Here is a 72,089-nt window from a genome sequence, read left to right as displayed (position 1 = left end):
TCTCCATACATTTCGAGACTAAATGCTTGATCCCATAATGGTTTAACCACTTCCTGTATCTGTAATTCCATTTTCCTCCTCTGTAACATGCTCACGGCATAGACGCTGCCATTATGGTTGGGCTATTATGAAGTTTATGAGGATTCATTGAGCTAATTTATGAAAAGACTTTTGCAACAGCTCTAGAAAATGCTTAATAAATAATAGTATTAAAATGGCAATGATGATGAACTGACTGAAATTAAACAAAAAATCTAACAAAAGCCAGCGCACAATCTGTTACTAGTTATAGTAACAATTCATTTAATCAGAAAATACTCTTGAAGTTTTAGGATATGCCAAGATCTCTGCAAGAGAAAAACAATGATGGTAAAAAGAAGTCCCTGTCCCTGCTTTCTTGAAATGTATTGTCTGGTGAGAGAAATAAATACTAATCAAGTAGTCACTTTGAGATGAGTGATGTGAATAAAAGGTTAAAATCTAATGCAGAACAAAGGAACTTAACATCACTGGGGAGAAGACAGTTGCAGAAAGAGAACTGAATGTGTGAAGGCTCATCTTAATGGTGAGAGAAGCCCCGCGTGGCTGGAGTGAGCAGAGTCAAGGACACCTATGTGTGATGAGGTCACCACGCATGGCAAGGCCACCATGCATGGACCCCAGACTCCTTGCTGGGGAGCTTGCATCCTCCCATCCACTCTGAGTAAACAATTGAGTGAAACGACTGGTTTGACCATTTTCAGGAATAGTTAATAATTTCCCTATAGCTCGGTTTAATTAATCAGTACATTTTTGTTCCTGTTGCCCAGTAACACATCAGGAATCACAGAGGGAGAGTGATTTGGCCAAAAACCAAAACTAAACAAGACAAAACTTTAACAGAATATTTGATAGTTGAACATCCCTCCTGATGTTCCCCCATGAAAACATCTGTTTCATTTGTTCGCATCTGCTGGAACTTCAGGGTCTGCAAACAGTGCTTCCACCAGAGGAGCAGCACCCCAAAATGCAACACCACCCCCCTTTCACCTTAGGAAAATCTTCCACTGTCCTCCCAGGACAACTGTATTCGCTTCTATCCTCATGAGCCACGCAGAAAAAGGAAATGGACGTTTCTTTTGGGGATGATGTGGAAAGCACTGTGAGTTTGCACAGAAACACACACACACACACATACACACACATTTCTACCAAGTGAAATGAAAGAAGGTTAAGAACCATGACATGGATTAAAAAAACAAGCAGTAAAACATGTGCAAATCTGTAAATGTGAGTGTTGTAAAGTGGAGGCAGTGATATGGCTACAAATTAGAAGTCAGAGGTTATAGTATCAAATATCAGATTTCCATGATACTATCTGCTCCATGCTGTCTCCCTCAGTGAGGACATGTGACGACTAGGGGATCAACAGGAAGAGCTGCCAAAGGGACATCAACCAGAGGGTCAGAGAGTGGCTGATGCCATATGCTTTGAGAAGGCATATCTATTTTCATTTCTTCAAATCTTTTAGGAGGATGAGAAAATGACATTTAAAACTACTTTGGAGAACCTAATTTATTCCCAAAGGAAAAATATGATAACAGATGAAATGATGGAACTTGTGTAGAAAGTAGTCCTGGCAAATCACCTGGGTGGCTCAGTTGGTTAAACGTCTGCCTTTGGCTCAGGTCATAATCTCAGGGTCCTGGGATGGAGTTCCACATCTGGTTCCCTGCTCAGCCAGGAGACAGCTTTTCCCTCCGCTCCTCCCCCCTCCTCATGCTTTCTTTCAAACAAACAAACAAACAAACAAATAAATAAATAATTTTTAAAAATAAAAAAAGAGACCCCTGATTGTTGACAATACAGTAGAGTCCTGGTGAAAAGAAACAGGTGCTAGGTAGTTGGAGAAGCAAACCACACTCCGGGGGTAGGACAGAGCAGGAGCTGTTACAGTGGTAATGTCGGGGGTGGGAGGTGCAGGATCGGGGTGTCTGGATGGAGAGGATCCCATAGAAGCTACACAGAAGCAGGGGAGGTGACATTGCTGCAGGTTTTCCAAGATCAGTTCTGGAGGTCCTCTCTGCAGCATAGTGTCTATAGATAGTTATACTTGATTGCATACTGGGAAATTTCTAAGAGGGTAGATCTTATGTTGTGCTCTTTTCACACACACACACATGAAAAATAATAATAAAGTGGGTAAGGAAACTTTGGGAGGTAATGGATATTTCTACAGCTGTGATGGGGTTGATGGTTTCATGAATGGATATGTATCCTTAAATTCTTGAGTTTTATGCCTTAAGTAAGTCCAACCTTTTGTCCCTCAAATTTATCTGAATACAATGGTTAAGAAAAGAAGAAGAAGAAGAAGGAGGAGGAGGAGGAGGAGGAGCAAGAGGAGGAGGAGGAGGAGGAGGAGGAGGAGGAGAAGAAGGAGAAGGAGAAAGCATGGTGATTTAAAAAAAAAGAACAATGCAGTCTGGTATAAAAGAAGAATGCCTGTGTGGTATGGGAAATACTATGTAGTAGCAGTAAACAATTACCAAAAGATGGTTAAATGAAGAGTTGCCAACAGGTGGAGATGGGAAATTCTAGAAGGCAAGGAGGTGGTTTGGAAGTGAGGGGTTTGGTCAATCCTCAAACACCTGGGCTAAGACTATAGGCAGGCCAACTGTCCCAAAATAAGGGTCTGCAACAACAGCTTGGAGTCAGGCAGGGCACTTCCAGGGGAAGCTTGTGGGACTTGAAGCTTATACAATTTGGGGATCCAATTTAAGAAAAACAGTACAAAATTGAACACGCAAAGTTAAATACACAAGTGACTTCATTTAGAATGAGAAAACCACAATGCATTACGTAACTGGAAAAGTTGGTAGTTCACCAGTTTTACAAAATACAGAAAAATAATGCAATTTCACAATGGAACTTAACTCAACTCTATGACTGCAAAAGCAAACTGCCTGATACATCTCTAAAATGCTTGCTTTTTATGTTTAGACTACATATTACTTGATCACCTTTCATGTTACAATGATTTTGTTATATTATTATTATTATTATTATTATATTATTTTTATAGAGTGGAGAGATAATTCAGTCTTTCCTCTAATATGTCTGAATTTTTAAAGTAAACTTTCTTTATTAAAACAGCTTTAGATTTGCAAAAAAATTGTGAAGACAGTCTAGATCCCATACACATCATACCCAGTTGCCCCTCTTACTAGCCTCTGACTTTAATATGGTACATTTGCTACAATTAATGAAGGGATATTGATATATTATTGTTAACTGAAGTCAGTATGATACTCAGATGTCTTTAGTTTTTGCCAAGTATTTTTTTCTGTTCCAGGATCTCATCCAGGACACCACATTGCCCTTGGTGGTCAGGTCTCCTTAGGTTCCTCTTGGCTGTGAGTGTCTCAGACTTTCTTTGTGTTTAAAGACCAGTTTTGAAGGGGACTGGTAAGGGGTTTTGTAGAATGTCCTCTCATTGGGTTTTACCTAATGTTTGTCTCGTGATTAGACTGAAGTTATACTTTTCGGGGAAGAAAGCCACAGAGAAAAAGTGTCATTTCATCATGTATTGTCAAATGTATGTATCATTCCTCTCCTCATTCTGTTCTCTTTGAAAGAAAATCACTATTTGTGGCCCCCACTTAAGAAGATTTAGGGAGTTATGGGGCACCTGCATGGCTCAGTCGATTAACCATTTGACTCTTAATTTCGGCTCAGGTCTTGATTTCAGGGTCATGAGTTAAAGCCCCAAACCGGGCTCCATGCTGGGTGTGGAACTTATTTAAAAAAAAAAAAAAAAAAAAAAAAAAGACCGGGGGCACCTGGGTGGCTCAGTGTGTTAAAGCTTCTGCCTTTGGCTCAGGTCATGATCTCAGGGCTCTGGGATAGAGCCCTGAATCTTTGCTCAGCAGGGAGCCTGCTTCCCATCTCTCTATCTGCCTACCTCTCTGCTTACTTGTGATCTCTGTCTGTCAAATAAATAAACAAAATCTTTAAAAAAATAAATAAAATAAAATAAATAAAAATAAGTAAATAAACAGAGAGAGAGAGAGAGAAGAAGCAGGGAGTTCCCTTCCTCCTTGAGGGCAGAACATCTACATAAATTATTTTGAAATCTTTAGCATGAAAAAGGTATCTCTTCTCCCTCACTGATGTATTTATTCAATCATCAATTCATATCATTATAAATATGTGGTATTTATTTCAGACTTTGGATTATAATCCAATACTATTTTATTTATATTGTTGCTGCAATTGTTTCCACTTGAACCATCAGAAGCTCTTTCAGTCAGCTCCTGTGCCTCTTTGAAATACTCCTGTCATTATGATTATAATTATAATTAAATACTTTGTTATTTTCTGACACTACAGGATGCTCCAGGATCCTCTTGTATATTTCCTTCCCCAGTCCTAGAAGGAGTTCTGGCTCCTTTGTTTGGAGAATGGTATTAGAAACCAAGATGGTAAGCATCACGCATGTTCATTGCTACTATCCTGCAGGTGCTCCAGGCTCTCAGCTGACAAAACAAGGAAACAGATGTACACACTAGTCTATATATATGGATATTTTTGCATGTAACCATCTGTGTCTGTATTAAGTCAAACATCAGTTTATACTGAAGACATGCACTCTAGCATATATATATATATATATATATATATACACACATATGTATGAATATTTCTGTATTTAACCATCTATCTCTATATTAAGCAGACCATAGGCTTGTACTGATGTCTCCAACACCAGACTGTTGTCTCACAGATCATCATTCTAGTCTCTTCTCCATGTCCATCTGTGACCTCCCACATTGACAGTGAGGAAGATGACACCCACTGTCCACCATCTTTTCCTTACCTAACCAATTCCAGGTAGACATGTACAGCAGTGTAAGAATTGTTAACACTTTGCCCCGTGGGATACAACTTTGTCAACTAGAGTCTAGTGCCGATGCAGGGCTTGATTTGGTCATGATTCCCGCAAACTCCAGTAATTTCCAAAGTTACTTAGGTCAGCACCTTTTTGCCCCGTCCCTTTCAGAACATTTGTTTCACCTATTTTTTTTAGTGCAGTTGGATTATTTCGTCATGTCCTGCATTCCATCCTAAGATCTCCTGACCTCCTAAATGGTTTTTTAAAAGTGTGTGTGCATTAAAGTTCACTCTGTGCTGTAAAATGCATAGTGTCAAGGGTCCCTGATTCTGGGAAGTTTGTTTTCTCCTCATGGTGGTTCAGAGATGTTTCTTTAGGATGTGTCACTCATTCTCAGCAACATCAAATACGTTTTTAGGATCATTATCAAAATTGGGAAAACTCTACTGAAGTTTCATAAATGAGCTGTAAGATTTGGAAGAACTTTCCACAGACTTCCATCTGTTGCCATGCATTTCAAGCCTGGCTTCTTCACACCCACATATTTGTGATGCCATAGCCCTGCCTATTTGTGTCACAACAGCAAGAGCGCTCACATACCGGGCAGTGGAAGTATTCCTGGAAATCAGTCTTGCTTTGGAAGAGCTAGTAGTGTCTTAACTACGTGGAAGTATTTGTAACCACAGAAAACACCTTACTGGTTTTAAATAATTGTAGCTTCAATATATCACTTTTGCAAATTTTTTAAAAAATACGAGACCATATGGACATAATCCTATGACCCCATAGGAAATGAGGGACCCCAAAGATTTATTGGCTTCATGGCAAATCTACTTCTGAGTCAGACAGACCAGTCAGTCATTCAACAAATATTGACCGGGCACCTGATATGTAAAGAGCTGTGTGTTCAATAATAAATGAGACCGACTTCTGCCCTCAGGCCCTCACCAAAACCCCATGCCGGTAGCAAGATACAGTGCTACCGTTGGGAGCAAAGCACAGCATAGTGCGAGGAGAGAACTGGGAGTTGACAGAACAAGGACTGAGAGACAAGGGGCCAGAGCTGTTGAAGGAATGCAGCCTCCATGGGGCAAGGGCTGAGGGGGAGGGCTGGACCCACGTTCTGAGCAGCGCTGGTGATCCTGCGCTTGAGGTACTGGAGATAGTACCTCTAGCTCACGGTCAGAATGATGCAGGGAACCAGGCTTACAGCAGCATGGCAGACGGCCCAGTGGTTGAGTGGGGAGGGGGGTGCAGCAAGAAACTGGGTCTCTCAGCCTGCCCTCCATCTGCCCAGGGAGTCCCCTGCTAAGATGCACTCCATGTGGGCCACCAAAGAGTGACCGGAACTTAGAGACTTGAGAGGGCCAGTCTCAGCCTTCACTCTCGTCCCATTTTCTCTTCCTAAGCCAGGCACACCATCAAGATGACAAATGAACTGGAGGCTAACACCCCAAATGAACTGAAGTTGAGGAAAATAAACATTTAACTTTTATTTATTTCTATTGCTGTTGTGTTCACAGCAAGGGTAGCAAGGGAAGGAAGGAACCACTTGAACCTCTTCAATAATCATCCCAAGTCAGGGATTTGCAGCCCCATCTTAGGCAGAAGATGTTAAGAGAGCCTGGCCAGCTTTACCTGCTGTCAGGTGTCCCTTCTGGGAGGGGCTGTGCCAGACACTGAGATACATCAAGGAGCAAGGCGGTAGAATAGTTAGCATCACAGAGTTTCCAACCCAGTGGTGATAAATTCTAAAATTACAAAATACGAGAGAGGCTGTATGTTCTCATAGTCTGAGGCACATACCCTTGTCTGGGGGATGAGGAGGGCTGGTCAGGAAAGTTGCTTAAGACATACAGACTTCCCCAAAGTTCACTTTCCTGAGAAGCTTAGAGGACACTCTCCTTTTCCGCTCTAATTGGTCACCCTCTACCCTCTACCTCCTCCTCTACCCCTCCAAACCTGGCCAAACTCTCTGTCCTCCCTTGGCCTCCCTCTTGTCCATTTCAGCTCCATCCCGAACCTATCCCTAGAGCGGGTTTCCTTCTCACATGGAGTATCTGACCCTCCTTCAACTTTTCCAATTTGCATCACCATCTTCTGGAAATAACACAATTTGTTTTGTCCCCTCTCGAACAATTAAAAAATGTATTGAGCATTTATAATACATACCAGGCATTGAACAATGTTTCACATTTACTTTTCACTTCTACCTTATGAGATATGTTCTGGTATTTTCCTGCTTTGACCAATAAGAAAACTTGTCAGGAAATCGTAACTTGCCCCAGTTTACACAGGAAGTAGAAGTTGCCAGACTTGACATGGAATCGGTTGATTCCCAAGGCCACGTTCTTAACTATTATGCCAAACTATCTCCACAAGGGATTGTGATACGCCCTGAAACTCTGGATGACCTTCCCATGGGGAGAAGGTTTTTCTGACTTTACAGGGGCCACAAGACACTGAGTTGCACCTTCCCATAGTGGGCAGTTCTGTTCCTCCCCCACCGAAGGGGTGCCTCGACTCCTTAGTGGTGGGTGTGGACATTCGCTTCAAGATGAGAGATGGGCCTTTGCAGGGTGCCTTACAGCAGAAAGAAGAACACACTCAAAGAAGACCTAGAAGATGGTCCGAGGAGCTGGGACCCATGCCTCAGACCCGCTGAGCTGTGGCCTGCTTGCTCAAGACAGGAGATGAGAAGCAAAGCCAGCTTGTCTGAGGAGCCGGGAGAGCAGGGCTGTGGTGGGATACTTGCCTCCTCCCAGCAGGAGGAGCATCTGTGGAGGGGGATATCGTGGGGAGGTGAGCCAGGACTAGAAATCCCCTTTCTGAAAATTAATTTTTTTATTCAGTCATCAGACCCATGTGGTGACCCTCCTGTGTAAGTCCTGGGCATCGGGGACCAGACAAAACAGACAAATGTCCCTGCCCTGGAGAGGTTTCATTTGGGGGCCTCTGGCAGCAAAGTGAATGAATCAGTGACCAAAATGCACCTGATCATGCTGGTGATAATGGGACCCCACCCCTGAAGAACAGCACTGTCAGCGTTGTCGAACTAATGGCTTGGGCGGCAAATATTCACTGTAAGAAGCTGCTTTGCTTCAGAGCCAAAGTTCACTCTGGAGACCCCTCAAAGAGGCACCAGAGAGAGATCCCTGAGTATGGGCCAAATAGGGTCTAAATAATCAAAAGTGTACTTATGCCCAACTTCTCCGAGATTCACCTCATAGAGAGAGCAGGATGTTCCAGGGAGCGGGTGTGAATAAGGTGGCCTAATTTCCGTGACTCGCGCTCTAATACCTAGTGGAGTTGCTGGCTCCATGAGTTGTTTGATAGTAAGGCTATTACAAACACTGCAATTAATGAACGTCTAGTCAAGACAACCAGAAATGATGTTCCTTAATATTAATTTGCACTTCACCTCTTTGGCGACCTTGAATAAGTCATCTCACTTTTGTAAATTTCATGTTCCTTTTCGGAAAAAAAAAAAAAAAAAAGGAGGGGGTGCGCTAAATAATTCCTAAGTTTCCTTCGCACCCTTACAGAGTATTTCTGTAACGTTTCATGAAAGAAGTCATTCCAGGGGATGAGTATGAGTGGAATGCTGCTCAAATGCGTGCCAGATGCAGAAGGCAAGCAGCACATCGGCCAGAGGGTCCGCTCTGAGAGCCCGGATCTGCAGGTCCTCCTGTATTGGGAGCCCTGGACAAGCCATCGTGTAGATTGTAGGCATCACTCACTCAGGAGCTGTTTTGTTTTCCCTCCCCTTGGTTGACTGCCATGCTGTTCTGACCATTTCTATCAATGCCTGAGGGGCTCTCAAAGCAGCTGCACACATCTGGGGCCCTTGGAGAAGGAGGTACTCTGCGTGAGAGAGGTCCCAGAAAACCAAAGCTTATTTCTGCAGGTGTCAATGCTCTCCTCCAACATCTAACCTCTTTCCCTCTGGGTTGGGAAGAGGAACACCTGCTACAGTTCTGTGTGGAGCTGCTGAATCTCCTACGCAGGGCTGGGGCTGGTCCCCAGATAAATGGGCACTTTTTTTTTTTTTTTTTTTAATGTTTAAGACTCTTGTGTTTTTGTTTCTTGCCTGCTTATTTGGTTTTGTTCTTTCCTCCGCAATCCACTCTCTCATCCCCCTCCCTTTTTGATTCTGTTTTGCATCTGTTTGTTTATTTAACATGTAACTGCTTAGTTGAGGTCCCTGAAAGCCGTCTGTGCTTCCCGAATGTGTGTGACCTGAGGTTTGTGGCAGCGTGTTTCTCAGAATGAGGACATTTTATTTATTTATTTTGTAAGACTTTATTGGTTTGAGAGAGAAAGACTGCACACAGAGGGAGAGGGAGAAGCAGACTCCCCGCTGAGCAGGAAGCCCGGCACGGGACTCGATCCCAGGACCCCAAGACCATGACCAGAACTGAAGGCAGATGTTTAACTCACTGAGCCACTCATGTGCCTCAGAATGAGGCTTTTTAAGCTTTCTATCAGGATGCTTTCAAAGCTGATTTTCTTGTGATTATTGAGTATAAAAATCTGTATTTAGAAATCAAGAGATAATTCATGAAATAAATAATTGCCTGCTTTCATGAATCTGTTTTAAGTAGGGAGGCCATGGGCGCTGGGGGTAAGAATAGGAGGAAAATTCAGATGTTGTAGAGCCAGAAGGAGCTGTTGCTCTGTGAAATGTGAAAGGCTGCCTCCTTCCTTGGACTTTACGCTTTCTTATCTGCAAAAGGAGAATAGGAACATATACCTCTGAGCTGTTGTGAAGTTCAAAATGTGATACAGTGTCTGAAATCACGTTGTAAAGGACAACACGTAATAAAATCGTAACCGTTATTAGGAGACAGCCTCTCGCTGTAAGTTACCCGTGGGTGTATCTCATCCTGTAAACTGTAAGCTATTTTAGGATGGAAAGTTTGCCTTATATCCAAGGGTGACATTCAAAATATTTAACAACTGGTAGGGCATCAGCCAACTAGATGCTGGCCAAAAAGAGCCAGGATGCCTAGGCTAATGTTTGGACCAGTCCTTGTCACGTGCAGGGCAATCCCAGGAAGGGTCTGGTATGACGCCTTGACATAAGGTACGCTCAGTGAATGGATTTAACGTATTATTTGCTTTGTGAAACCTCTGTCTCCGCATCCACATGACTTCTTAGGCGCGTGTGATCTATCCCTGCCCTACTTGACTCACCAACAGAATTTTTTTTTTCCCAAGTTCAGTCCCAGTATTAATCCCTGAACACCTGAAGCCTCTTTTCTTTTACCTGAGTTACAGATTCATTAACCCAGACTTTTTAGAAATGTTATTATTAGAACTTTAATCACCCATGTCCTCCTTTTAAGGTCTTTCTAAAATTACTTTCTGGCAATAATAATTATGTCAATCAGGGGCCATCCAAATATAGCTGTGGCCCTTGAGCCAAATCAAGACGGGAGTTTCCAGCTATCATCTATTATTTGGCTCCAAAAGGTTGTGCTAGTTTCCCCCACGCCTTTTCTGTCCTACCTATCTTTCTTTTTGCATCAAGTGACAACACCACACATAGTAAGGGGAGTCCTACAGGCCAGGATAGACTGTCAGACCTGGGTCTTTCTTTCCATCTATTGCTGTGTTGGAATCTGGGGCCAGACTGTCCAAGTCTTATGTTACAGGAATGTGAAGAGAAGTACGAGATTTTAAGTAACAGGGCCTAAGCCAAGGGCAGAAGTCAAAATGGTAGTGGGGGGGAGGGGTTGGGAGGATAGTGGCATTTGTGTTGGAGGATTGAGGAAACCAGGAAGCCTAGAAATGAAAAGTAGCTGACAACATGCGCAGGGGTAGGAGTTTCAATGTGACAGATGGTCTTGACTGAAGCTGCTTTTGATAGGATGCAGGAGACCTTCTGTTGATGTAACCAGATTTAGTGAGAGAAGCCACAGTCAGTGGAAGCTTTTCAGGAATGGCCTGACTGGTTCCAGCCCCCACCTCTATTGCTGGAGTTCTGTGACTGCATCTACAGGCTTCGTTAGTTCAGTCTGGGCTCTGAGACCACCTTGAACGTAGTCGGGCGGCAGTTCATGACCCCATGTCCATCACCTCTGCTCAGGACGTGGTCAGCTAAGTTGTCCCTTTCTGCCTTGACAGTCCTCAAGCGAGAATGAGGATAGAAAGAGGGTGGACTTGAGAGTTACGTGTGTGTGTGTGGGGGGGGGGGTAGCCACAGGGCTGATGAATGACTGGTTAAGGTTGGAGAGGGGAGTGTGAGATAAAATAACCCCTGATGTTTCAGGCTTGGAGACCTGGTTGGAGGGAGACACCAACTCACTGAGGAAGACAGCAGAGGAGCTGGAGCAAGTTGGGGAGCTAAGGCGCTGAATTCAGTCTTGTAAGAGATGTCTGTGGGGTTATTTGGGCTGAATTGTCAGTAGGAGACTGTACAGACCAGTGTGACCCAGAAGTGCCTTCTCTGTGCACTGTGATGAGAAAAGGAGCCCGACCGGAAGGTAAATTAATGCTCTGCTCCTTTCAGACAGAGGAAAACATTCAGTTGAACCAAACAGTGTATTTAGCAATGTTGTTTATTTACATTCGGGCACCAAACTCTTTCTCTGAATTTAGACCAGCAACAAACAGTGTGTGGTCCGGCACTAGTCACAAACCAGACTTCGAGAAGCCTGGGTCTGGACTGTCAATTCGGGAGAGTCTGAGCTGGAAGTCTGGGCAGAACCTCAGCGTGTGCTGCTCTTCCCTCTCCCAGCGCGCCTTCCCCTCCTCTCTCCGTACTGAATGTTTATCACATTCCCTGCTCATCTCAGAAACCAAGGCGACCCCTTACTTTCTAAGGCTGCTGATAGCCCCCGTTCTGCCGACGCATTCACCCATCCTCCTGCCTGGGCTTTGGGGTCACAGCAGCTCTTTCTCTCTTGTATCTTCTATACCTCATTTCAACCAGCAGCTCAGGTCAGCTTCTACTATGCTCACCTCTTCTGTTCTAAAACAAAACAGAAAGCCCCCCCCCCGACCCCCCATGCTGGTGCTTTGTCTATGGAGCTCCTGGCTCCCTCTTTTTCTTAATCACCAAACCTCCTGAAACTGGAATCTTTGACATAGTGTCCACTTCCCCCCTTCCCTCCCTGCCTCTCTGCAACATGCTCCCCTCTGTCTTCTTTCTTCCAAGTGCTCCTTCTCTTCTCCAGCTGCCCTTCCGCAAACTGTTCTCCGTCCACAGGTGCCTAGCAGATAAGACCAGTGTCTTCTTTTCCAGAGGGATTACCAAAAGTGTGTTCCTGGGTAAGCTGCATCAACTGGCTTCTAGCATCTGCTGCAAATGAGGAGGTTTGTGCTAGGGCTCTCGCAAGGAGTCTCGCAAGTAGTTTGATTCCAGAAATGTTTATTGAATGTTTCCTATGTGCCAAGAATTGATTGAGGACATGTCAAGAAGTTTGAGTTGAGTTCCCCTACCAGCTGCCATGTGAGAGCAGCCTAACCGGTTACCGCAAATGCTTTGTGCGACAAGGCAGTGTGCCAGCCGGGGCTCTCCAGAGACACAGAACCGATGGGACATATTTAGATATATTGAAGAGGAGATTTATTATAGGAATTGGATCACAACATTAAGGAGGCTGAGCAGCTGGGGAACCAGGAAAGCTCATGATATAATACAATTCAGTCCAAGTTCAAAAGCCTGAGAACCCACCTTGTGGTGGGGTGGGGTTGTGGGGGGTGGTCATTGGTGTAAGTCCTGGAGACTGAGGCCAGACAACCAGAAGCGCTGACATCCATGAGGTGGGGAAGAGAGAAATTAGCTCTTTTTGACTTTTTAATTCCATTTGGACCCTCAATGGATTGGATGATGGGTATTATCCTGAGGTCATGGACTATCTTCTTTTCTATCTGCTGGTTCCAATGTTAATTTCTTCTGGAAACATCAGTACAAACCACACCCAGAAATAATGTTTATCAGCTATCGGGGCGCACCACATCCCAGTCAAGTTGATACATAAACTTACCCACTACAGGGCAGCATATAAATAAGCCAACAAATAAATATGATCCGGGCTGCTCATTTTTATTTAGCCAGAGCGGGCAGCTGGTCACTGAGCACCTACTCTGTGTCGGGCACGTTGCTAGCTGCACAGATGTCATCGTTGTTTCTAATCCTCACAAACCCCTGGGAGCGGGTGCTTTTATCCCCATTCCAAAAACCAAACCAAGGCTCAGAAGGGATAAGGAAGGTTCACATATGAAAACAAGAGACTCTGGCATTGTATTTTGTGGTCTATTTATTCATATACTTTCTGGCTTAATGCCTGTTTTCCCTTCTAAACTTTAAGCTCTGCAGGGCAGAGAAGGTGTTACTTTTGTTCACCATGAATCCCTAGCACCTAAAAGGCCCAGAGTCGCTTATTGGCTTAACTAATTAATAAGGTGATCAGATTAAATTCCAGCGTCTCTTGGCTTTAAAGTCTGTGCTCTTTTTGCCGAGAGACTTGGTTCCTTATAAAGTGCCTGTGTATGTCACAGACTTTGGGGGGGAACATGAGAGCCCCATTAGTGATTTTTCGAGGGTGTTTCTGTGTCATTTGGGGCTAGGTCTTGCCAGAGAGTACACACCCTGATTGATAGGACCTAAGATAGCCATGCAGTCAGATGAGCCATCTTCAGAAGGGGTGGGGAGAGGGATGCCAGGACACGTACCACAACATCAGATCTGAGAGCTACGAGATGGATCAAGAGACGGATTTGGGGGAGCCTCGGTGCCTCAGTCGGTTGAATGTCTAACTCTTGATTTTGGCTCAATTTGTGAACTTGGGGTCCTGCAATCAAGCCCCCTTTTGGACTCCACACTGAGGTTGGACACTGCTTGGGATTCTCTCTTTCTCTCTGCAACCCGCACCCCCACCCCCGACAAACACTCTCTCAAAAAATTAAAAGAGATGAATTCAGTGCCTGTTGAAAAGGAACCAAAAGAGTAGGGAATTCACTGCCTTACAAAAATGTCTAGGGCCAGCTCTGTTGATCTGGAACACAACTCTCCAACAGACATTTAATACAAGCCACAAATGAAAACAATCTATGTAACTGAAAAATTTCTAGTAATTCCATTTTAAAAAAGTCACTGCAAGTGAAGAAAGTGAAAGTAATTATATTTTATTGAACCTCATTTTTTTTTAAAGATTTTTATTTATTTATTTGAGAGAGAGAGCACGCGCTAGAGCAAGAGAGAGCATGACCTGGGGGAGAGGCAGAGGGAGGGGGAGAAGCAGACTCCCCGCTGAGCAGAAATCCCTATGTGGGGCTCTATCCCAGGATCCTGAGATCATGACCCGAGTCCAAGGCACACGCTTAACCAGCTGAGCCACCCAGGTGTCCCTAAACCCGTATTTCTAGAATATTATTTCCACATGTAATCAAGATGAAATTATTAATGAGATATTTTGTTCTTCTGACTGACTCTTTAAAACCTGGTATGTATTTTACACTTACAGTGTTAATGTAGATTAACCCCAAACCAAATGCTCAAAGAGCCACATGTGGCTGGTGGCTACTGAATTGGATGGTCTGAGTCCAGGCGTGTAATCTGTAGACCAGCTCCTTCAAAACCATGGGGAAGTGCATTAGGAAATGTAGAATCTTGGATCCCACCACTGACTTACTGAATCAGAGCCAGCATTTTTATAAGACACCCTGGTGATCTGTGTGAACCTAGAGGTGGAGAAGCTCTGGTCTAGAGAACAGGCTTCCGGTCTGCCAGAAACTGGGGAGGATGAAGCAGAGCTGTAGATTTGCAGTCAAGCTCCTCACACATTCCTGAGAAAGAGCCAGGGAATCTGTGCAGCTGCAGAAACAGAGGACACTTTCGTCTCCTATGTGGTTTCGTGAACTGTGGCCTCCTCATTTTGAGAAGTTCACACAAGGCTCCTATGCTGAGATCTTTTAATGATCCAACTGCATGTTGATTACCTTGGAAAAGCAAAAGTAAACAAGAATTAAGTAACTGCAACATTAGTTCTGTGTTTCAAAATGTCTCTCAATAGGTGATATAAAATTGGGAAAGCAATCTATACTTACTATGGAAACTCCCCACAAGCTCCAGTTTCAAGATGTTTAGGTAAAGATTAAATATGCATTTGGGGGAAAACAAACATATTCATATCTTTCTTCCTTCAGGCTAAATGGACACAAATAAGGATCTCAGGAACATAACTTATTTTTATCTTTCCAATCTCTCGATTGCTTTAGAATCCAAAGCCAGAAGCCTCACTGGGATTTTCTGAGTTTTTCTAATAAATTGTAGGGGGTGGGGCAGGGTAGGGTTGGACGTTTGTTTTCCTTCTGTATCAGAGATCCTACCTTAGATTAAAATTTTTTAAAAGATTTCCTATCTTAGATTTATTGAGTGTATCCTTATCACCCTTTCACTAGCTTTAAACTCTTGGACATGAAGACACTCAGATGAAGAGTCACTCAGTTGAGTGTGTCTTTAGTAATTCAGGACAGGAAAGGAGATGTGTCAACATGTGACACAATGTGCATCTCCCAGGCTTTCCTCTGCTTTGTCCATAAAAGGAAAGAAAGGTATATATTGGTCAGGGTTGTCCAGGGAAACAGAATCAAAGGGTGTATGTATACATACATAGGGAGATTTATTTTAAGGAATTGACCCATTTGATTGAGAAGGCTAGTGAGTCCAAAATCTGCAAGATGGGCTGGCAGACTAGAGACCTAGGAAGAGACCATGTTTCAGTTTAAGCACAAAGGCCAGCTGCTGGCAGGATTCTCTCTTCCCTGGGGGAGATTGATCTTTGTTCTCTTGATGCTTTCAACTGATTAGATGAGGTCCACCCACCCACATTATGGAGAATAATCTGCTTCACTCAAAGTCCATCAGTTGAAGTGTCAGTCTTATCCAAGAGACAACCCTCACAGAAATATCCAGAATAATGTTTGACCAGCTATCTTGGCACTGTAGTGCAGTTGAGTTGACACATGAAATTAATCACCAGAGGCGAAGATCACAGTAGCTTAAACACACAGAGGGAAAAGCTCTGCACCTTCAGAGGAGAGAGGCACAATCTGCTCCTCATACTGTGGGATCAGAGAAACTTGCCCTGGGTTCCAATACAGTGGCTCTGGGCATGCAGTTGAACATACCACAATGTCCCCTGGTTCAGCTTTCCCAGAAGGTGAGGACTAGATGCTTTCATCCTCGAGGCCCCATAGCTAGGCACAGGAGCAGACCATTGCTGCCGGAGTCAGAGCTGCCTCCCAGAGTCTAGATGCATCAAGACCAACATTCCTATGGCTTCCTTCCCATCCCAGGTGCAGGGGCCCAGTATCTGCTGGGGACCGCTAGGCTCAGCGTCAGGGCCACCATGAGTTTCAGCAGCCAAGCATTCAAAACAGCATGCTGTGGCCAGATTCTGTTCCCATCTGCCTTGCTTATGAAAACAAAAATGTCTGGAATCAGCAACATTTCCTCTACTTGTCCACTCTTTGCTCACTCTCTGCCCAAGTATACACTTTGCAACTCTGCAGTCAAAAGTACAAGCAAAAAAAATTATAAACAGAACAAAAATTCCCAGCTATTTCTGTCTTCCTTTTGCCTTCTCTCCTTCCTTCTTTTGGTCCTTTCTTCTTCCTTCCACAACTAATTTTGATGATTGAAAGGCAGAAAGTGGGGAAGCAAAAGTTTGAGCTTCTGGAAAGTAGTCCCAAGTACTAGATGGGCTGGAAGGAGCCATTGGTGGGATATGCTGGCTGATCTTGATGAGCAAAATGTCTAAGTGTCCAACTTCTTATCCACATTCTGGAAAATTCATGTACTACACAAGGATTGGGATGATGCATGGAAAAGGGACTCCAAATCCGCTATGAAGAATATAAAGAAAACACTTCAGTGGATTGGTTGTTGTTATGAATCCAATTTAAAGTTTAGTGTAGTAATTTATCCAATAGTATCTCTTTTGCTAGTTCCTAGGAATTGGAATTGCAAAAGGCAGCATTGGAGATGGCTAAGAATTCCCTGTGAATCATACATCTTAATGTGTCCCCCACACACCCCTGTCCCCGGCTCCATGCTTTGGCAGATAAACGATGCACAGCGCCAGCTCTGTGTGGCCACCTTCTGATCTGATCTATGTATTTTCTTTGAATTCTGAATTTCTTGTGAACTGGAAGTGTATGGCATCAATAACATTTTCTTCTTCTCTCAGATTCCTACTTGAACTACAAGTCTAGTCAACTTCAACAGGAATTTTACTCTTGTGAATAACTTGCATTGACAGGACCTGACCTGACCTGCATTCATTTGAGCATCTATGATGTGCCTGGGTGTTCCTGTGGGCTCAGTACTCAGCCCACAGTAGACACTTCAATTCACCCAGAAATGGACTCCTCTGCCACATTTGCTCATTCTTAGTGCTTGCAGGCCGAGAATGTCATTCTGAAGTGGTTGCTTTATCCACTGCATAAATCGGGGGCAACAATGAACACCGTATGCTGCGTGCCTAAGGGGATGTGGGCCATCTTCACCGAACACTAGAAACAGGACTTCTCAGGTCATAGCTCCCTGTCTAGTCCAGAACTGGAACAGCATGTTTTTAAGAGCCCATTACCCACTCCCAGGAGGACGAAGAACTTACGGGCTTCCAGGCACCGGTCTGGGTGAAATGCCTCTTTCTGAAAAAAGCTATTCATCGGCATCAGTCACATGCTGGAAAACAAACACTGGCCGAGCTGCCTGGCTGGGAGAGGAGCACATGGAAACAGATGTCTTTGAACGCTCCATAAGGGAAGATGTTGAAAGAGAAAAGGAGCATGCCTGCCTTCTGCTGAAACTCAGTGAACAAGAAGGGCGAAATTTTCCTGAGCACGGAAGACGATCACAGTGCAGAGTGCTGACAGATGCAAACTTGAGTAGGATACGGATCATGAGGAGATGGATGGTAATGAGAAAGCTGTTGATATTTGTGTAGAAGCCAGGAGAAACAGAAATTGAAGTTAAGATATACAGGGGGAGAATCTGGTGGGCAAACAGAAGCAGCAATGGGGCTCCATGGGGACGGATCTTTGGTTGATATCTGCATAAGTAATTTATAAGAAGGCTGGACTTAGGGACTTCGGAGGTGCCTTAACTTCTTGCTATGGCAGAAGGTCCAGATCAGTAGCTTCAAAGGCATCAGATGAGCCAGGTGTGCATCTAGGGAAAAACAGTGCAAGGGTATGGTAAGAAAAATGCTCCGTTCATTCATCCGCTCGTTTCTTCATTTCCTGGGAACTTCCTGAGCTCACACTCCACTCTGTGCCAGCTCTGGTGCCTGGCTCGGAGATGGGACGGTGAACTAGTCCAGGTCTGGGTAATAGATCTGTCCTAGGCTTTCCCCTGCTGCCTGCAGCAGCGACCGAAAGCGCTGACCAAGTTTAGAGCGCTATTCAGGAGGATTCTGGAACCAAAGCGGAGTTTTTGATGCCGTCCAGAACATGGAGGATCCAGCAGTGAGAAAGACCATGCGAGGACAGAAGGGACTCCAAGCGGTTCAGGAGAAAGCAGAGGGAAAAACAGTGCATTCTCACAAAGAGGCAATTAAAAAAAATACGCTGGAAGTTGGGAGGTGGAGGGGGATACGAAAGAAGTTTATAAAATCACAGAGAGAGTGAATTAAATCACACGTAATGGTTAAAAGCAGATGTTCTGGCGCCAGATCGTCTGGGTTCCAGTGCTGCCTCTGCTGCTTTGTAGCTGTGTGACCCAGGGCAGATTCTTCACCCGTCTGTATTTCTGTGTCCTCATCTTTTAATTAGGGCTAATAAAAGTAGTACCTACTTATAGCCCTGATGTGAATGTGAAGCTTTAAGAGAGTTAATGCTTGCCAGTCACATGCAGCAGTGCTGGGCACATAGCGGAACGAGACTCCATACCGATTACTATTATTTTTCCAAATGCCAGATCTTTAAAGCCGGTTCAGTCCCTGTTTAATTTGTAAAGATCAGTAAGGCACAGTATGACACACTGGGCCATGTGAAGGAGCTCGTTCTGTCTGGAAGCCATATAGCCGTAAGCCACTAAAAGATGCTCACAGAATGTTAGAGTAATTCCTTTGCATTAGACCTGACCCAGGTGGCAGGGGCTTTGGAAATGCTTAGAGGGTGTGTTTACCTCTGCTTGTCTAGGCATCCCAGGAGGTCCCTTCACAGTACTCAGTCACAACCTCCTGGGGTTGAGCGGCTGTGGATCTGACGGCATTTTCTAATGAGAAAATGATTGCTCAGCCTGGCAGAGGGGAGAATGTGAAGTCTTTGATGTAGCAACACATAATAATAATAGGCCATCCATCCCAGAGCAACGCATTGCTGGAAACCAACCGCCAGTGAGTTCTTTGTTTGGCATTTTCATAAAGAAAAGAAGTTTGTGTCAATGATCCACACATGCGGGCCTGGCCAGAATTCTTTTTTGACAAACAGCAGGAGGCATTTCTGAGGTCACAAATGGAAGGATGAGTGGGGAGGAACAGCTAAGTGCTTGGAGAGGGACCAGTTTGCCTTAGTTGAAACAGGGAGTTTATTAATTCCCCAGGAGGTCAGTCACTTCCTCTACTGTAGAGGCCATGCTGGACCTTGAGATGAAGTTGAGGTCAAGTCCTAAGGTCAAGGATGGCTTCGGTCAAGTCATCTCCATTCCCTGGGCCTCCAGTTGTCTTACAGGTAAAATGATGGGCCAGGATTAAAACAAAGCACCACACCACACCACACCAAAATACCAAGCAGAGTCCTTTCTTCAGTGAACTCTCACTTCGGAGTCTCAGGAATAGAAGAATACATCTCAAGGGTGGGTTGGGGGTTGGTAGCATGGTCTCAGAGCTCCTCCAGCTCACCCCCCAAGCTCTGACTTTACCCTACCCCTGGCTTTGGTGTCTCCGCTCCCTGTGGCTCATCCTAGCACAGCTTGAAAACGACAGGCCTAGATAAGCTCTAAGTCCATTTCGACTCTAACATTCTGTGGTTCTGGTGCCTTTGGCACCAAAATGACCTCAAATCAAAGGCAGGATTATAGGCTCTAGAACAGCACTGCACACAAAAAGATGTAAAGTGTGTAAGTCTTTTCCAATTTCCTAGTAGTCATATTCTAAGAAGTAAAAAGAAACAGGTTAAATTAATTTCATTAACATATTTTATTGAGGGGCACCTGAGTGGCTCAGTCAGTTAAATGTCTGTCTTCCGCTTAGGTCATGATTTTAGGGTCCTCAGCAGGGAGTCTGCTCTTCCTTCTGCCCCTTTCCACACCTTGCCCCTGGTCATGTTCTCTCTCTTGCTCTCAAATAAAAAAATAAAATCTTTAAAATTGTTTTATATTAACCTCATATATCCAAAGAGTTCAACATGTAGTTGACATAAAAATAATTGAGATATTTTAGATTTTTTAACATGGAGTTTTCAAAATCCCACATGTATGTTAAACTTACAACACATTTAAGTTCATATTTGCCACATTGCAAGTGTTCAGTAGTCACTTGTGGCAAATGGCTACCGTACTGAAAAATGCAGATCTAGAACCTTCCATGGCTCAGAGCCTTTTCCAGAGTCACAGGTGCAACCTACTCATGACTTTAGTGAGAAAGATCTGCAGGCATCCTTGTGTCCAAACTCATGGAGAATGAGACCAGCAGAGGGCCCGGCTTCTGTTTCCATCACCCCACAAACACAGTAGCGGCCACCTCTTCCAGTAGATCCTTCTCACCAGCCTTTTTGTGGCCCTGGAACGTGTTTCAGGATGTTTTCCAAGGCTGGCCTCAATGACCTCAGCTCCTTGGACACCTCATCTTTCTATCCCTCAGCTCTTTCCCCACTTCTTGGTAATTTACTAACACCTTTGCCCTGTGATGAATTATTTCTAAGTTTTCTTTAAGTTTTTCTCTGCCTTAATTTTAGTACCTCTAGGAATCCACCTTGACCTTGAGGATTATTTTGAAAACCCAGCTCTCACATCCACCCCTACCTTCTGCCATCATCCCACACACTTACCCATTTGAGAGCACATCAAGGAAGTCATTTAATTAATACATTCTTTTTTCAAATGATCCATATTATATCTATATGTTGACTTGAGTTATTTTCATCTTTTGGCTTTAACATATAGTGCTTTCCACCAAAACAGTATTTTCCTCATGTTGTTTGTTGGAACAAAGATGTGGTTCAGCATAATCATATTAGAACACTCAAATGCAGTGAAGATGCTTTGCTGTTTCTTTGGGACTAAAATTGAACATTAAGTCTTTGCTGGCAATTTGTATACAGATCAGGTTCATAGCCATTGGCTGGCTGGTATTACAAATTTAAATCTAAGGGCAGTACTTAGATAGTGTTTTCACATTTATGACTGAAAACAAAATGAAAAACAAAATCACCTCTTTTTGTGCAAAAGAAGCTCAAAAGTATAATGACTATGAAAATAGCCATCTGTGATCTATTCTCTACCACTCTATAATTTGAACATAAGCTATACCTTTAGAAATGCTTAATTAAAAAAATAATTACATGTTTGCATATGTTAATGATCTGGTAATTCTTCCATGTTTCAAGTTTGATAAATGGTGAGGAATTTTGCCATTTTTCCTAATTTTTCAGCTTGGATGGCTTCGACTCTTAGTCAACTAAATTATAATAATCCACTAGTTTGAAACTATAATAAAATAATTATCTCATTAAATGAGTTAAATTTGTTTTTGAAGTGACATTCCCCTTCTGGGTCTCTGGGAAAAGCTGTTATAAACTATTCTGCAATTGTATAAATCCCTACTTTGTTGGGCTTAGATAGTGAGGTATTAGCAATGAATTCATAATCTAAAGATCACAAGTGCTTTTAAACAGAGGCACCCAGTTTCTGCAAGCAAAGACAATGCTTTTTTTTTTTTTTTTTTTTACTGAATGCCTTTTATCAGCAGAGTCATCAGAGTGTCCCCTCTTGTGCAAACCCCCTCCCCCAGCACTCCCACCAGGACTTTTCCCTTTTCCTTCTGGGCTGCGATGTTACCGTCTTGCAGATAAATGAGCACAGTGAGTCTGGATGAACACACACTACAGATGAGAGTCAGAATCAGGACTTACACCCAGAACTTTCTGACCCTAAATTAATGAACATTTTTTCAATAACTGTCTATGGTTAGGGAAAGGCAAGCTATTACAGCTCCAAATAGATCCATGTAGACCCTCTGGGAACTTCCATTCTGATTTCTATGAAATTAACCAGAACAATTCCTTGGCCAGGACCTGCTGATCCCCAAGGTGTAAGGACCAAAAGGTGTGCTCTAAGTACTCATTAGTTATCATTAAGGGGGTGAACGTGTATGTGTTTTGGTGTATGAATGCAAAAAGGGCTACACAGAACCCTTTTCTTTTAAAGATGATTGTATGCATTTATTGAACGTTGAAACATGGGTGTGAAAGCTGGACTGCATATGTGTATACACATACATTAAAAACTATACAGATATCCCCCTCCCCCATCCCCAAGGAATCCAAGAGGATTGATTTCTCTTTAGCAGCTCGCGGAGTGTGTTGCAGGCCATCCTTTGGCAACTTCTGATTTCAAATCTCAAATCTGCACTTAAATGAATTATATGGATACGTCGCTGCCACTGAGTTTACTTAATAGGCCTGGAGCCTTAAGTATGTCTCCAAACACCTTCAATCTAGTAAGAGAGAAAACTCATAGCCAAATATTCTAGTGTTCCTAATGTAATGTATTCCATTGTCATTATTAAACTCCTTCGCTTGTCTCTCTGAGACAGGAGACGGAAAAGGAAAAGCTCTATTTCTTTACGGTTCTGTGATGCCGGCTTTCCGCAGTTCATCTTGTCATCTCCACTCCTTTGCGTACCCCATCACAACTTTCCTGGCAGTTTCCCTGCTATTTTCGTGCCCAGACGCAAGCCAGCCTGCCTCGCCCCCCACTCTTTTCCTCTGGATGGGTACCTCGGCTGGCCACCCCGCGGGCGACAAAAAAAAAAAAAAAAAAAAAAAAAAAAAAAGAGTTTGGAAAACCCAGGGGTCGGCGTCGCCTCCTCGACGCTCCGCTGGCTACACTGGATCTGGCTATTTACACCCAGCTCCAGCTCCTTGCCGCCCGCGGAGGTGTTCCAGAAACGTCGGGCTGGCTGTCCTCGCCTCGCCTGGGGCCTTTCGGGGTGGCGGGGCGGCTGGCGACGGCGCGGGGAAGGCGGGTGGAAGGCCGGGCCCGGGGACCCTGCGCGGTAGGCGGGAGACAGGGCCCCGGGGGTGTGGCAAGCGCATGGCATGCACCACGACGCCCGGCCTAGTGGGCTCGCTCCCCGCCGATTCTGGAACCGCCTCTGAGCAGCCCTCCACAGCGCCGCCTCGGTGCTCCCGGCCGAGCCCAGGGAAGCGGGGGGGGGGGGGGGGGCGGACAGCGGGGGACAGAGGGGGCGTGACCGGGGCGCAGATGCAAGCGAGCCTGAGGGCGCCGCGCCACGGCCGCGTCGGGTAGCAGTAGGGCAGCCGGAGGGGCAGCGACATCTGCGGGCTGGCGGCCGACGCTTCCAGGCGGCGCGGAGCCGAGCGGGGCGGCCCGAAGACACCCGGCGCAGCTTGGCTGGGCGGGCCTCGCATTCCGGGTCCCGCCGGCCGACTCCCCAGCTGCGCCCGGGTCCCGGGCCCCAGCGCGTGGCGGGTGCTCGAGGGCCGGTGCAGAAGCGACTCCTCTGGCTGCGCGCTCACGTCTGTGCCACCGCAGGAGGCTCGGCGACGTTTGTGAATCTCGGGTTAGGGTTTGTCAAAATACCTCTAGCGACTCGGAGAACCCGGTTTCCCCACTGGGGACGGCGATCGTTCTTGTTTCTTGCCTTTAGAAAGTTACTTCGACACTTTTGATCTTCCGTCCCGAGTAAGAAGGAAAAAGAAAGCGCGATCTGCCCCCGGGCTAGGGGGACTCAGGAGGCTCCGGGAAAGGGACAGAGCCAGTTTTAAGCCGGAGCGGCGAGCTTGGCCCATTGACACTTCAGCCCCAGAAAGGGTTAACTGCATCCAGCCCGTTCGGTTTACATGTAAATAGAGAGCAGCTGCTTCGCGCGGGCCCCGGCTGGCCCTTTTAAGTTTTTGATTGGTTGCCAATGACATCACCGCCCGTGTTATAACGCTGAGGACCCGGAGCGGCGTCGGATAAACCCTCCTTAAAAGAGACGAGGCCACGCCCCCGGCTCCTCCCCCCAGGCTGTCCATTGGCCGCGGGCCGCTGTGAGGTAGCGGTCGGCTTTGTCCGGATTTCTATTGGCCCAACGTGCCGTCGGTCGGCAGCCGGCCCGCCCCCTCAGAATCTTACATTTACAGTGTAGCAAAAGAGAAAGTAACTATGTTGCTGCTGGAGATCAATGAAGCCAAGTGAATGGGGGCTGAATGGGCGAATCCTTAGCTGAAGCGGAGCGCCAGATGGTGGAGGGCTACACTTATTTATGAAGTAAGTGGAAGTCACCGCGGCTACTCCTGAGAGCCCCGGAGTGTAAGGCAGTGAGAGTGTGAGTGTGAGTGAGTGTGTGTGTGTGTGTGTGTGTGTGTGATGCGATGCTCACGGGGGAGCCACAGCAGGTGAGGTTATAGGGTTCCGGCTGATGGCTCACGCTATCCAGTGCGTTTACTCTCCTTGCAGTCTACTTGGATTTGGGGAGAAGAAAAAAAATGAGGGTTGTTGGGATGCTTTGCGGCAGTTTTAAATGCCAGGGGCTTGTTAGTGCGTTGTGTTGCGAAGGGGAATAAGCGCCCAGAAGTGGGGAAGTAGCATTCTCTAACGACTTAATTTTCTTCCCAGCCCTTGCCTAGAGGTGGAAGGACGACTAGAAAGGGAGAGGGGGTAGCATAGTGTTTCTCTGGGAGGTTTCCTGGGCCAGTCTGGATGCTTTCACGGGCAACATATACGCCCGACCCTCTGCTGCAGGGATGCAGATCTCTTTATACACTCGGGGCATGTGTGTGTGTGTGTGTGTGTGTGTTGTGTGTGTGTGTGTGAGAGAGAGAGAGAGAGAGAGAGAAAGCCAGCCGCGCACTCCGTGTGGAGGTGGGGGGTCCCAGCCTGTGTCTCCGCGAGCACGCTTATGCGTCCCTCGCAAAGGAAATGGACTGTTGATCCTGGGACGTACCCTACCTGATAACACAATAGCAAAGACTTTCACCGCTTGCTCCAGCTGGGAAACAGTTATAGCTTCTGGAATAGTACTTGCTCTTCAAAAAATTACTACGCAAGGGAGGGAGGGAGGAGGGGCGGGGAGGGGAGAGGTGAGAGGACAGGAGGGAGGAACAGGGCTGAATCCTTCTCTCCCATCCAAAGGTGGGTGAGAGAAACGTGAGTCGGTGGGGATCTGTGGACCTGTCGGGTGCGTGTCTCTGAGTGTATGAGTGTGCGCGTGTGTGTGGATTCTGCCTGTGACACTTTGGCTCTGTGTCAGAGAGTGGTGCGGTCGTGTGTAGACGGATGATAGATGACATTTTCCCAGACATCTCTTAAAGTTCGTTTAGGTGAGGACTCTTGCATGGGGTTTGGTTTCTTTTCTCTGAGTATGTCTAATAGCAGAAGAGCCCGTAGGGTCGGGTTGTCGAGTGCCCCTGTGCCTATGGGAAGGAAGGAACTGTATTCCTTTGCAGGCATCCTCTCAGGTGACAGGAGGTGGACCCAGTGGGCAACACCTCACGGCCCCCATTAACAGGGCAAGCCCTTTCTATGGAATTCATCCTCTTCAAGGGGCAGGAGTCTTTCTGTGGGGGATTGAAATATTATACACAGTGGCTCCCTCCCTCACGTTGAGAGAAGCTCTGGGTTGCATAGTCTGTGCCACTAGGGAACTGAAGGAGTGGGCAGTCAAAGTGATCATTTTCTTAAAGGCAGGAGTGTGGGCGGGGGAAAGGGGGATTGAGGTGGGCAGCAGAGGAGCAAAGGGTGATGGGTCTGCCAGGGTTGGGGGGTTACCAGACCTGGCTTCTTGACCTGAGTCTTTGTTTCAGGACAGTTCCTTTGTAACAAAAGGGGAAATGCAGATTAATTTATAAGAGACTAACAGGAAACACAGGAGGTTTTAATATGACTGTGTTGTGCTTTTCAAAGGGATGCAAAGCAAGAATAGCTCCTAGTTAAAGAGATTCACTTGGGGGATACTTTCATTCTGATTCGCAGAAAGTTGCCATCCACCCATGATGTATATTTAGCTGCTGTATATTTCGGTGAGCCGTGCCAGAGCTCGTGGTCATTCCCTCGCCTTTGCAGTGGGTGAAGGAATTAAATGGAAAATATGCAAGGGAGGACAAATGGGTCTTTCTCATATGGTTGCGCTATGCTTCTGCCCAGGAGATGGGGCCCGGAATAGATGCCTCTTAAGAGCCTTCCCTTCTGTCTTTGGCTTTTCTGACTCTCTGTACTTGTACTTTCTCCGAGGCTGAACTTCGATGTAGGTCCATGAGAGGTTGTTCATCAACATTTGTGTAGACCGTCCGTGGAACCTAAGACTTAGTCACCAAATAGGTGGGGGCCCTCAGGTTGACATCGTCTTCGAATCTCTAAAAATGAGTTTCGGGCTTGGAGAGTGGCATGATAAAGGGCCCATAGGACAACTTCACTCAGAGGGATGCACAGGCCTTTCCTAGGGTTTGGATCAGACTGCCTTTTGTGTCAAGTGACTTTATTCTTTCTTTCCCCCTCCCCTTCTTTACAGACTGTCTTGAGTTCTTCTTCAATTGCCAGTTTTCAGCCTCCTCATGCCTCCGTCTCCTTTAGACGACAGGGTAGTAGTGGCACTGTCTAGGCCCGTCCGACCTCAGGATCTCAACCTTTGTTTAGACTCTAGCTACCTTGGCTCTGCCGCCCCAGGCAGTAACAGCCACCCTCCAGTCATTGCCGCCACCGTCGTATCCCTCAAGGCTGCGAATCTGACGTATATGCCCTCATCTAGCGGCTCTGCCCGCTCCCTGAATTGTGGATGCAGCAGTGCCAGCTGCTGCACTGTGGCAACCTACGACAAGGACAATCAGGCCCAAACCCAAGCCATCGCTGCCGGCACCGCCACCACCACCATCGGAACCTCTACCACCTACCCTGCCAACCAGATGGTCAACAACAATGAGAATGCAGGCTCTCTAAGTCCGTCAGGTGGGGTGGGCAGCCCCGTGTCAGGGACCCCCAAGCAGTTGGCCAGCATCAAAATAATCTACCCCAATGACTTGGCGAAGAAGATGACCAAATGCAGCAAGAGTCACCTGCCAAGCCAGGGCCCTGTCATCATTGACTGCAGGCCCTTCATGGAGTACAACAAAAGTCACATCCAAGGAGCTGTCCACATTAACTGTGCCGATAAGATCAGCCGGCGGAGACTGCAGCAGGGCAAGATCACGGTCTTAGACTTGATTTCCTGTAGGGAAGGCAAGGACTCTTTCAAGAGGATCTTTTCCAAAGAAATTATAGTTTATGATGAGAATACCAATGAGCCGAGCCGAGTGATGCCCTCCCAGCCACTTCACATAGTCCTCGAGTCCCTGAAGAGAGAAGGCAAAGAACCTCTCGTGTTGAAAGGTAATGCCCCTGTCCCCCTCCCAAGCACAGTCCTGGTTAGCCTGGGTTCACTTTGGGTTTGTCTTAGAAGTGCCAGGATTCTCCTTACCATGGCTACGTGAGACCAAAATAGCCTTCCTTCTTCTTGTCTTCCCTTCTTTGCCCTTAACTATTTTGCTGTAGTGAGAAAAACCAGTCACATGGAACCAGAAGCCAGAAGACCCAGGTTCTAGCCTCCGCACAGCTTCTCATTTGTACTGTGCGAGCATTTCACCTCTCTGAGACTGTTCTCTCACCTTTTAGTGGGGGCTGTGGACCACCAGATGGTATCTCAAGTCATAGCTAGTCCAGTAGCTCTATTCCAGTCAAAAACCAGTTGGAAAGTTACAGTCTCTCAGATTTAACCAAAGTTGATGGACCAGAGGAAGCAGAAGCTATGGTGAACTATCAATAAACCTTCAGGTACCAGTGTTTTTTATAGGAAATCTTCTTTCTCACCTCTGACTAGCTTGGCTTTTCTATGGATTATAAAGTGACCTTCAAGAAGGGCAGAGGTCTTTCCTGTAAGCACCCGCCAGCCCCCCAGCACCAAAGCGTAAGTGTCCCAACGACATCCATTCTTCTGCCAAAGCTCCAAGGGGACAGAGACATTTTTATGAAATATTCCTCAACCCTTTGTTCTTTCTGGCCTCATCTGACAAACATTGGCATCATGGCTCCTTCCAGGATGGGGTGGTCGGTCACTTGGCCCCTTACACTGAATGCAGAATAACTCTGACATCAGTGTTGCTGAGCCTGGGCAGGAAGAAATAATTACCCACTGTTTTCTGAGCTTCTTCCACACAGTGTTGCCTAACATAGCAGGGGAACCTTCATTTTGTGTCTATCTGACTCGCTGCTCTTTGCCCCCAGATGTTGTCATTTGGGGCACCACTCTTTTTCTTTGGTGTCTTCTGTCCTTTGAGGGCGCTGAGAGATGGTCATCTTCTCTCTTTTCTTCTCTTGTGTTTTGAGCTAAGGTACACAGTTTCTGGGCCACATCACTACCAAGTCTCCTGAAGTGTATTGACCAGAGGTACTGCTCTGTTCTTTTGAACACCTTGCATATTAAATGCAATAGGCCATTGGGATGAGTAAGTCACTTATTTATTTTATCTTTGTGTGACAGCTCTGCCATTCTCCTTCTTGTCTTCTCGATCATGCACTCTGCCTTTTGTTAAGTAGCATTATTGGAAATATGGTTCTGAATTATGTTGACAAATCCCCTACCCCCCACGACTTCCATCCCATCCCCTCCAAGCTCTTCTTGAGCTTGCTGTCATTGGGCTCAACTGCTACAAAGGCATAACTTTTCTTAGGGTTGAAAGGCTCTGGTGGGAAGGAGAACATGATGGAGGTCATATCCAGAGAATTTCAGCAGGGCCCAGGCATTTTTGTTGTGGTTGATGAATTTTCTTAGGATTACAGACACATTCAGATTTCCTTTGTGTAGCTCTGTATTTTATTGTTTTCATTCTTGTTTGGTTGACTTTGAGTGATTCCCAGTTGGCATACCCAGCTAGTGTTCTCTCACCATTGTCTTGGCTTGTTTTGTCTTTTTTGGATGAGAAAATACAGTCCACAAATTTCTCATTTGTAATAGTTTATCTTGGGGAACAAAGAGAGGGGTAGCCAGTGGTCTTGTAGGTCATCTCTTTGCTCATGTAGTGTCGATGTTAGGAAAAAGCAGACCTTTTGTGTCTATGTGATTTGAGGACAGACATCGAACAATACAAATTAAGGTGACTCTGGACTTGAACATGTGGATGACTAGGCGGAATTGGAGATCTTACCCTCTTGTTTGCAGTGGACATTATTGTGTTTAGGGGTGGCCTGTCAAATGCTTGGAAATGAACCTCCCCAGTGTTACCAAAGAAAGTGGGGTTCCTTCCCCGTGGATGTAGCTGAGAGTCCGGGCAGCCTGGGCTTGCTCCTCAGTGTCAGTGAAGTTAAGATTGCCTCAGTGGGGCGGGGCCGGACATGCTGCTGACCTCACCACTGGGCACCCCAGGCGGCCGCGGTGAGGGCTCATCATTTTCGGGTTGGTGAGACACAGCGGCGGTCGACCTGGAAGACGCACTGGTGGTAGAGGTTGGATTATTTGTAGTTTTGGGTGCTTTTCCTTCAAATATCTGGGAATTTGATTGAAAATAGTTTAGGAGCAAAAGGGTTGGTAATTTAATTTATTTATTATTGTCATCATTATTATGTTGGTCTCTTTGGGGGGAATGGCTTAAAATTGGGACCAAGATGGGAAAGAAAGGAGAGTGATCATAATTATGATACCTGTAGCTACCCTTTCATCTGGGTATACCAAAGCTTAATACCATAGCACCGTGGAGGTAAAGAATGGGGTGGGCATCTCTCAGAAGATATGGTCAGCGACTTCTCCCAAGTTCTTGAGTGGGTCAAGCAGACCATTCTGGTCTGGCTTCTCTGCTGAGGTTTATTTTACTAATCCCCTCCCTAGGTGATGCAAGATTTTATTTTAGTGAAATGGTAACGGTACCATTTTGGAATGAGTGATTTTTTTTTTTTTTTTTTGCAGGGAAACTATGGTGGTGAAGGTAGTTAGAATGAAAGGTAGAAACTTTGAAGTCCTCATTAATTTATTTTGAGAGATTTCAGTACAATCTTGAGTAATTTATGGCTGGCCCAACTGATTCTCTGGTTTATGTTTGTAAACTTGTAAACACTGGTTGCTACCCTCCCCTGTCCAAGTTTTCTGTCCCCCTGTTTCAATGCCATGTTCTCCATTTTTGGTACTGCTTGTCAAGTAGAGCGGCTGCTCAGTTACCATTTTAGTAATGCTGTGTCAGGTTGGGAAGAAACTGATCAGAGCCGCAGAAGCCCCTGGGATTAAGTTACTGTTCTAATTTACAGTCCCCTCCCTGTTGTGACCTGTGTCTGAATCCATGTTTTATTCTCATCTTCTGAAGAATAAATGGCATCAGACCAGTGCTTCTATTCCTTGTGGTGAAAATGATCCAAATGCATAAATATTTAGGGATTTGCAAAATTTTTGAAATCAACCCCAAGTTGATTTTCAGTATGATTTTTAAACAAACTGAATAAGAAGGCTAGATGGTTCTGGACCTCCCAGAAGGAGAGCCACCATCTTTGTTTTGATGTTTATAAGGTACCCTTCCTTTTCAGGAAAGCTGGATTCAGGAAAATCATCGTTTACCTGTGTTGAAAAGGATAATCTACTGCCACTTGCCTCCTCCTTAAAGACCTCTGTGCCTTTAAAACTTTTATTATAAGAATTTTCAGATATGCAGAAAAATAAGAAAGGGGATCAAGAGCACCGTATATCTACCCCGCAGATTAAACCGTTGTTCTTAATTGCCCTATTGGCTTTCTCTTCCTTTTTCGGTTGTTGAAATATTTTATAGTACAGGTAACATTTTAATATAGCCAGATATGTTTCAGGTTTAAAGTTACTGCTCTAGAATTAATAAGGCTGCAGCTATTGTATAGTACCGTGCAGACAACATTTTCACTCCTGAATACTTCAGTGTCTTACGCCCACTTTTTCAAACTTAAATTTCCACCGTGACTAGCTAGCTCTCGGGTCTGTGGAGAAGCCTTTCTCCCTCGGAGTGGGAGGGCTCTGGGCGCCTCCTTGGGGGGCTGTAGCTCTCCCTTCCACGTGGATGTGTCAGGCCCATGCCTGTTCTTGCTCTGGGCTGTCAGGAAACAAAGACTGACCGACAGACCCAGCCCCCCCGTGGACCTGCTGCTGCACCAGCAGTGTTCAGTGGGGAGCAGTGGAGGAGGGACAATCTCTTCAGGAGGCTGATCCATAGGGAGTTCAATTTGTAGACTATAAAACCTTCCATCATAATTCCTGAGGGATAAAGCACGCAGAGTACACGTTCTTCCATAATCACAAACGCTTCTGAAGTAACACTTACAGGCGGTACTGAGTTGGACAACCAAGTGTGAAAGGCTATGCTCAGTAATCAGAGACCCCAGGAAAATAGTCTTTTTTTTGCGTTGTTTGTCGTGGGGGAACAACAGTCTTCCTCTTGTCTCTCTGGATGTCGGGAGGAACTTTTTAAAAGATACGTGAAATAAAGACGTACCTCCTGTAGGCACAAACTTCGTGTTGTTATTCTGAGCCCCCGCTTAACATCTAAACATGCCCGACATTCGCCTTGTTGCAAATGGTGGGGAAATTCAGGCAGGATTTTGGATCTAGTCTGTCTGATTCTAGCCTTGGTCCCTTTGTACTAGCCATGAACCCCTGGGCAAATTGCTTCATCCCTTACTTCCTTAATTTACTCCTTTATAAAAGAGGATGTAAAAGCAGCTATGTTACAGTGTTAGTCTAGGAGTCGAAAGAAGTCATGTGTACAGAGGGCCCAGACCAGTTTTCATACATGGTGAGTGCTCCCTAACTGAAGCTTCATACTGTTATTACCATTGGTTGAAAAGAAATGATGGCATCAGTATAAAGACAATCTGGGCTCCCCTTCCAAAGGAGTGTAAGTGACAAGCGAGGTATAACGGAGAGTGTGTGTGTGTGTGTGTGTGTGTGTGTTGCTATGGCCTAAAAATAACTTGTTGACTGTTCCCTGATTTAAGTAGCATACAGTTGGAGTGCCAAGTAATTATAAAAACATGTTGAGCCAAGACGCCAGAGTTATTTGGGCATATCCTAGAATTATTTATTTGTAGGGGAAATTTGTAAAAATATGATGATAAGTCTGTCCAACTGGTGTCCCATAATGAAAGTGGAAAACTATTAAGCTTCGTTTTTTCTGGCCTCTCATCAGGCTGATTTATTTTTGGAATAAGGATTGTAGACTGACTATAAAAGGGTAGGTGGAAGGAGGGGGGAGTGTGCTTCATTTTCAAAAGTTCTCGAAGCTTTGAGTTGTGTCGATACGGCGTGTGAAGGAAAAAGGAGGGAACCGTGGGAAGGCCTGCTCGTTTCTGTAAGTGAGACGCGATCCTTTTCTCTGAACTGGTTCACAGTGGCCTGTACTCTGAGCTTTTGGATATACTACCCTGCGTCCTAATTAGAATGTAAGTGGAAAGATGTAAGTGAGCTGTCTCCCTCCTCCCTGTCCTTGCTTGATCTGTTCCTCGTTCACTGTGTGCTCAGCAAAGTGGGGTTTAGCCCATTTGCTCTTGAGTTCAAATCTAGGCTTTTCTATTGACCAACTGTAGGTGCCCTTAGGGAGCTCAGGTCACCTCCCAAAGCCCCACTTCTTTCTCCACTGTCAAAGAGGCATACTTCCCCCATCATAGGACGGCTTGAGACAACGGAAATCAGGTACCTGGGCACATAAATAGCTCTCGGTCTGGGCCCGGTTCCACCACCCTCGTGCCCTTTCAGATCCTCTTACGTTAGACGCTGGTCAGAGGAGAAGATGGCAAGTTGTTCCAAGCATAGTACTACGGGAGCCTGTTAATATCAACCACTTGTCCTTGCTAACTCAGATCGGTTAAGTTAACCATCTGGCTTGTCAAGGACAAGTTCAATAAACTCCTTTCCGGCAGTGGCAGATAATGATGTTAGATTAGTAAAAGGAGAGTGAGGGCAGAGAGGGTTGACAAAATCCTGGGAGCAGAGAAACTCTCTGTATAGCCTGCGGCGCACGTACCCTCAGAAGCTAAGGGTGGGCCTTTGACCAGAAACCAAGCCAGCTCTGCTTCCTAAGACTCGGTGTTGGCTGCAGCCAGGCTCCCGGACCCAGCCTGGGGGAGCAGTTTGGGCATAAAAATGGGTCAGTTTGCAGTGCCTAGGCAATCGACTTCAAGTAGATAGACAAGGATACACTGTGCAGTAGGAATGGAAATTCTGATCCCAGAGGAGGTCTTCTCACATTCTTTGAACTCAAGCATCTCACTTTTTAGAATAAGAAGGAACTTTAGAGGACCCCTAGTCCCAAAGTTGTCCCTGCAGGCTGCCCACTGGAATCCCTTGGGGTGATTTAAAACCTACAATGCTCAGTTTCCACCTCTGGACAGTTTGATTAAATTGGTCTGGGGGTACAGCTTGTGCATCAAGAATTTGAAGAGCTTCCCCGGTGGTTCTGACATGCCGCAAAGTTTGAATACCATTGATCTAGTCCTGTTTTTTCATTATGCAGTTACTGAAATGGACCTAGAGAGATTTAACTTGCCCAAGGTCACATGCATGATTAATTTTAGAGCCTGGGTCCTTAGTGCTAAAATAGGTCTTGCCAGGTTGATAGGTGTGTGTGTGTGTGTGTGTGTGTGTGTGTGTGTGTGTGATTATCTAATGATAACAGTATCTAATGTGAGCATACAAATATGAAATAATATACTTAATTAATAATTTTTAGTATTAATACCCTTTTTTGTTGAATTTTGAGATTTCAGTCCAGAACTATAGGGACCTAAGTCTAAGCTCTTTTGGAAGCAGCAGCTCATGGTCCTGATACTTGCCTGGGTCCTGGAAATACAGGACAAATATTAACATAGATTTAAACTTGTCTTCTGGGAAACTTAGTGGTTTAATAACGAGCTGGAACACACGTATCAAAGTGCACCCTTGTACCAGAGAATCTCAGGGTTCTAGAGAATTTTTGATATGTTGGTCTCCACGGAGGTACAGCCTGTGCATGGAGTAAGCTCATTCATTTGTTCAGCAAATACTACTGAATGCCTTCTGCATGCTGGGCTTTTGTTTTCAGGCTGGGGACTCTGCCCCCAAAACCCTTACAATCTTAATGCTTTGGTGAGAGAATACCCAGACCGGGCCGGTATTCCAGATCTTTCTACCTTGAAGATCATGTACCTGTTTGTATTCTTCATCCTCTTGTCCTACACAACCTTATTTAGGGAGGAGTTCATCTTCAGGGCTGTCATTCTCCTGGGAAGTACAGGTTTGTGAGACATTTGGCATTCCTTTCTTTGTCCCTTGCAGGATAAAGTCTGGCTTTTTCTAAGCACATCTTCATGGGCCAATAGAATTTATTCCCAAAGACTTGATCCAAAGAGAAATGATTTTTTTTTTTTTTTTGGTTAAATTGTAGGTTTTTAATGGAAAAGAGAATACACGTTCTCTCTCTGCTTTAGAAGCTCAGGGCTGACAGGCCTTCTTCGTGCATTAGAGTGGAACTTTGTAATTTGGACCTCACTAATTTTGGACATGTTGCTAATAAGAACATAGCTGGTGTTTATTTTTTCCTGAATGCTATCTATGAAAAGAGGGCATGCTAAGCAAACAAGCATTGTAAATGATATTTCAAAGACAAGGTTTTAGCCTGCTCAGGAAAAAGAGAAATAAAAAGTTTGCAAGTACGATTAAAAACCATGCTAGGAGACAGGGCTGGGATAAAAACACAAAGTCTGTCATCTCAAAGCCTGCGTTATTTCCCCTGAACCGTGTGGGTCCCTCTTGGGCCAAGTTTCACTGGCTGCATTTCCATATACTCTAGACTCTACTACACTCATATTATATAACCCTTACTAATTCAGAAAAATTGGAGGGAAGAGAAAATGATGAGTGTGAATCAAAACATGAATTTTACCATACATTTAGAAATACACACTTTATGTTGACATTGACGTGTATTTTCTAATTATGAAGTCTGGCTCTGAGATGTGTTCATCCATCAGCCCAAGAGGAAGATAGTAGCATCCTGTTTCTTCCTAGCTTGTGTCTGTTTCATCTGTTATTGCTTAAAGGTGTGGGGATATATATATGTGTGTGTGTGTAATTACACACACATATACATATCTCTACTCCTCTACCCCAGCAAGACCCGTTTTTCATGTGTAATGGGAAGGGAAGGGAACCTGGAGCTTCTGCTCTTGGGTCAGGAAATGAGCCCTGCAGCCCAGTACTTTCATAGAAGATAAAGGACGTTACCCCAGGCCCTGCTTCTGGCCAAGTGGAAGATCACTAACAGGGAGCAAAGGATCCCTCAAATTATCTGTATTGCCTTTAAGGTTTTACTTTCAGTGAAGACCTCATCGTCTTTTTTCCACCTTCTAAGGCTGGAGTTTCATGGCAAAACAAGGCCAAACTTTCTCAGGGCTCCACCAGAGGGTTTCAGTTTCTTTGTCTCGCCTTCCAGATGGGACCCCTGTTGGGCATCTGTTGCCCAGTTTCTCAACGAGAGACATAAATAAAAAGGCCTGACCCAGGGGTTGTCCCTGGCCGGTGTCCCTTTTGCGGTGCATAAACCCTTGCCGATCTTAGCTAGTGTCTACAGGTGACGAGGCAGTCACCGCTTTTGGCAGGGCATCACTCTCCAGTTTCCTTTATAGTTCTTCTATGGAAGGACTCATCCCACCAGTTTGAATCACGGCCCCAAGGTCCACAACCCCCGGGCTAAACGTTGCCAGCTGTTGCTGCTGGCAAGTGGCAAGAAGACCAGGTTGGGGGGGTAAGGGGAGGGGCAGTGGAGTAGCGGGAACAGAACAGGGTGACAATGGCGGAGCCCCTCGGGGTGGCAGGGCCTTCTGGGTCCTGGCCCTGGTCCTGGGTTCTAAAGTTCAAGACAGTGAGTTACTGTCATTAGCTATTGGAGCGTCTGCTTCCCTCTTAAAATAGTTAAGTCTAGACACAGATTTCTAAGGGGGGCTTCCATGAAGGGCTAGGGGGCATTTTCTCGGGTCTTATATTTCTAGTCTTACGAAAATAGCACATTTTTATGATAAGACTTTATAAGAAGGGTTTTATGGTTCTCATGAAGTGATATTTTCATCTGACAGCAGAACACCATTTAATCACACATAACTACTCTGGGTCTGGCCAACCTGTCATCCCTGAAATTAAAAAAAATTATTTCCCAGATAGTTTGGGAAGTTGGGCATCAGACTGTCATAATCTGTGTCTTATTTTGTTCTCAGTGCAGCTTTGTGAGAGAGGCTGTAGATCTCGGGTTTCACGGATGCAGAATTTGAGGAACAGATTCAATATTTTCTTCCATGTTATTAACCAGTGAGTTGGTGAATGAGAATGGAACCCCAGTGCTTAGGATGTTGAGGCCCAAGTTCCTTCCAAGCTGGCTGCATGCTTATTCATAAATAAGTGAGCTCTATATCTCGTTTCTTATGGTTGCTTTAAGTGTGCTTTATCTCTGAGGTGCCCTAAGTTATATCATTTCCCCCAGCCCCTCCGTTTTCTTGTTTCCCCCTCCACTGGGAATGCCACTGCTTCGAAAATTGGCCCACTCTGTGTCCTCAGAGAAGAGCAGTCTTCCCGTGACCTCGCTCTGAATTATATCTCAGCTTTTGGCAACTTCAAACTTTGGTGATGGCAGAGGCTTTTAAGGAGTAACAGATTGAATAAAGAAACTTTGAAGACTGCAGTAATTATCTCTAACATTTACGAAATGTTTATTATATATACCAGACTCGATGCTCGGAGCTTTCTATCTCATGATAACACTCTAGCTTATACGGGAGTGACTGAGACTCCAAGAGGTTCAGGCCCTTGTCCAAGGTCATTCAGCCATTGGAGCCTGGGCCCAGCACTGTTACGCTTCTGCTGGGTGCGTTTTCAATATAAGAGAAACTTTGGATGCATTCTCCTAGTAGCCTGTGGATATGGGGATGATGTTCCTTCTGCACATATTAATATATTTACTTTCTAGAGGGGGAATTAGATGAGCCAGAAAAAAAGATAAGTACAAAGTTAGACGAAGAAAGTATGATGGAATATGTGATATGATGTATGGTGAGATGATACATGATGACCTTCCGCAGACTCCAATACTCAAAGACGTTTGATTGCTTCGTAGTCATCATCCATTCTGTTAGTGTGGATAATAACGTTCACTATAGATCCCCACCAACCCAAATTGTGTGAGGAAGGAATTTCCAATAGGGTTATCATTATCCTTTGAGAGAGTCAATTCTCTGGGATAGGTGAACAGAGATCTTAAACCATTTACTTTTTATTATTTTTCTCTTCTTTCTTTTCCTTTCTTATCTTTCTTCTTCCCTTCTATAGCCTAAGCCTGCATGTACAGCTCAGATCATCAGGGCGCATGGCAGGGATGGACCCTAGAAAACACCTAACTGACACCCTCGAAGGCTAGCAGAACAGACCCCTGGGAACCTGGGCCAGAAGCAGCAGAATTATTGAGTATGTGTTCCAAGAGTCCCATTTTACAGATGTGGACACTGATGCCTTACTCAAAAGCATCGAAGTAGCGGGGAGCAGAACTAGCACAGGATTCACGTTTCCTTACTCTTGGTTCAAGAATTTGTTTTAACCCCAGTGGGAGTGTAATCCTTCAGTGTGTATCTGAATTGTTATCAAATAAGAGACTCTTAGGGGTCCACATGTTTGGCCAGATCGCTCCACATTTTTATTCCCTTTTTCTTTGTAGCGAGCTTCGTATGTGATTTCTCAATGAAGCGGTCTGCGGATTTGTGTTTGTCATCACTCTTCTTCAGAATTTAAATCTCTCCCAGCACACCAAGTATAGCAGGGAGGTTAACCACACATTCTAGAGCCAGACTGCTGAGTTTGAATTCTGAGTTTGCTGCTTATTAGAAGCATGAACTTGAGCGCACTAAATTGGGTGTACCTCGTTTTTTTTATGCACGAAATGGGGAAGATAAGGATACTTTCCTCATGGAATTAATTGAGGATTAAATGAGATAACACCTGCACAAATGCTTTGAACAACGCCAGACACACAACGAGTAGCATTTATTAAAAATGTCCCATAATTATAATCTGAAAGAGCCACAAGAATAATTCATCGTTGTCTATTTATGTCCAGGGGATACATGAGTGATCTAATTCAGAAAAATGAATTGACATTGCCCCTGGTACAGTCTAAATAGAAACAACTCCTTGACGCTTGGTAGATTTGGGTTTAAAGGTTTGGAAAAACCCAGTGGGGTGGATAGCTAAGTACATCCGTACTTTTTTCTGAATCAGTGCCATACTGGAAAATTATAGACTATTTCTCTGTGTGGAAATCTTATAAAATTAAGTCTCAGCAAAGACTCAATTCCATACCCATTGTTGGAATATCAAGAAAATTTTAGAAAGGAGAAAACAGATGATATACTCATCCCCCTGCCTGGCCTGGTTTCAGTTTTACATATTCTCTTCATTCTTTACCCATATATGTGCATAATTTGCAGAGTTTCTCATATGGAAACTGAAATTCATTTTCACTTTACATTGCATATAGTTTTCCTTCCCTCATCACCAGCAGATTTTATTTAAATGTTATGACATGTCTTATTTTGTGGGTTCCTCACATTTTACTTGACGAATCTTCCTATCAATGACATCAAGATTATTTCCAAGTTTTTGATTGTATAAGAGAAGCCTCTTCAGGGAGTACCTTCCCGAATCTTCCTCACCACCCTCCCCATCCCCACCCCTACCTCCACCTTAAGGAATAGAGGGTAGGGCCAGCTACCTTGGTTTTATATTGTGCATTCCTACCTTTCTCTCCAGAATACAAGAACCAACTACCCAGGAAAGTTACTAATTTTTAGGGAAGTCTTTGTCCTCAAGCGTAGGTCTCCACAGGCATCTCAGCTGTGTGTGCAGCACACATCCCTGAATAAAGCATGTGTTGGTAAGTCTTGGGCTTCTGCTTTGGTGGGCAGAGTGAGGAAGTGTGGAGATACCACTCAGCACTATTAAGAAACAGAAGCCATTGTGGAAGTGGACAGTCTAGCAGGGTCAATACCCCCTCGTTTTGTAAATATGAGTCACCCCCAGTTTCATGCTGCTGATAAGATACTCCAGAAGGGACATCATTACAATAACAGCAGAAAGAACTGGACTTTGTGAGATGCTGACTAATATGTGTTTCTGCGTCCCCCCTGCCCCGTCCCTCCTTAAACCCTGGGGTTTTAGGGCAGTGTTGAAGTCTTCTGAGTGTTTAAGCAAGTGCAGTCAAAAGAATACATCAGATCGGAGACAATTCCCATTAGTTCTTTTTGCCAAATTGAGGTAAAATGCCCTTTAAATAGGAGCTAATTCTCTGACAGATAATTAGCTTGTCTTCCTTGATAAGGTATGTGAATTGGATTGCATTTATTATAATTAATCTTGCGTATTATGTAAAAATGCATTCGTCTGCCCTTATTAGGTGGATCTCTTTATTCTTACCTTGAGGGTGGCTGGCACTCGCCCCATCCCAACTCCAATGAGAATTGAATGAATTAGATGAATGTCAGGGTGTTGGGCAGCTCTCCCTTGCAAAAGTTGGGACCCACAGCCGAATGTGGGGCGCCACCATTAAAAGAGACAGCACTTCCATATTAATATCTGCAAAGTTTAAAAAAAAAGAACCTTTGAGAATGTTCTGGGACCTTAGAATCAGAACCTACAAAGCTGCCTAAACAATTACCTTGAAATCTGTCCCCTACTAGTGATATTTTTCTGAATTTATAGTGCAGAACTTTTTCCAGGGAGTGCAGGGTAGGTGACTGGTTTGGTATACTAGCTGGTGGCTGGGCAGTGACTCTGGGGGGTGGGGGGGTGCTCCTCAGTGAGTCAAGGAGCTAAACTCCTCCTTCTGGTTTCCTCCCACCCTCTCCCCTCCCCCTCTCCCCCAGCCATTCACAGCTACTTACTTGCAGCTCTGTGCTTTGGGGCATCTTTTCCCATTGAAAGCTATTGCCTGTTGTCCCTTGATTTTGCCAGTTTGAAATCTATGTCAGGGAGATGTGGGAGCATGGGAATAAAAAAGCATGCTGTGGATTAACTATCCAAGAGCCTCTCTACACCAAGTTGAAGTGGTTCTTTTCCTGAGAAGAGGGGGGCTATTTTACATTCTGTGGAGCTGACAGGCATAGCGCGGCGTGGGTTTTAGTCATTTGCCACTGCCTCTGTGCACATACATATTTCAGTTCACATTTTTAAACAGGGTTGGTACAGCACTGAGCTCCAACCCATTTAGTGGAAATAACAGCCCTCGATCTAAGCTCTCCAGTGATCTCTATCTGAACACTATCCAGTGTGGTAGGTAGCCAGGACTCACAGGGGGCCCCTGAGCCTTTGAAATGGGACTAGTCTGAACAGAAACATGTCACATTTGTAAAATACATGCTAGATTTTAAAGACTTTGTGTAAAAGAAGAATGTAATATATTTCATTGGTAATTGTTTTAACATGGGCGTGCCTGGGTGGCTCACTTGGTAAGTGTCTGACTCTTAATTTTGGCTCAGGGTCATGATCTCAGAGTTGTGAGATTGAGTCCTATGTGGGGCTCTGTGCCCATGGAGCTTGCTTAAAGTTCTCTCTCTCCTTCTCCCTCTACCCCTCCCCCCTACCTCTCTCTCTCCATCGCTCTAAATAAATAAATAAATAAATAAATAAATAAAAGAAATGTTTTAACATTGATTGCATGTTGAAATGATACTATTTGGGGCATGTTGAGGTAAGTAAAATATATTATTAATGTTAATTTTATCAGTTGCTTTTTACTTTTATAAATGCAGCTACTAGAAAAATAATTTTGTTACATGGTGCTGATCTATATATAGTAATAACAGTATTATTATCCGGATCTACTTTTTAGATGAGGACACGGAAGCTGAGAGAGGTTTGGTAAATTGCCCAAAGTCACACAGCAGAAAGCCAAATTCGGAGCCACCTGACTCTGGAGCTCATACCCTTCCCCACTGCTGAACTGTATGATAGAGAATTTGTCCAGCTTTTGTCCTTGGTTCCTGGGTCATAACCTGTAATCACACCCAAGCTTATGCTAATGAGATAGCTTAGGCTAATAAGATAGTTTAGGCTAATGAGATGTTTCAGAATAAGGGTGGGCCATCAGGAGGACAAACAATGTGATTAGAGGATGGGGGACTCGCTATTATCCAGACCTCCTCCTGGTAAGAAAGAAGGGCTGGATATTGAGTTCAGTCACATGACCAAATGGTTCACTGAACCATGCCTCTGTGATGAAACCCCAGGAAAAACTCTGAACATGAGAGCTCAGCTCAGCTTCCTGATTAATGAATGCATTGATGTGCTAGGAGGGTGATAGGGGTCTTCGAGGCAAGGAAACTCTGTGTTTAGGACCTTCCCAGACCTCCCTCTCTTGGTCTCCTCATTTGCCTGGTTCTGATTTGTATCCTTTGTAATAAAACTAAGAGTAAGTATGACATTTTCCTGAATTTAAGAGTCATTGTAGTGAATTATCCAAACTGAGGGGGTGTGGGAATCCCAGAATTTTAGTCTACTGGTCAGAAGCGTGGATGGCCTGGGACTCCTGAACTTGGCGTTGGTATCTGAAGTGAGGGGACTGTGGCCTTCGCTTGTGGAGTCTGTGCTGACTCCACATTGTTAGGGTCAGGATTGTACTGCAGCCTTACAGGAGAACATACCTTTCATCTGGATATATATTTTAGGGGCACGGTAATTGGGAAAATGAAGGACTTGCTTGTTTCCCTAACCCCATATCATGGGCGACAATGGCTAGTTCCATTCTAGACGTGTAAAATGACTCAGCCTTTGAGTCATTAACCACCAGTCAATGCTTTTGACCACTAGCTCAGCCTGGAGATGGGGAAGTCTCTGATGCCACCACAGCCAGTAGCTCCTGGCCCGCAACACTTAGGGTCTGCTCTGTGTCTTCATTCCGCAGACAGCCCTACGTGATGGTGATGGCATATAGAGATGACGTGCCGGCACCTCATTCGTGCCAGAGATTCTTAAATATTGATTTGGGATGGAGTTCCTTATAGGAAACTGATCAAGGGTGATGCTGTGGGTAAGGAGCATTTTTGTAGGTTATTTTTTAATAGTTTTCATTGCGATAACCATACTTTTTTTTTGTGGTTAAGATTTTATTTATTTATTTGAGATTGAGAGAAAGAGAGAGAGAGAGCAAAAGCAGGGTGAGGGGCAGAGGGAGAAGCAGACTCCCTGCAGAGCAGGGAGTGACCTGAGCTGAAGGCAGACACTTAACTGACTGAGCCACCCAGGTGCCTCTAGAACCATACTTTTGTGGTTCCATTACATCTCATAAACACTGTGTTCAAATCAATTGTTGTCTTTTCTTTGGAGGCTTTCGTTTGCATTTTTAAACCATGATCCTGTGTCCTTTATTGATTTATTTTTGTTTGGTTTCTCCTTCCTTGCTTAAAATAGACACTGTCTCTTGCCTGTGGTTCTAACTATCGTCCTTCTGTTCCTACTCAGGCCTGGCCCTTGTCCTGCAAGGCCTCTTAGGTCACCAACTCCTAGAAAGTGGAGTCCTGAAAGGGCGTCTTGGGGCGGCCCTTGAAGGCACGTTTCTAAGAAAAGACAAACTTAAACTCTGTGGTGATTACGAGGGAAAATTCCTTTACCAGTGAAAGCTAGGAGTAAAACCAAAAGGGTTCTAGAGGTATAAAAGAGGTCTTTTGAAAGACTGAAGATGACTTGATTTCTCTCCGACTTGGGCCATCCCTGGGTGCTCGTCATTCTGTCCCTATGGGAGGCTCGCTCTTCAGAGCTGGTCACTTTCAAGGTGTAGGGGACTGTAACCCCTTGAGCATCTCTCCCTGCTACTGTCAGTGACTGTGGAACGTCAGTCAGTCCCAGTTTCTAAGAGGGAAGTTGGATCATCGGAAACAACTAAAGGGGTACAGAGGCATTCCGTTCTCACCCCGACCCTTGAGCCTCTCCCCTTCCGGAGGACCAGAGTTCCCGAGGCCCCTTGTTTGCCTATGAGCGGACTGTAGTGTTACAGAAACGTTGCTACAGAGACATGTACAATGGAACAGAGTAACGTGTAACGATGTTACAGAGACATGAGCAGACATAATGTTACTCCCGTGAGAGAGCGAGGGTTGTCCCGGCCCCTCGCTCATACTGAGTGCTTCATAAATGTGTGAGAAGAGGAAGCTCATGTTTGAAGAAAAAGTTCTGAAGATGTGATCATGCTTTAAAGTGACCTTAAGATTAAGTAACTTGCCCAAAGAAGCAGGACTAATGAGAGGGGTGAGAGGAACCCAGAATGCCTGATTTTAAGGTCCCACGTTGTGTGTCTTCAACGGGAGGCAGAAGAAACAGCCGCTGACGTGGTGCAGACCTTGTCCCCGAATCGTCTATCTGTTCCTGCTCACCGTGCCCAGGGCGGGGGTCAGTGAGCTCAGAGAGGCTGAGCCAGAGCTCGTTGGGATTTGTACACACAGTCCCGGGCCCCCCAGCTCATACTGAGTGCTTCATAAATGTGTGTAGAACTGAACTGCCACCCCCTCAAAAGTCCCTGAGATCTCTCAGGCCAGGCGTGCCCTCCAGGGCCTTTTTTTTTTCTTCCCTCATGGCTGCTTTCCATCCATCTCCCCGTCTCACCACTCATCTAGAATGTCCAAGGGGGAGGTCTGGGGAAGGAAGAAAGCACTGGAAGCCACCGGGTGCACATTGTCTCCGGCTGCAGCCATGACAAGCTATGACCCAAGTCATAGCTACTTGTCACATGCAGGTCTGGGTCCTCGCGCAGGCTGCCACTTTCCCGGGAGCCTTGTCGGTCCTCCTTCCCAGCCGCAGAGGGCCAGGATCTCTGTGTCCTTGTACTGACCTCACCTGTCCGGTCCGGCACCTGCCTTCTGTGAGTCACAGTTGGACAGTTCTTTTTTTTTTTTTTTAATTAAAAAATATTATTAAAAAATTTTTTTTAAGATTTTATTTATTTGACAGACAGAGATCACAAGCAGTCAGAGAGGCAGGCAGAGAGAGAGGGGGAAGCAGGCTTCCTGCTAAGCAGAGAGCCCGATGCAGAGCTTGATCCCAGGACCCTGAGATCATGACCTGAGCCGAAGGCAGCGGCTTAACCCACTGAGCAACCCAGGAGCCCCTATTTAAAAAATTTTTTTAAAGATTTTATTTATTTATTTGAGAGAGAGAGGGAGCACGAGCAGGGGGAAGGGCAGAGGGAGAGGAAGAAGCAGACCCCCCACCCCCAACCCCCACCTCCCCGGAGCAGGGAGCCCAAGGTGGAGCTCGATCCCAGGACCCTGGGATCATGACTTGAGCTGAAGGCAGATGCTTAACTGACTGTGCCACCCAGGTGCCCCCTTGGTAGGTTCTTTAAAGATTTATGCCAGTCCTTTTGTTAAGCTTCCTCCAATGTACCTTAATCCTTCCTTCTGTCTCATTAGATTTATCCTCAGAGAATATATGAATATATACATATATGTATATATATATTTTTTTTAATCTCTCAAGTCCCTAACATTATGCTGAACCACGCATAATAGGTGTTTGTCAACTAACTGGCGTTTCCCCATCTCATTGCAAAGGTCACATAATCTAGAAATATTTCATGAGCCCCTGTACAAATTGGGTATTACTCTGGGTGCCGGACAGTAAATACCTTTATAATTTCTGTTAATAACTACCAGCATTAGCTCACTCAGTTCTTGCAGTAACTCTTGTTGCCTATGGTACTTTGTCCCATTTTACAAATGAGGAAACTACAGTACAGGAGGGTTAAGCAGCCTGGCCAAGATCCCACTGCTAGAACGTCCTGGAGAGAGCTCAGGCCTCAGCACGGTGAACTGCTGGGCTCCATTTCCCCAAAGACAAACAGCATATGGACATTCTTGGGTGGGGTTGGGAGGGCGGTGGGGGGGTGGGGTGGGGCTCACCAGTTGAATAATCACAATACACAAGTAAAGAAATGACAAGTAATTTCCGATTGTGGTAACCGCCCTAAAGACAATAAACTCTGAGGACTTGATGATACAAAACGAAGGAGTGACCAGAGCGGGTTCACTGTAGACTGGGTGTCGGGCAGACCTTTGGGAGGAGACTGCGTCTAATCCTAGGTCTGAACCACCCACGTGATGAACGAGAGGGAGACGGTTCCAGGAAGAGAGAGCAGCAAGTGCTTGGGCCCCTCTAGTGGGAGGCTGACCACCCAGGCCTCAGCACCAAAAGACAGCTTCTCCCTGGTTTTTGCACCCGGAGCCGGTTTAGCGAAGCTGTGTTAAGTTACTGAGTGCTGGCATTGGGAGCGCAGAATCCCCATTTGGAGAAACTCCTGATTTCATAGAAGTGGCAGCAGAGGTCCCAGGCTAGAACCCAGGATCCCTCGATCTTGTGTTTCAGGTGCTGGCCCATTGGGACTTCTGTCACCCCAAGCAATGTGGGGCATTGGCATGGCCTTCAAGGGGATGTGTCTGGGTGGTGTGACAGTGCCAGATGTGGGGAGCATCTCAAGCCTGCTCTTCACTGCACATGTCCCAGGTTGAACTGACCATGACTTGGTTGGCCCTCCGCTTAGCCTCAACTCAAGTCCATGAGCATGGTATATCGTCCCAGCCCCCTCCTCAAAGATGCACTGGTCTCTTAGTGAGTTTCCCCTTAATTTCAGGAGGTGGTCTACAAAGTGGACCTAGACCTGCTAGCTTTTGATCTGGTGTGACCTCCTGTCTCTCGCTGTGCCCTGAGGCCTCCCCTGGCTTTGGGCCCACCCTTCTGAGCTCAGCCCTCCCTCCGGGGTCTGACTGTGTGCCACAGGCAGGCTGGGTGCCATCTGCTGTGTGGGGAGCTCACGCCTGCTCACTCTGGCCGTTGATCGTTAAGTGCTCAGTCTTGCTTCGTTTTTCTTGCCAAATATAGAATTCAGCTTGGTGACTTGAGGAACTTGTTGCTATGCTTTTCGTGAACTGAAAACATAGGTTCTGTAAAACAATTCAGATTTTGATGTTGACACTTGATCTTTTCCCCTTCCACTTCCTGAATTCCCTAAGCTACAGCTTTTGACCTCCAGGGCATATTTAAAAAACAGGGTCATAAAAGCTGTTTGTTTGGACATGGGGCTTTCATTCGAGCAGGTGAAGATGCACCCAGGATTGTTGTCCCTGTCTTCCCTTGGTGTGTGTCCCTTTGCCTTGCTTCCTGCCTCTCCTCCCCTTCTCTTGCCATGGATGTTTCTAGATGACCTTTTGTGAATGTAATTTCCAATGAGAATGTTTCACAGTAGAAATATGCTCTCCCTTGAGGCTTTGCTCCTGATATTTCTAGAGATTTATTTAATTGGACTCTACTTAAATCCCATTGGAAAACATACTTTTGCTGTGAAGTTGTGATGTGTTTAATTTGGGGTCTAAGACAAATGTCGGTCCTCGGGGGAGCTGGACTGTTAGCAGCCGTGCTCCTTTTTGTACACTGGGGTTGTTTAATGAATAGCTTCACTGGGCTTTCCTCTGTTTGTTTGTTTAGCAATGCTTCATTATTTAAACTTCTGCCCTGAAAAGCAAAGAATGTTTTCCCTCTCTTCAGAGAATTGAATAATAATGGAGAGTATCTAGTTGAGCTCTTGGGAAAAATATGGCTTTGTGTTTTATAACACTCTCCTCCTGTTAACATTCTTCCCTCTGCAGCCTTCCAGTATGATCTCATGGATTTTTTTCCCCCTCCCTTAATCCGCCTTGATGGATTAACCGGTATTGAGGTTTTTAGCGAACAGAGAAGGTGGAGCCCTACCGTGGTAGAGAGTAGCTTCCTAAATACACAGAAATTGTCCAACAAAAATGTTCTTCAGCCCAGAGAGGTGTTGCGGGGACAGCATGGGTCAAGGCTGAGCCACAAGGAGTGTATAACGAATGAATTAGGTGTCTTTGGGAATGGAGTAGGCTTCTCCGCTTGCAACGGGCTCATGGAGCTAAGATTCTGGAGGGTTCCATGGACTTGCTTCTGATGGCCATGCTGGTCCATAGGCAGCATCCTCATCCTGACTTGGAACGTCTCTGGCTTGATTTTAAGATATGGTACTGACATGGTTCGGTTCCCAGGGGCCAGATTCTCAGGTATTCCATAAGCTTGGGTGTGGTTCTTGGAAAGTAGGAATTATGATTTGTAGTTTTAACAAGTCAGCTATGGTGCTGAGAAAAGTGGTACGGTATTAATCTGCAAAATACCGTAGACTGGGTCACTTAAACAGCAGAAGTTTATTTTCTCCCGGTTCTGGAGGCTGGGAGTCTGAGATTTGGGGGCTGGAGTGGTCAGGTTCTGGCGAATGACCTCTTCCCAGTTTGTAGGTGGTCACCTTCTTGCCGTGTCCCTGATGGTGGACTGACAGTCACCAAGCTCTGTCTCTTCTTATGAGGACCCCACCCCATGTCCTCATCTAAACCTAATGATCTCTCAAAGACCCCCATCTCCCAATACCACAACATTTTGGAGTTGGGGGGTGTCAGGCTTCAACATGCAAATTTGGCATGGAGTGGGGGACACAGTCCCTATAGGAAAAAAAGATGTTATTTGGGGAGAGAAAGGGTGTGATTTATGCCCAGGTCTTGGAGTAGAGTTAAATCACACCATCTGGTAAATTATTTTTCCCCCCTTCTCTCTTGATCCCCTTTTCTTTTCAAACACATAATAATCCCTATTATGGACTTCTGAACATTCAAGAGCTTCCTGCTTACTGACCTTAGAATAAAATCCTCCTCACTGCTTAATGTCCCTAAGAGGCCCTCTGCAGAGTTGTTTTTTTTTTTTTTTTTTTAACTCTGTTGGTCACTCCCTCCCCCTGCCTGCTCAAGGGAGTCAGCCCCATGTTTGAAGCCTTCAAACATGGGGCTGACTCGCTTGAGTCACTACAGGCATACGAGTGTCCTGCCCTTGCGAAGAGTGTGGTTCTCTCTACCTTCTACCCCTTTCCCAAACCAGCCAGTCCCTTCTCATCCCCAGGGAGGCTCTCCCTGAAACCCATCTAATTAGTGCCCTCTTCCAGACCCCAGGAACTGGAGGGCACCTCCTGTCCCTTACCATAATTAATCATTACCTTTCTCTTTGTGTGTGTATCTGTTTATCATCCATCTCCTCCCATTGGACCCTGACCTGTGGGGACGGAGCAGGGTGGAGAGACGGAGGGGACATCTTCAGCATGTCATTCAAATCCCCCCAAATTTGGGAGGGCTCATTCTTAGATGGGAGAGATTATCAAGGGGAAACATCTACAGATATCCCTGGTGTGTCTAAGAGAACCCAGAGACTCGAGCAGAGTGTTTCTGGTGCACCTTTGTCCCTGGGAGCTGCTTGGTCTGTGCTGAGACTTTGGGACAGTTTAGACGTGGAAAGCTGGAGGAATGAAAGGGAAATCCAAACTTGCAGTTTTCCAGGGACCTGGGGCTGGAACTTCCTCCGGTCCCTGTGCTCCATTCTTTTCTCTCCACACAACATTCACTCGAAAGCCATTCACTCCATTGAGTCCCAAAGCCCCATCGTGAAGAGAAAACAGTTACATCTTCTTTCTTTCACTGGCATTTTTGGTAGTGGGGCAGGGGAGCTTGTTCTAGAGGCAGGTAGACTCCCCGCGAGAAGGAGATTCCACAAGTGGGTCTGCGGATGGAGTGGGAGGCTGCAGGGGGCAACTGGACCCACCAGGGGTGGCTGCTCTGCCCATTCCAGGCCAGGCTGTAGGGCGAGGGGGGCTTGTCCCAGCCTCTCAGACAGAGGGGCAGACTCCCCGGAGTCAATGATGCTCACCCCTGCCTTCCAGGTGGTTCTTGTTGAAATCTTTCTGACAGAATAGAGAGAGTGGGTATCAAGATGGGGTTTTCTGCATGAACAGGGCCTCACTATGGGCCCTGGGGAGGAGAAGGGGCCTGATCTCTTTTCCCATCCCTACCCTGCACTCTTTAAAAATGGGTTTCAGACATCATCTGCGGATTCATTGGCAGGCCAAGCATCATACCTGTTCCAGGTAGAATCTCCCCTCTCATTTTCTTCCCTGATTCTCCGTAGGGTTTCTGAGATAGACTGGGGGCGGGGGGGAGGGCAGGGAGAGAGAGGAGGACAGATGGAGCAAACCGAGGGGGGGCCAAGTGCGTCCTGCGAGAACCTGAGAGGGTTCCTGGGCCTGTGGGAACCCTGAAATCTTACGGTTCAAATCCCACTCACAGAAAAGTCATCTGCTCATTAAAATAACACGAAGCTGCTTGATTGTTGTCTTTGTGGAAAATTACGTGACTGTCATCGGCTGTTGCTTCTGGCAGTGCTTTCTGTTCTAATGTAAATACATGAGGTCACAGATTTAAAGAAACAGGCTGTGTTTACCTCCTGGTGAAGAATCCTCTCCAGCCATCCAACTTGTGCTCCCTCGACAGGCAGGAGTTACACTTGGGGAATCCTGAACCCTCCTTACCCATGAAAGCCTCAAAGTTGGGATGGTGTTGGGTGGGGGGGGGGGGGCATTAGAAGTCCACCTCCCTTCGTGGGAGAAAGTGCTTTTTTTTTTTTTTAAAGATTTTTTATTTTATTTATTTGACAGAGATCACAAGTAGGCAGAGAGGCAGGCAGAGAGAGAGGGGGAAGCAGGCTCCCTGATGAGCAGAGACCCCATGTGGGGCTGGATCCCAGGGTCCTGGGATCATGACCTGAGCTGAAGGAGAGGCTTTTTAATCCACTGAGCCACCCAGTCCTTTTTTAGTGCACTGGAGCTCCTGCCCAAGGCTGGAGAGGGAGTCTGGGCACTGTTCTGACCTGTTCAGCAGTGAAGGTGATTGGAAGCCCAGGGAGGCAACTTTTGAGCTGGGAGGTGTGTGAGGTGGTGGGGACAGAGACAGCATCTCTGGAATTTGGACAGAAACGTGCCAGCATCAGCGTTCCTTGGAAAGGCTACGATCAGAGCTTCATTTTCAACTTTTTAAAATCAGGGTTCCTGAGTTGTTGGATCCTTCTGATTCCATTTACTTTTTTGAAATAACTATTTATGCATGTATTTATATAAAAAAAAATTCCCACTGAGGATACTACAAAGATTTGATCGATCAAAGAAGGAAGCAGTGTCTTTTAAAACATAAGAAAGAAGGGCCCCCAAACAAGTTAATGATTGAAAATAGTTATAAAAGCACATAGAGACAAAATTGAAGCTGAGAGCTCATTGTAAATTGTACAAAGACTGGGAACGAGCAAAGGCTGATTTTAGTTCTTGATATAGATTAAGGTCGTGTATTAGCTTCTTTTCCAGAATGCTGGATTTTATTAGTCTACCAGATTGTGGTCTGAAGAATATAAAAATGAGTAAGTTACTTGAGTTACAATGACTAGACAATAAACAAGCAATGTTTATTTGGGGTGAGCGTTAGTGGTCTAATTTATGATTTTTGTCCAGTAGAAAATCCTTTGAAAGGACTTTATTATTTAAACTCAGAATTTGAGAAAATTCTAGTGTAAACTTTTCAGGAAATTTCTTTAAAACATAACTAAATACCTCTTGGCTAGATTAAGTAATATCAAGGATAAGAACAAGAGTGACCTATATAGTCTGTTATAGGAGACAATTTTGTGAAGGGCATGATGCTATGTATATTTTTTTAAAGAATTTATTTATTTGAGAGAGAAAGTGTGCAAGACAGCACAATACTGGGGGAGAGTCAGAGGAAGAAACAGACTCCCTGCTGAGCAAGGACCTCCCCCCTAATGTGGGGCTGGAACCCAGGACTCTGGGATCATGACATGAGCCGAAGGCAGATGCTTAACAGACAGAGCCCCCTAAGGGGCATTCTTGAAATACTTCCTACCTATGATTTGTCACTAGGTAAAGTTGACACCAGAGAGAACTTTTACCTTTATCTTTTAATGTTTGTAAATTATTTCCAAAAAGGGATTGATATCTATCTCAATATCTCTTCCCTACAGTTATTGGGATCAAATATATCAAGAAACCACCTGTCTTCCTGTGACATTTGGCAAAACCCCGTGTACTGAGGGATTTAAATAAGACTATTCCTGCTCTCCAAGAACCAAAGTTCTATTAAAACGATTAATTTATATATACATAGGAAGAAAAATACCCCCCCAAAAAAGAATAAACATTAAAAGTACAGTTTTAGTTGTGAAGTGATGTTGCATGTGAGCCTATTACGGACGCTTGAACTAAGATTTTATACGGTGACCCCAAGCAAAATTTTGAACATCTCAACTAATTGAGGAATTATAGGAATGGAAAAGTTATACATGCACACACTTTTTCTATATCTCTATTTCTAAAATTTCTAGAAATATATGTGTATTTATGTGTATATATATATGTGTGTGTGTGTGTGTGTGTGTGTGTGTATGTATCTCCATAAAATTTGCCAGGCATGCATTTATATGTATTGATGACCCTATATATCCTGCCTCTATTGACATCTTAGAACACAAATAACTAAATATAAGGAAGTTTCCAGGGGAGACCACCAACTAGCAGACTGAGCCCCCCTTCTGCATGCCATTTCCTCTTGCATTAGTGGAATATAAGCTGTGACCGAATTGACCGTTCCAAGAGCAGGACTGTAGGCAGGGTGCCCTGTAGGCTCTGCTTTGATAGCCTTTCCCTTGCTTGGGACTGGTGCTAGCAGATGTTCTTTTCTTCATGTCTCTGTGTCTCTGAAACATCTGTGTCTTCTTTTGTGGTCCCACCTCTATCTAGCCCAGCCCCCAACTCTGACCCTCCAGAGTACAGCCATCCTCCAGCACCGACCACCCAGAGTGCTCCTTATCTTGGTGGCCCCAAGGACAATTCTTATGCAAATAGCTACAGGTTTGAAAAATCTTCTTAAGGATAGGAGGATGGATGTTTCACCAGTGGTTTCCATGAATGAATCATTACCGGAGACTGAGTAGTAAGTAGTATTCCCGTTTTATACTTAAGGAAAAGTAAGAAACACCCAATAATGTTCAGAAAGCCACACAGCTAGCATGGGGTCGAGCTACTATTCTGAATCAAGGCAAGGATTTCCCCCTGCTGCCTTATATATCAGAGACTGCCTTATAGAGTTGGCTTTTGAAATATATCTGTAGATAACTTGTATCTCCTATCAAAGAGACCAAAGAATTAAAAAACAAAAAAACAAAACAAAACCCACGAGGTGACACAGATATATCTTCCTGGAACACTTAATATTTGTCCAAATCATCCATATGTGTTCCGTTGGATTGAAGATCCTGGCGTTGTTAAGAAGGTTAAGCTGAATGACACCTCTTTGTTTATATCTTTTCACACGTTGCACATTTCACATGGAAGCGATGAAACAGTGTGATTGGGAGACTCCTCCCTGACTCATGGCCTCACTAACCAAACTGTGGGACCCAGCTTCCCAAGTCTCCCTCTTCCTTAGGTAACAGAAGTGTTTCTTGATCCCTTTGTTTCTTCCTATACCTACTGACACCGCGCTCTCACTGGACACAGTCTCTCTCTTTAATATAGACGCCCCACACATTGCCTGGGGACAGGGTCATAGGACAGTGTAAGGGACACCAGCAGCCATTGAACTTGAAATCATCCCTACTATAAAATACAGTCTGTGGACTCTGAAGACAATTCCATGTAAAGCAGGAACAGTATCCTGTACAGCTTTAGCTGCTATCCCAAATACTTCTCCTGTGAAGGTGGGTGGTTTTCTGCCTTGAAAAGCATGACATCACCATGGCCCTGTCTTTGAGCGTTTCAGCGCTGGAAGCCTGGCGTCCCCTCCAGTTGATCCAGGCTTTGTTTCTTCCACAAGGGTCCTTGTGTATAAGAATCTCGGGAGTCTGCTTTGATGCATTGCAATTGCCTGAAGGACCCACAAAATAGGATCCTTTAGGGCCCGTTTTACACCAGTAGCTCTCCCCTTGGTAGTAATAATATTTAACTCAGGTATCGTTTTATCCACGTTAAGAGACCTAGGAGATGGATACCAGGGTTAACTACATATTGTGGATGTGAAGACAGAGGCATAGGAACATTAAATAACTTGCGCGAGGTAACACAGCTAGTTAGTGCTGGCAGCTAGTTAGTGTAGGATTTTGAAACCAAGCCGTGTGCCTCCACAGTCTGTGTTCTTAACCACTGTCATCAAAGTACCATTTTACTTGAAAAGACTGCTCACCCAGGCTTTAGTCGGTAGAGCATCCAACTCTTGATTTGGATCGGGTCATGATCTCAGGGTTGTGAGATCAAGTCAGGTGTCAGGCTCTGCACTCAGCAGAGAGGGTCTCTCTCTTGCTCTCTCTCTGCCCCTCCCCACTGCTTGCATTCTCTCTCTCTCTGAAATAAAGAAATAAAACTTAAAAAAAAAAAAAAACTAATAAATAAATAAACAAATAGAAGTCTAGTCTCCCCCTAAGAGAAAACAGACAACAAAAAGGGGTGGTTGGTATGCTCGCTGCAAGCTGGTAGAAGTTGCATTTTCATCCCCTTCCTTCTCTCTTTGGGTGTTAATTCCACTTGCTGGCCTTCAGCGAGAGTTGTCCTGACATTTCTGGAGAGTACTCACTTTCCGGCATCACAGGAAACCTAAAAGCGTGTGTGTGAAAGTGCTGTCCATCTTCAGAATATGGAAATCTCTTGCTTATAGCTCCTGCATTTGGACGTGGTTCCTTCTGTTGCCACCCAGAGCACTGCTTCTGAATCATATCGCAGAAGGCTCTGCTGCTTCTAGAACTGCCCCATGGCCAAAATAGCAGCAGGAGCCGCAACCAAGCTACAAAGAGCTTTGCCACTAAAACCAGAGTCCGTTGCTGCTGTGGGTCTGTGGCCATGCTGTTGGAAGAAACCAGGACTTGTATTTCTACATATTTTTCTTTAGGGGTAGAATCTTCTTTGTTGTTCCCATTCAGAATCAAAGTGCTGACCATGCTCATTTTGGCAGAGAACCTAGTTTTGAGATAAGGTTGGAAATGTTTGCCCCCAGCAGTGTTGCTCGTGCCTTGAAAATATTTGCACTGTGACTGCAAGCAATTGTGTGTGTAAGAAGATGGCTCAGCCCGGTGGGGCCTAGGGCGTGGAGTAAAAGATGGGCCAAGAACACTTTTATTTAAAACATACTCTGTCACTGGAAAAAACAAATAAACAAAACCCCCCAAACCAAACTAAGCCAAAACAAAAAACAACCACACAGAAATTTAAAAAATATGCAGTTTTTATTGGGAAAGCAAGGACAAAGGAAATCAAACCTATTTGTTTAGGAAGAATAGGGAGCTGTGGCTTCTTTATGATAAAAGTATATTATTTAAATGTTAAAACCACGCAGATCCATTAGGCCTTAGCTCTTATTTTTTTTTTTAAGATTTTATTTATTTATTTGATAAAGAGAGAGAGATCACAAGTAGGCAGAGAGGCAGGCAGAGAAAGAGGGGAAAGCAGGCTCCCCACTGAGCAGAGAGCCCGATGCGGAGATTGATCCCAGGACCCCAAGATTATGATCTGAGCCGAAGGCAGAGGCTTAACCCACTGAGCCACCCAGGCGCCCCGGACTTAGCTCTTTTTAAATAAAATGTTAAAAGTAAAAACTCTGGAACATTAGAGTCTTTATATTAAGGAAAAGAAAAAAAATTTTTTTTAGATCTTTAAAATAGTGGTTTCCCAAAGTAATGAAAACAAAAAAGTGCTTACCATGGATAGATGTTGTTTCAAAATACTTTATTTTTACTAACCAGTCTAATCCTCAAAACAGGAATGTGAGATAGGTATGATTATTATCCCTGTTTTATATCTGGGAAAACTGAGGAACCAGGAGGTAAGGAATTTGCTCAGGATCTGGTAGCTTGTGTCGCCAGAGCTGGGACTGAGATCCACGCCATCTGGCCTGAGAACCACTGCCCAGCACTTAGGGTTCTCACGGACTGCAGTGTGGACAGATCAAAGAGAGATGAGGACATGGACAGTGATGATAGCAGAGTAAGAAGACATTATTTATCAAATGCCTGGTTATAGATCACCATGTTTTCATAGGCTGCCCCTACCACAGCTCCATGGGTAGGTGACATTATGCCCACTTTACAGATCAGTAAACCAAAGCTTAGTGAGGGACAGTGATTTGCACCATGACTCACAGCTCTCATGGGGCAGAATCAACATTGTAGCCTGGATCTGTCCGCCTCTAACATGTGCTCTTAATCACCAGCTACTTTGTCTCTACCTCACTTGTTAGTTATCCTGTTAGAATGTTCTTATGTAGTAATAAGGAACAGGACATAATCAGTCTCCTCATTAAGTGATCAGGCTGTTCAGCCGCTAGTGGGATAGGGTGGGGGAAGGTGGTTGGAGGAGAAAACCATATTAGCCTTAGTCTTTCCTGCTCTCCTTCCCCAGCTTCCAAGTCCAATCTCCTAAGAGAATAAAACCATCCTCTCTGCAGACATTTCTCTAAAAAAACACCATTGTGAGATCTGACTGGTTGGTTTGCCTTGGAGCACCCCCATTGCCCCGGGAGAGTTGCGTGACTGCTGTGTGTGGATATGCACAACCCTTAGTGAGAACTGATGCCTGCGCTGGTCAGCAGACCGACAAGTGAACGGGAGACTGTTTCTTCATGCCCCTCAAGGAGAATTTTCTTGTGCAACTCATGTATTTGAGTCATAACATTTCCTTTAATATCCTCTCCATCTTCAAATAGTGATGAACAGAGTTCCCACATGGCTTAAACATACCGTATACATGTAGTTTTGCACATGAGCACCCCCTGGGATTCGATGCATTCTGTGTCTGTCTGTCTCAAATTCCCTTCTCCCCTCCCCCATGGGTTTTTTCCCCCCATTAGGCAAATGGAAGGCCCATGCCACCTGTTAGCATTACATCATTGGCTCCCCAGAACACAGTTGCACCAAAGGCCTTAAACAAAGTAGTTCTTCTTGTATTGTTTGTACTCAAAGAGCTGATATCATGCCAACTGATGTCATTGTATGTCTTTGTGTAACTGCTATGGCAACTGGGCAGGTGGGGAGCCTCCAGCTGATGTCATGAGGAAAGGAGGTGTAGAGACAGAATTTTAAAAAGCTGTATATGCTGCTTTTTTCTGTGTGTGGGTTTTTTTGGCATGCATTTTTTTTTAAACTAGCTGCTTTTAAGACAAATTACAGCTTGAGGACCCTAAATAAGAATAGACAAAAGCCCCCCGCACCCCTTAGAGACTTCTTTTGAATTTATCTTGTTGGTCTTTCCTCTCATATGAAAAAGTGTAACCACTGCCCTTTTCTTAAGGGGAAAAAAAAAAAAGTGAATTAGGTTCCCATCACAGCATCAGTGTGAATTGTTTACTTGGATTTTATGGAGGCAAAGCTGAGCGGATTTTTAAATAACTCTTCATAGTCTTTTTCATGGGGTTTGTAATGGTGATGGTGGGTAATTTCAATTTTTTTTCTAGAAAGTAGTCACTACTGAAGTAGTCTTTCTGGTTTTCCATTTCTTCTCTTTACTTTAAAAATAATCTCTTAGGGCACAGACAAACTTTTTACTCATGATATCATAGCAGAGTGAACTAGTAATATGTAAAGGCAGAGTTTAATTCTAGATATCCATTAAAATGAATTTGTAGCTCCTGTTTTTCTTTTCAAAAAGCAAAGATAGGTTTTGGCACTTACCGATGAATGAACTGAGTGGCCATAATATTACCCTCTTTGAATGATCTTTGTGCCACCACTGGACCTTAATGATAATTAATAGGACTTACTGGGTTGTCACGTCTAGCTGGCTATGTACTGGGCAAGCACAGCCTTGAGACTTGGTCTAGGTTATAGTCTGGAGCTCCTGCTATAGATACCAAAGATGAGACTTGAAATGGGAAAGGCATAAGTTACGTTCGGAAACCCCTGGACAGATAAACTTCCTGTCTATTTCAACACAATCGTGTCCTGTACCAGCTCTGTGTTTCTGGCCTAATCTCCTAAAACTCTCAGAGGGCATAAATGTTGTATTCTGGAGGCTTTCAGGTTTTAGGAGGTCTCTAACTTCCCCCTCCTTTCAAAGGGAAGACCAGGGTATGTAGTTGTTTGATAAGAATTAGAGCCCATTTGGTGAGAATAATATCAACTCAGATTTCCTGGACCTTATATGTACATTGTGTCATTTGACCCTCCTGATAATCCTTTGGGCTTCTGCATGTGTATGATACATCTAACAAATGTTAAAGGAAAAAGTTAAAGAAACTGTGATCCATAAATTTCCTACCTTAAACGAGTGCTCTTTTTTGCATGGTCTTTTAGTTCTTGATCACAAGTATGGTGAATGTTTTTGAATTGGCTTTGTTTCATTTAACATTACATGTAGAAACATTTTCTTTGTTTCCATATTCCTTTCACAACTTTTAATGGCTACATAACATTCCATTGGATGAAAATGATAACTTTTCATTTTTTAAGATTTGTTTTTGTCTTTGGCCTTTTCTGTGAAACAGATAATGCTATATAAACCTCTTTGTACATCTAGCTGGATATTTTAGTTAGATCACTTTCTTAAGCTCTATTCCTCAAAGCGCTGCTGGACGTACTCATGGGGTGGTGGTTTGCACACTGTGCCTGTATTCATTAAGTCCAGACTCCCAGTCGCACTAAAAGGTAGATGCTATTTCCCTCATTTTATAGATGGGGAACCACAAGCACAGAGAGAGAAATTAACTTGCCTAAGTCACAGAGCCAAGAAGTTGTGTTCCTGGGACTATAGCCAAGGTAATCTGGGTCTTCCAAGGTCCCTGTCCATAGCCACTCTTCCGTATTGGAAGCTGACTTATCTTTCTGGGTGAGGTCAGTTTATGGAAGAGTGCAGGGCGTGCCTACACTGCCCACGGAGGTTGGCCATGCTTTCCCTGGCTCCCAAAGTACAAGGTTCTATGTAGGCCGCTGAGCATATGGCACCTTGAGGCAGGTCAAATCTGCTCCTGATAAAATTGCCTGGTGCTGCGAATGAACTCTTTCCAGGGGAACATGCCACGGTTTGTGTAAAGAGCCACATTGCGACAGTACCACATGCAGTGAGATCCTCTGAAGCTTGTCCTGGATCTCCAAATGGCCTTGCATTTTTATTCTGATCTCATTTTTTTAAAAGTGTGCCTCTGCAAGAATGCACTTAACGTCTCTGGGGACAGTGGCATTTTCTGCAACTCTGAAGTTCCAGGGATGGTCATTGTCACTTTCTGTGTGTTTGCTCCAGGTGGACTTAGCAGTTTCAAGCAGAACCATGAAAACCTCTGTGACAACTCCCTCCAGCTCCAAGAGTGCCGGGAGGTGGGGGGCGGCGCATCTGCAGCCCCCAGCAAGCTACCTCAGTCCATCCCCACCACCCCTGACATCGAGAATGCGGAGCTGACGCCCATCTTGCCCTTCTTGTTCCTCGGCAATGAGCAGGACGCTCAGGACCTGGACACCATGCAGCGGCTGAACATCGGCTACATCATCAATGTCACCACTCACCTGCCCCTCTACCACTACGAGAAAGGCCTGTTCAACTACAAGAGGCTGCCGGCTACTGACAGCAACAAGCAGAACCTGAGGCAGTACTTTGAAGAGGCTTTTGAGTTCATCGGTAACTATCTCCCAAGGGGACTTCTCGTCTTCCACCTTCCTTGCCCCAAAGCTTTTGCTTTGATATCAAGCCCAAGGTTTATGCCTGCGTTGCCAAAAAGCTGCTCTGGGGTGTTTTCAGGCTTTGCCACCTGGTGTGGCCAGTGTTCTTCTCAGTCACGGCCCGTAGAACGAATGCATGGGAGCCCCTGGGATGGGTATAAAGAAACAGTGATTCCGTTTGGTGGGGAAATCCACATCCCTCTCCTTCTCAATGAAAAGATGGTAGGGATGCACACGGATATGTTCTGTCCCAGAATTTCAAAAGAAGTAATGGAGAGGAAAGCCCTGGGAGGCCAGAGCTGGCACTGTGGCTGTGGCTATCTGGTCTACCATGTCTGCCAGCGCTTTTCAAGAGGTAAAATACAGTGAAGACGATACTACTTCCAAACTTGCCCATTTTTCCCTTACCTGGGGCTGAATTCATCTGCACTTGGGATAGCTTCTTTATGCGGGGTTGAGGCAAAGGTGACATTTGCTGAAAGGCTGCTTCTGAAGAACGTTTTGCAGTAGAACAGTGCTGTCCTGAACATCTTCTACATGTCACATCAGCACAGGGGAGACAGGAGTGGAGGGCTAAGTTGTTTTTCCTTTCTACTTGCTTTGTCTCCCTTCTGAAACACTGGGTAGCAGAAGGGTGTGAATGTGAGCATTAGCGAGATGGTACTAGATTTCATAAGACTTGCCCCAAAGTCGGAAAGACCAGGTTGTGTAGCCTGAGTAGTTCCCGAGGAGTGGAATTCTAACAACAGTTGACTTTAATCTCCAGAAGGAAGTAACCACCAAGCTAACCCTAATCCTAACTTTAATTTTTGCGGCTTCTATAGCCTTGAACTGTTTTAAGGCTCAAATTATCATGTTGGGGGGACAACTGGGCACCTAGCAGAGGCTCCAGTTTTTTTTTTTTCAAGTGACTCCAACTTTCATTACCACAAAAAGGTGATCCACTACTTTTCTCAAATATTGTAGCAGGTTGTTACTGGCCTCTGTCCCAGGAAGAATGCACTCATGTTTGGTGCTCCTTTATCAGGAAAAAAAAAAACAAAAACAAAACCTTGGGTCTGGTGGATTTGCTATAGAGTCGGCAGTTCTGGTCTCGTCACCCAGCTGTTTTCCTGGCTAATTCTGCCTTCCATGCAGGACCATGGACTCTTCCGTCTGGAAGCATAGTCTGGGTGGTCACTGAACTCAGAAAAATAAAGTGACTTCTCCAAGATTGTAAGAATTGTAGTGTCGGAGAAGGGAGCAGAATGCAAAGCTCTTGACTCCAAGACAGGGGCCTTTCTACAATACGCTGGGGCAGTGTTCCCAATGCTGTTAGTTCCTGAATGGCAACTAACTAATTTGTGGCTGCAAAGACACCTTAGATTTTTTATTAATTATATTTGAATCCAACTTTGAGCCCTGAGGAAGAACTATTTGTCACCGAGTAGATGAGGAGCTTTCTGGTTGATATATGATGTTATGACTGCAATTTTATCTGACTTAATTCCAGCTGGGGGAAGTTAAGAGATTGTTTTCCATTTAATGAGTAGCATCAGACATGCTTGTCCCAACAGGATTTCAAGCAAGGCCTCTGCATTCCTCATACGCTATTCAGGCTTATCTGATCTTTTAAAAAAGGAAAACAAAACAAGTAACAAAGAGCATTTAACCTGAAGAACAATTTGGCATCACAGCCTGTATAGGCACAATGTTATTTTTGTTGTTATATCTTTAGATAACTGAAAGCAGCAGTTTTTGCAACCATGATGACATTTACTGAGAGTCTAATACAAACTAAGCAGAGTGTATGTTTAGGATTTAACTATGCCTATTTATTTATTCCTGAATTGGATGATATTATTCCCACATTCCCTGAGCCTTGTTACTGAGTATTCCTCCCAGTATGCAGGTGACTCACACTAGCCTGTAGTGGAACCAATGGTCAAACCTAGAACTTTGCAGCGCATAGTGGAGGTCAATGAATAGTGTGTGCTCAAGGGAAGAAATTGCAAAAGGGAAATACTTTCTTCAGATACTTTTATCTATGAGAAGTAAGCTTAATTCACAGATTTTTAAGATGGAACTTTGCATAATGTTAGTTTTCTCAGTCCGCTGCTGGGTAGTCAATAGAACTAGTTTAACTTAGGGGCAGCTGGCTGGCTCAGTTGGAAGAGCATGCAGCTCTTGATCTCTGGGTCATGAGTTCAAGCCCTGCATTGGGTGTAGAGATTACTTAAGTAAATAAATAAGCCAAAAAAAAAAAAAAAGTGGTTTAAGTTAGATCACTCCTTCTCACTCCCCTCCCGTACTTATCATCGACTTGATATTCCTTCAGGGATGCTTTCTTTGGGACGCCTTCTGGTCTAGAAGTGTCATTAAGAATCTGTTTAGGCAGTGCCCATAAGCTATTCCTCTGAGCTTCTAATGTATCTGAAAACTTACAAAGTATTGCTACTTTCAGTTGCTCTGATTTCTGGGCCACCATTAGAATTCCTCCATCTTTGTCATCACCGCCATGTTGGAAGAGCATTCGGGGATGCAGGGGGGTTGGACAGTTCAGTGCAGGTGATGCCTTGTGCCTAAGTGCTGGAAGTCTTGAGCTACATTTGCAACAACAGGCTTTTCTGGTAAGAAGCTGAACATAGTTGCTTTCTAGTTGGGTTTCATTTCTCAAATCTCAGAGTTTAGTAAGGCTGGAATCCTTATCTATTTAATACCAGTTCCTGTACAGAACAATTCTATAATATAAAGAAAGAAATGTTTTGTTTTGTTTTCTTCCTCTATCACAGCTGGGAGAGACATTGTTAACAACACGAGTTTTGATAAACCATACAACCTAGTGATTGAAATTAACATCCTTTATCAAAAGGGTCTACTTAATCCGTGGCTTGCTTCACAAGCTAGTTAACTGTGCTGTAACTCTGGCTGCCCTAAGTGGCCACCCCCTGTGCAGCGAACTGTTTCTAGGAATGATTCCTTCCCCTCGTCTTCTCTTTAAATGGAGAAATGTAAATTCTTATTCATGCTAATATTACTTTTAGCCACTTCCGGAGGTTGCAGCATAAGTCCATACGATTAACTAGTAAATTATACTTTGTTTTAAAGCCATTTGAATTTATTTATTCTTTACTCTTTACGAAAGAGAACGTTGTCAAGTCTGGATGAAAGCTAATCTCTCTTTTTCCATATCTTTCTTCCTTCCTGCACCTCTTGGCTTTCTCTCTCCTTTCCCAGAGGAAGCTCACCAGTGCGGGAAAGGGCTTCTCATCCATTGCCAAGCCGGCGTGTCCCGTTCGGCCACCATCGTCATCGCATACTTGATGAAGCACACTCGGATGACCATGACTGATGCCTATAAATTTGTCAAAGGCAAACGACCAATTATTTCCCCAAACCTTAACTTCATGGGGCAGTTACTGGAGTTTGAGGAAGACCTAAACAATGGCGTGACACCTCGGATCCTTACACCAAAGCTGATGGGCGTGGAAACGGTCGTCTGACACAAGTCTGGACGAAAGGATGACTGGTCTCGGTTAAGAGACAAAGAGAAAGAAGGATGGATTCTTATTTTCCCTTTTTCTTTCTTTTTCTTCTTTTTTCTTTCTTTCTTTCTTTTTTTTTTTTTTTAGATGGGGGTCAAGTTTGTGAATGGAAACAAAACTTGTTTAAAAACTTTTTATTTTTCACAAGTGTGAGAAGAAATTATCTTTTGGTGCCATTGAGATTTCCTTCCCTCGAACTGATAAAGCAGGGAGGCTAGAGCTAGAGTAATTTTTTAAAGCCAACAATAAAAATATGATAAAACTCATTTCTTCCCCCCTTTTCCTTTTAAGCTATTTGTAGAGTTGATGATTAAATAGTCTGTGCAGGTTCATAGACCGAAGATACTACAACTTAAACAAATTAAAAAGAACCAAAAGTAAGAGACAGAAAAGACATTGAATCACAAAGGCCCAAGAGCTGCCTGGGCCACCAACACAGGAAAAAAAAAAAAAAAACCCAACCAAACCAAGCCCTGTAGTACTCACTGGTGCAAAGAGAAAATCAGGGCAGCTTAAGTGGTCTAAGAACCCTTCACATTCTTAAAGAGACAAAAGATACTGTTGATTTTGTGTGTTTCATACTCTGGATTATCCACCCCCTTCTTTGGGTTTAAGAGATTTTTTTTTTTTTTTTTTTTTTTTTTTGAAATAGCGAGGAGCTGACCATTATACCATATGCCTTCACTGGCTTCTTGTGCAATAATACAGTGTTTTGAGTGTGCAAACAAGTTAGAGCTGGCAGTCGACAATAGACAAATAGTGCAAATTTGCCAGCTTGGAGATAGAAAGGAATTCAATAAAAATCAATTACTTTCCTTCCCACCTTTTCCCTAAATTTTTTTTTTTTTAATTTGATTCTGGTTACAGTGCCATAAACCTTGTTACATATGTATATCAGAATGTAAAAAAAAAAAAAAAAAAAAAAAAAAAAAAAAAAAAGACAAAAATTTATTTAAAAATATTTTTCGCAAAAAAAAAAACTTGATGTGTTTCTGTTGATTGTGTAAAAATTTATTTTCATTATATAAATGAAACTCATTTTGGGATGTGTCTTTTTTCCTCCTCTTTCACTCAACTCAGGTTCAAGCATCTCTTACCTCTGGTAACTTGTACATGTAACATACTTGGAAATACACACGTTTTTATAAGGGGAAAGTGAGATGAGGGAGGGAAAATATTTTCGGATCCCAGTGTGACGCAGAGAGAATTAGCAAGGAAACCAAAGGGCTCAGGTAATCAATCTGCCTGGTTATCATCCCCCCTGTTCTCTTAGATCTCTACCCTCATCAGCAAATGCAATTTTCCGCATAGGGAAAAACCTCAGGTGAAGTCACTTAGAGGGATGAGGGGGATTCTACTCCAGCCTTTGAGTTCTGGTGACAGGTCACTGCCTGATTGATTGGTTAGAATTCTGTGACCTTTCCAGTGGCTGGCTGAGAAATATTTGTGACCATCCGCCATTTAGGGTTTGGATAGTCCCTCCCCTGCCCTCTTGCCACTCCCCTTGTCACTTGTTCACTTGACATCTTTTGGGTGACACTAACCACAGAGAGTGCAAGGCAGCAAATGGAGCTCAGCATCACGAATACAACTTTCTTATCACACTTGGTTAATACATAGATGGTGTTTCATGGGTTCCCAATGCAGAGAAAAGAGGGCATAGGGCTAGGGGAAGAGTATGATCTTAATGTTTTCTACATTTTATTAAAATACATGTCTAGAGGGACTTGGCCAAGGAGAAGATTCACAGCAAACTGAAATTTGCCTGGGGTGAGTAACAGAATTAAAGAGTCTGGGCATGTCCAGTGCTAGATGACTACGTTTGACCTATTTTTGCGAACATTGCTTAGAACTGCCATAACATAGTATTTTTTGACATTTATTTTTTAAATAGCTTTTCTACTGGAAGTGAAAAAGAAAAGTGAAGACTGAACTTAACAGGAATTAACTGAGAGCTGTTTGAATTATTTTTACGACAAAGAGTTAATCAGGTGAAAAGTAAATTTCTCTTACGGTGTTTTCTGTTCTTCAGACTAATAATTCCCTTGGTGCTACAGCATATTTAAGAAGTCAAGTTGTTATGTGATTAGTGATTTAAAATACATGGTGATTTACTAGGCATTTCTTTTCGTTTATTCTAAATCCAAATGTTAAATTTCTGATAGAGTGTAAGGTTTTTGTTTTTGTTTTTGTTTTTTCCTTTCCTTTCCTTTCTTTTCTTTCTTTCTTTTCTTTTTTCTTTTTTTTTTTAGCAAAACAAGAAGAGAAATCAGTACAATTTCTGTTCTTTAGCTGCATGGAAATGATTTATGCTTTTTGAACTTGATGATTTTGAGAGTAAGACTGTCCCGGGGCAGACAGGAACCCTGCCAGCCTGCATACCGAGAATTCTGAGAGAGACTCCAGTCTTTTTTGCTAATCTGTTTTGAGTCACTTAGCCTCCATTTCTTCATGAGGAATTTGAACCACTTCATGAAAATAAAATGGATTAACCAAGCTATTGCTGTCAAAACCAGACTCCCCAGGTTTCTGGGCTTCACTAGGTGCCTCGGCTAACTGGGGAATAATTGAGTGTTGTCTTCCTGAGAAACAGTGTCTCTGACTGACTGAAGCATACATCATTCTCAGCATCTGGCAATGATGGTTTTGTGCTGAGTGAATTTAGTGATTCAATAGAGTAAATCTGTTACATACAGATTCAGCAGATAGAGCTGGCACTGTTACCTTAAGTTGAACAGAAAAGTAATTTCTATGTACATTTATTTCAACAGTTAACACTTTTCTAATCAGTGCATATTAACCAGGATATGATGCTCGCCTTTATGCCAGCTGCTTTTGGATCAGGACAAGTGGGCAAAAGGTGGGGCAGAAAAGCTGACAAGTAGAGAAATGTACACGGGAAAATAGCAGCAATCACACAAGGACAATACAAGAGGAAAGATGAGCTTCTGTAAAGGAAATAAAGTGTGGCAAAGAGAGAATTGGAGATTACCGTAAAACAAAAATGAAAAGCTATATTAGAATGAAGAACTGGGACCTGAGTCACACTTCAGAAGTTGATTAAGATAAAATACTGATAAATTGCTCTAACTAGATCTTCTGGATGATGAACTATCTGGTGAGCCACACAGAATAGAGATAAGCAATATGGCTTTTACCTTGCTTGTGAACAGGCTTTTGTAGATCAACCACAACATTTTGTCTTTATGTTTTAGTCCCCAAACATAAAATAGCTGATCTCAGGGAATATGGGTTGATGTTTGATTTCAAGCTCTAATCGGACACAGTCATTATATATGGATGTGAACAGAAAATGAGTATTGAGAAGTGGGCCCCAGAAGAATGGGCAGGAATAAAGCATTTGGAAAAAAAGACGTCCTGCCCCTATGGAGGTGGTAGACTGCATGACAGTTGTTTTCCATGGTTCCTGACTTCCTTTTCCGTGAGAACCTTTGTCAGTGTTCAAAGGTTCTGTGAGAACCTTTGTACAATGTCAAGACACATGTATCAAGGTGTGTGTTGCATGGGAAGTGGAATCTGGAGAAAGATCTAGAACCCACATTGGCCTTTCAGCAATCTCAATGATGTGGGTTACTTTGGAGAAGGGTCTGGTGCCCTTAGCAAGGGAGCTGAATGCACACCTGGTACAGGACTTGTGAAACTGAAGGAGGAATAATGGAGTAATAACAGGTGCTGCCCCAAGCCCAGGTGAGCCAGCAGATCAGTGAAATTGTGCTGTCGACCATATTGCCTGGTGCCCTCTTCAGAGCATAGTGGCTGCTGCTTCACTTCCTCCTTCCAAATCTCATGTAGATTTCTCTGAAAGCTCACCTTAACCCAGTGTAAAACACGAAAGGGAAATGCAGTTTCTCATTTAGCTAAATTGATACTGTATGAAACCACCACATGCCATCCCTGCCAAGTTGGCATCCACCTACACTTCTTTTAACCATATACAACTTCCAGGCAAAGACACAGAAAAAATGATGTTTCTCTCTAATAAGATGCAGCTGTCACTTCTACACTTACAACCCTGTCTCCAGAAAGGATACATAGCTCCACGTATTGTGACTTAACCCATCTTTGAGTGAAGTTCACTCCTCCTCTGGTTGAGATCCACTCTGCCTTTGATAACCTGTAATTTAAATGCTGAGATAAAAGGGTATGATAAATAGAATTATGTTTGCCCAAAAGATGTGTTTTTGAAATTTTAAAAAACCCCAGACCTCTCGTAAATGATCTTATTGGAAATAAGTGATCTTATTTGGGAATAAGGTCTTTGCAGATATAATCAAATTCTTAAAGCGGTCATATTGGATTAGGCTAAATCAAGTACTGCTGTCCTCATAAAAAGAGGGAAATTTGGACATACGCAAAGGATCAAATGCCATATGATTAGGGTGGTGGAGATTGGAGAGATACATCTCAAATGCAGGAACACCAAAGGCTGCTGAATTGTCCCTCAGAGCTTCCAAATGGAGCTAACTCTACTGATACCTTGATTTGGGACATCTCGGTTCCAGACTCTAAGAGAACAGATTTCTGTTGTTTTAAGCCACTCAGTTTGTGGGACTTTGTTACAGTAGCCCAATGAAACTAAAAGAAAAGATAGCTACCTTTACCAAATTTTATTTTAGATGGTAGCTGGAGGAGAAAAAATTAATATATAATCAAATTTATTTTTATAAAAGTAAGAAATATTTGTAACTCTTACCACCCTACTTTCTACAGCTGATCATATGGCTGTAGCTGATGTTTCTAACTGCCTTCTTTCATTACTCATTCCATAAACCCTTTGTCTTCAAGTACATCACCTGGTCATGGTTCCTTGCCTGTTGGGGTGACCTATCTCTTCACCTTTGAAGGATTGGAGCTTTTGGCAGTCCTGCCTGCATTGGGTTGTTTTCCATTTACTTTTGTGGCAGGACGTAAGAGTGTAAAATGTGCCTTTCATCCAGATATACTTCTCACTCTTATTGTCTAGTAGTGATCCAATTTCTCCCTGATGGTCATAATTACCCCCACCAGCTCAGTATCCCCATGTCTGTTTGTTGATTCTTTAGCATGAGAAGCCTGGGGTGGCCAGCATTCCATTATCAACTTTCAGTTTAATGGAACTATTGCTGGATCTTCTAGAAGAAACACCTGTCCCTTGGGAATTCAGCCTTCTAGACCAGCAGAACCCAGAGTTGCAGGGTAGGCAGAACAAATTTTGCAAGTGGATCATGAGAGGTAATGGTGATTGAAGCTTTTTCTATTTCTATTCCTTGATTTTGGAACCCCCAATCCTGGATAAGGGAGAAACAGCAACATACATTGGTTGACAATTTCCTGCACCTTGCAGGAACATTGCCCCTATTCCAAAGAGTGTCTTTACTCACATAACACAGTAACTGAATTGTCAAAAGGACCATTCCACCTCTCCAGAGTGATGGATAACTTGGTAAGACTAGTGAATTCCATCAGTATGAACTTGTTGCTACACTTCATTTGCTGCAAAATAAGTTCCTTGGCCAGAAACAGAGAGTTATGAAATACCATGATGGGGAATAAGACATAACAATTCTATAAGTCCACAGACACTGATTTCAGCAAAAGCATCTCAGGCCATCCTTCATATGGAAGGCAAATCCATATGAAGAGTAAGTTTCTATGGAGTGAGAACAAAAGATTTCCTCTTCCATGACAGAAATGGTTCAATGTAAGTAACTCACCATCAGAGGCTGGCTGATTCCCTAGAAATGATGCTATTTCAGGGGCTCAGTGTGGGGCTCTGCTTTGAGTGGGTTGGATACTCAGCAGTGGCTAGAGCTGAATCAGTCATGGTGAGTAGAAATTTGTGTTGCTGAGCACACACATGTTCTCCATCTCTGCCACCATGACTACCTTGCTCATGATCCCATTGGTCAAAGATAGTGACTACAGAAATGGACCTGACAGGTCCACAGAATGTGTCTTCTTGACCATTATTGAAATCCTTCTGTGTTGAGCCTGAGATTTGCTGAGTATTCGCATGGGACATCCTATGTCCATTGAGAGAGTCCCATCCATTTACTTCTTCCCCAGACTTTCTTATCAGCAATGTTCCAGTCATGTTTCTTCCAACTCCCTGATCATCCATCTAAACCATTAGCCACTGCCCATGAAGCAATGTAGATTCTTACCTCTGGCTATCTTTCGTTTTAGATGCAATGATCAGTCAGGAGTACTGCTAGAAGTTCTGTTCACTGAGGAAATTCTCCTTCATCCCTGTCCTGGGCCACCCCAGAGTGCGATTGTAGTGATATAATGATTCACTTTGGATGACACCAGGATTTCACACAAAACTTACCATAAACAAAGTCAAATCTTTTCCTTTGGGTCACTGGTCAGAGAACATCCCATGAGGCCACAAGTGTGAGTTCCAGCATTAAAGACCATGGGTATCTGGATCACTGGCTCATTTAACTTCTTCTACCCAATCTCATAGATCCCACATCTACTTGATAGTGAAATATTGTTATTCATGTCCAACATAGAGGTTTGGTGGGTTGACAATAGTTTTTCATGGTTAGTTCGGGTTGCATTATAACTTGATAGTCCATGACTAAGCTTCCAGTTTCAAACTGCTATTCAAAAGAAGAACAGTTTTTCTGAAGAAACTGTCACAGTTTGTCTTCAAGATCCTAAATATGTGCTCTGATTTACCTAGCAGGTGAATAGCACTATACAGGATCCCTGTCTAACACGCATAGTTCCAGCACTGTGGGATATACTGGATCTAGACAGAAGAGCAGCTTGCATGACAGCCTTGAACTGCAGAGACTTTTCTTGTTCAGCACCCCCCTCACAATTAGTGATCTTTTATGGCACTTGTAAGTGGATTGGACTAGCATGCTCAAGGAGGTATATGTTTCCTCCAAAATCCAAAAACATCCCATTAGACATCACGCTTTTTTCTTAATGCTAGAAAGAGTCAGGTGCAGCAACTTCTTCACATTGAAGTGATACCTTGGCACACTCCAAAACACTAGACCTCTAGAAATTTCACTTGGTGAATGCCTCTGAATTTTGTGGATTTCTTATCCTCTGATATGTAAGCATCAGGATGCCTGGGTGGCTCAGTTGATTGAGCATCTGCCTTCAGCTTGGGTCATGATCCCAGCATCCTAGGATCAGCCTGGAGCCTGCTTCTCCCTCTGCCTTCTGCTCCCCTGCTTGTACTCTAGCTCTCTCTCTCTCATTCTTTCTCTGGAAAAAAAATAAGTAAACAAAGCTTTAAAAAAAAATAGAATAGTTACCTCATCCTCATCAGCAGGTATAGTCAGCATGATATTAACATACTGTACCTACATGATGTCTTATGGAAAGGATAGTCATGTATGGCCCTTGTGGACTAAATTATGACATATTATAGTTATGGTTACTGTAGAATTACACTAAGTTTGAGCTTGGACAGTGAGAGCATATTACTGATCATGCCTGCTGAAAGCAAATTGCTTCTGATGGTCTTTACCAGGGGTTAGCAAATACTTTCATTTCATTTAAAATAAATATTTTAGGCTTTGCGGGGCATATCATTTCTGCCATGACTATTCATAACTATTCTGTTGTAGCACAAAAGGGCCAGAGACAATAAATACATGAATGAACATATAACTGTGTTCTAACAAAACCTTATTTACAAAAAAACACTGTAGCCTGGATTTTACACATGGGCTCTAATTTGCCAACTCCTGGTCTTTATTAACAAGTATAGGGAAATAAGTATCTCTCAGATCAATAATACTTTTGTGGTGTCAGGAGCTGTGTTGATTTCTCCCATCAATAAAAGCACATGTGGAATAACAGCTTTAATTAGAGCCAACCCCTGATTGAAATCTTAAAAACCTGTTACCATTCTTCAAAATTCATCTGTTTCTGCATAGGGCAACTATGAGAGATAAATAGGAAAAAAACAAAAATCACCATCCCTGTATCTTTTTTTTTTTTTTTTAAGTCCTTGTTGGCAGTCCTAATCTCCACAATCTCTTTTGGAGTGCAATGTTGCTTTTTGTTTACTATTTTGGCATGTAGCTTATTGCTGTAAACAAAGTGCTGAAAAACTTAGTGACTTAAAATAATAACAGTAATTTGCTTTATTCATTAAGGGGAAATTCAGCTGGGTTCAACAGAGACAGTTCATCTCTGATAAACTCACCAGGATAAGAAATGTCATCTGGGATAAAGAATCTACTCCCAAGATGTCTTGTTCAAGTACTTCTTATATTTGCCTTGGATCTCAGGCATGGTTTTCCAGGGGATATCCTGACCCCTCATCACAATGGCCTCTCCATGGGGATGTTTGGGCTTCCTGAAAACATGGCAGCTCTTTTTCAAGAAGCCTGGTGAAAAGCTGCAAAACTTCAAGATCACCTAGATACAGAAGTCCCATTATCAAGTGAATCACTAATACGAGCTCAGATTCAAGGAGAGGGACATTATACTCCACGTCTCAATGACAAGAATGGCAAAGAATTTGTAGCCATCTGTAATCCATCACTGTTCCTTGCACAACAAAACCAATATGTAGAAAAGTAAGGAAACAGTAATGTGGGAATGATGGTAAAGAAAGGAATAATGTCAGTTTTCTGCATAAACTACCTTAAATAATGTTGTAGTTCAAGGATAACATGTGAACTCCACTCTTGACCCAAAGATTATCTTTTTCCATCCTCGAAACCCAAGTCCTAAGGAATGGAGATAAAGACACCAGAGGAGAGTTATATTGATATTATGGTTTTATGTGCATCTTGTTCCCATAGGCGTGTTGGTTTCTTAAGAACTAAATAACCCATTTTCTTATTTTATCCAGATAAGACTTCTATGACATAACAGATTTTTGGAGTGACTGCTTTGAGAGGTATTTTATATTCCATAACTCACAGCTAATTCTTTGAACTGCCTTTTCCTCCCTTTGGCTTGATATACTATAAAGACAAATCTGAATGTTCCTCAAGGGGGAAGAAAAGTCAACATAGATGTTGTATCTATGTGTGCTATTAGACAATGTCTAAAGTATTAGTGAACAAACTACTGGCCTGTTATCAGAACCTGGAATAATCCCTCACCACTGGGAGAATGGATGCCCCACTTGGGTACACAGAGCATGAGTTTTTGGCCTTTGTGTCTTGGTTCTTGGATTCTTATTAGTCAACTGTGGGATCTGGGAAATAATCTTTGCTTTATCTTTGTTTACTCAGAAGTAGACCATGAGGATGAATTCCAGAACAAGTAGTTGAGTAGGTGATCTCTAATAAAGCCAGTAGGGGAAAGGGGAACTGACATTGCGTAGGGAAAGAAGCCAGTGAAGAATAAGTTATCAACGGTTACCATTGTGAACTGGAGCTTACTTCCAGTGTAGAACATGAAACTCAGAATTATCCTCTCAAGAGGTGAAGGAGCCGGGGAATTTAGATGAAGGTTAATTGGGTAGGGGAGGAAGCATCAGTTCCTAGCACTTCTAGTCTTAGAGGGCAGGCAGAGTGACCAGAGAAAGTCCTTAGGAAAAAAGTCACAGTTCCTGGCACTTAAAAGTCAGGCTGACCTGTCTTCCTGGAAATGGTTGCAACAGGGAATAGGAAGAGTGCTGACTGTATATACTCTTATTGGCCCCACAGCTGTTGGAGTAGACCAGTGGTTCCTTGGAGGTCCTCTACCTTTCAACCAGACACTGAGTCCCAAAGAGAATAGATATTTAAAGAAGAATAGGACATCTCCCCGTATTCATTCAAAAACCCAGAATGTCTACTTGTCTTCTCTCTCATTCCATTCATCAATTTTATATATATATAAATATATATATATATATATATATATATATATATGTAGTATATACTACATATATATGTATAGAGATTTACCTCTATGTATATATTGGATTAGACCCTATGT

At 44.0% G+C, this 72,089-nt stretch overlaps 1 protein-coding gene across 1 annotated transcript; it reads left to right on the top strand.

Moving 5' to 3' along the window:
* The first annotated feature begins 24,199 nt into the window (after positions 1-24,199).
* Positions 24,200-63,221, top strand: DUSP10 (dual specificity phosphatase 10). The gene is made up of 4 exons (XM_059146187.1): positions 24,200-24,323; positions 26,563-27,416; positions 58,241-58,612; positions 61,870-63,221. The coding sequence occupies exons 2-4, from the start codon at positions 26,606-26,608 to the stop codon at positions 62,133-62,135; spliced, it is 1,449 nt and encodes a 482-aa protein (XP_059002170.1). The 5' UTR covers positions 24,200-24,323; positions 26,563-26,605; the 3' UTR covers positions 62,136-63,221.
* The last annotated feature ends 8,868 nt before the right edge of the window (positions 63,222-72,089 follow it).

Source organism: Mustela lutreola, chromosome 14 (assembly GCF_030435805.1).
Source record: "Mustela lutreola isolate mMusLut2 chromosome 14, mMusLut2.pri, whole genome shotgun sequence".
In the NCBI taxonomy this organism is placed as follows: Eukaryota; Metazoa; Chordata; class Mammalia; order Carnivora; family Mustelidae; genus Mustela; species Mustela lutreola.
This window is presented reverse-complemented; position numbering and strand designations above follow the sequence as displayed.

Coding starts and splice junctions, on each gene's coding strand:
- DUSP10 (XM_059146187.1), top strand. CDS start 26,606: ATGCCTCCGTCTCCTTTAGACGACAGGGTAGTAGTGGCACTGTCTAGG. Junction 27,417..58,240: donor AGAACCTCTCGTGTTGAAAG/GTAATGCCCCTG, acceptor TGTTTGCTCCAG/GTGGACTTAGCAGTTTCAAG. Junction 58,613..61,869: donor AGAGGCTTTTGAGTTCATCG/GTAACTATCTCC, acceptor CTCCTTTCCCAG/AGGAAGCTCACCAGTGCGGG.